This window comes from Lotus japonicus, chromosome 1 (assembly GCF_012489685.1).
Source record: "Lotus japonicus ecotype B-129 chromosome 1, LjGifu_v1.2".
Taxonomy (NCBI): domain Eukaryota; kingdom Viridiplantae; phylum Streptophyta; class Magnoliopsida; order Fabales; family Fabaceae; genus Lotus; species Lotus japonicus.
Window position 1 is genome coordinate 49,897,757 of NC_080041.1, and position 72,089 is coordinate 49,969,845.

General features: G+C 39.7%; 1 pseudogene; it reads right to left on the reverse strand.

The window, feature by feature from the left end:
- Window positions 1–9,622: 9,622 nt before the first annotated feature.
- On the reverse strand, window positions 9,623–54,457 carry LOC130744278 (uncharacterized; annotated as a pseudogene).
- Between the last annotated feature and the right edge of the window lie 17,632 nt (window positions 54,458–72,089).

Consider the following 72,089-nt stretch of genomic DNA (forward strand, 5'->3'; position numbering starts at 1 on the left):
TCCTTAATAATGATCTTGAGCCACGAATATTGCTTATAGAATTGTCCTTGAATGCTCAATGGACTGGGCGGGACATAAAGAAGATTATGTCCCGCCCAAAATGAACAATAAACCAATGAAGATAGCCATGGCGGGAAAGGCAACATGACGAGCTTCATTGCCCTCCCATAGGTGATGGACCCACAAGCCAGCTGGAAGATTCCTTTGGATTTGTCTTATATGTACGGGGATTTGGGCCCTGATTGTCAGGCCCAAATATAGGAAAGATCCATATCATGACCACCCCCTCTATAAAAGGGGAGGTCATCCACTTGTACGAAACCAACTTTTTCAGCATTAATGAGAATATTCCTTTTATGGTAGTTTTGCTATTTTAGTGCTCTGCTAGGGTTTACTTTTTGTCTTTCTCTTACGTAAGCTTGCCCTAGTACAGAACATTGGCGCCGTCTGTGGCTCTGACTTAGCTCTTCCGGTGACAGAAGGAGGAATCGCGAGCCATGGAGACTCGTTCATGCGGCGTAGGTCGACGCGATCATCGCCGGCGCGGTGGTGGTCGACACGGCGGTCGCGCCGGCGGACGAAACAACAACCGTCCCGTACTGGACGAGCAAGAGCAGGAAGCTTCCTCGGAGGGGGTCCACTCAGTGGCGCCGTCGCCAGCGTCATTGGTGAATGCAGCTCCGGGAAGACCTTCAGATCTGATCGCTAAATCAGATCCAGGTGTTCGGCGGCGTTCAACGCCGCCTGACTACGTGAATTTGGAAGATCTTAAAACCACTGCTCCACGGAGAGCGCAAGAGGCAGTGACAGGTATCACGCCTGCGGCTTTGCAACAAATGTTAGATACCTTGCAGAAGGTGCAGTCCCAAAACGAGCAGTTGCAACCCGAAGTTGAGTATCTTACTCAGCGGCAGGATTTTAAGCAAGAACAACGCCTGGAGGCGGAGGATGTAGTTGAATTCCAACCTTTTGTTCCAGCCATCACTAGGGTGGACATTCCAAAGCACCTGCAAACCATGGCATTAGACGCCTTTTCGGGCGAATCTGATCCTATGGAGCATCTTAGATACTTCAATACCAAAATGGTGATCGGCGGGGCGACGGATGCGGTAAAATGTCGATTATTGCCTTCCACGTTCAAGGGCATGGCGATGCAGTGGTTCATTCGACAACCGCCCTTCTCCATTGATAATTTCACTGATCTGTCCACTAAGTTTCTGACTCAATTTTCCGCCAATAAAACCACAAAAGCAACAATGTTTGATCTTATCAGCATACATCAGCAACCAGGCGAGAAATTAAAAACCTACATGGCACGCTTCAGCAAGATGGCGGTGCAGTTGGAGGATGAAAATCCAGATGTCTGTTTGGCGTCATTCAAAAATGGCCTTCGGGCGGGAGATTTAAATAGAGACTTAACAAGGCGACCGGCGAAGGATATGATGGATCTTCGCGCTCGTGTTCAAGAGTTCATATTGATCGAGCAAGATGATCAGAAGAAACAAGAAAGAGAGGAAGGACGCAAGCAGTCTCAAGCTGGCGGTGTTTCACAGGACAAATCTAAGGCGGGGAAGGAAACCAGGATAGCGCAAACCCCCCGTGTACCAAGACCGGGACCATACCAAAACTCTAAACCTGGCTTTCAAAATACATGGCACAGAAATTCACAAGGTCCCACTGCTGCCGCAGCTGGTCAGCCTGGTGCTTCGCCAACGCCAGTCCCACTTACTAAGTTGAATGCACCCTTAAGTACCATTTTAAGGGCGGTTGGACAGACCAACGTTGTGCAGTACCCACCACCCCCACGACGGCCGCCAGCTAACGTGGACACCAATAGGTGGTGCGAGTACCACAAGGCGTTGGGGCATACGACAGATAATTGCTGGAATTTAAGGCGGGAAATTGATCGCTTGATTAAAGCTGGCCATTTGGCAAACTTTGTTAAAGACACAGCAGCGCCGGAGGTAGCTAAAATCACTCAAGGGGACAAAGGCAAAGGTAAAGAGATAGTTGAAGAGTTGGGCGATCCTGTTGGGGAATGCTCATCTATTGCAGGAGGATTTGGCGGGGGTGCAATTTCAAGTAAGGCTAGAAAACGCTACGTGGCGGCAGTACACTCAGTACAGGAGTCGAACGAAGGCGAGTGTTGGGTGAATCATTCCCCTATTATATTTACCCCTCAGGATTTCGCGCATGTAATTCCCCATGACAACGATCCAATTGTGGTAACAATTAGGGTTAACAATTATGTGACAAAGAAAGTATTCTTAGACCAGGGATCTTCGGCGGATATCATCTATGGAGACGCCTTTGATCGCCTGGGACTAAAGGAATCAGATTTGAAACCGTACAGGGGAACTTTGGTGGGATTCACAGGAGACCGTGTCAGTGTGCGGGGATACGTCGAAATTCCGACTGCCTTTGGAGAAGGAGAGTTTGTCAAGAAGTTTCAAGTAAAGTACTTAGTATTGGCGTGTAGAGCCAATTACAACGTACTCTTGGGGCGAGACACCCTCAACAAGGTCTGCGCGGTCATCTCAACTGCTCATTTAACTGTTAAATATCCCGCCTGCAACGGGAAGGTCGGGATATTGCGTGTAGACCAGAATGCAGCAAGGGAATGCTATTTGAGAAGCGTGGCGCTCTATGGGCGGAAGGCCGCCAAGGAGAGCCATCGAATTACAGAAATCTTCCCACAAGAAGGATTTAGCTTGGACCCAAGAGATGATGCTGATGATTTTCGCCCACAACCGCTGGAAGAAACCAAGCAGGTGCAAGTCAAGGACAAGTTTCTAAAGATTGGCAGTGGTTTGACAACAGAACAAGAGGACAGACTAATCACCCTTCTGGGTGATAATCTAGATCTCTTCGCATGGACCATCAATGATGTACCAGGGATTGATCCCAAGGTGATCACTCACAAACTAGCCATACGACCAGGGGCGACCCCGGTCATCCAACCAAGGCGAAGAATGAGTGAAGAAAAGAACAAGGCTGTACAATTAGAGACTGAAAAATTGATCAAGGCCCGCTTCATCCGTGAGGTACAGTACCCAACGTGGCTCGCCAATGTTGTAATGGTCAAGAAGGCCAATGGGAAATGGCGAATGTGCACGGACTACACGAGCCTGAACAAAGTGTGTCCCAAAGATTCGTACCCACTTCCCAATGTTGATAAGCTTGTGGATGGAGCTTCAGGGAATGAACTTTTAAGTCTCATGGACGCTTATTCGGGCTATAATCAGATTATGATGCATCCCTCGGATGAGGAAAGTACAGCATTTATGACCAATCAGGCGAACTATTGTTACAAGACAATGCCTTTTGGTTTGAAGAATGCAGGAGCTACGTACCAACGGCTCATGGACAAAAATTTTTCAAAGCAAGTAGGCAGGAATATGGAGGTGTATGTGGATGACATGATTGTAAAATCCGCCGGGGCTAGTGATCATGGTGGCGACCTTAAAGAAGCGTTTGATCAGTTAAGAACATATCAAATGAAGTTGAATCCTGAGAAGTGTTCTTTTGGGATCCAGGGAGGAAAGTTCTTAGGATTTATGTTAACATCAAGAGGAATAGAAGTGAACCCAGATAAGGGAAGGGCGATCTTGGAGATGAAAAGCCCAACAAGTGTAAAGGAGGTTCAGCGTTTGACAGGGCGAATGGCCGCCTTGTCACGTTTCTTGCCAATGGCGGGTGACAAAGCGGCCCCGTTCTTCACATGTTTAAAAAAGAATTCAAAGTTTCAGTGGACAGAGGAATGCGAACAAGCTTTTACCAAATTGAAAGAAACATTGGCCACATTACCGGTACTCTCCAAGCCAACACCAGGCGTTCCATTAGTGCTCTATTTAGCGGTTACTGACAAGGCGGTATGTACGGTTTTGCTCCAGGAAGAAGGAAAAAAGCAGAAAGTTATATATTTCGTGAGCCATACTTTACAGGGGGCAGAATTGCGGTACCAAAAAATTGAAAAGGCGGCTTTGGCGATTCTGAAAACTGCAAGGCGCCTCAGACCTTACTTCCAAAGTTTCCAAGTCAAAGTTAAAACTGATGTTCCCTTAAGGCAAGTACTTCAGAAGCCTGATTTATCAGGGCGATTGGTTAGCTGGTCAGTTGAGCTATCAGAGTATGACATACAATATGAGCCAAGGGGCCAAGTCACAGTCCAGAGTTTAATTGACTTCGTGGCGGAATTAACACCCACTGAAGGAGAGAAGACTCAAGGAGAATGGGTCCTGTCTGTGGATGGATCCTCTAATAACACTGGAAGTGGGGCGGGAATAACAATCGAAAGTCCAGATAAAATGATCATTGAACAGTCTCTCAAGTTCGAGTTCAAGGCGAGCAATAATCAATCTGAGTACGAGGCTCTGATTGCCGGCTTAAGGTTGGCCATTGAGTTGGGAGTCCAGAAGTTATTTATCAAAGGAGATTCGCAGTTAGTGGTTAAACAAGTGAAAGGCGAGTACCAGGTGAAGGATCCGCAACTGTCCAAATATTTGGAAGTGGTGCGCAGATTGATGATGGAGGTCAAAGAAATCAAAATAGAACATGTCCCGAGGGGACAAAATGAGAGGGCTGATGTGTTGGCGAAGTTGGCAAGCACAGGGAGATTGGGCAACTACTAGACAGTCATTCAAGAAACCCTGCCTCGCCCGAGCATTGATTTGGTAGAAATAAAGTTGAAAGCTGTAAAGTCAGTCAGTGAGGGCGAGATATCTTGGATGGAATCGATTAAGACCTTCTTAGAGAACCCACCAAAGGAGGATGATTTGAACACGAGAACAAAACGCAGGGAAGCCAGTTTCTACACACTGGTGGGTGGTGAGTTGTATCGGCGAGGAATCATGTCTCCTATGCTCAAATGTGTCGATATCAAGGACGCCCTCGGAATAATGGCGGAAGTCCACGAAGGTGTGTGTTCTAGTCATATCGGCGGGCGATCCTTGGCAGTTAAGGTGATAAGAGCAGGATTCTATTGGCCAACGATGAAGAAGGATTGTTTGGAGTATGTTAAGAAATGTGAAAAATGTCAAGTCTTTTCTGACCTACACAAGGCTCCACCAGAAGAATTAACAACCATGATGGCGCCTTGGCCGTTCGCCATGTGGGGGACTGATATCTTAGGACCATTCCCTGTGGCGAAGGCACAAATGAAGAACATCATCGTGGCGGTTGATTACTTCACTAAGTGGATAGAAGCTGAGGCAGTGGCAACTATCACGGCCGCCAAGGTCAGGAGCTTCTTGTGGCGAAGGATTGTTTGTAGATTTGGGGTCCCCAGGGCATTAGTAATGGATAACGGAACACAATTCACAAGTAGTGTTACCCGAGAATTTTGTACAGAAATGGGAATCGAGATGCGATTTGCCTCTGTAGAACATCCACAGACCAATGGGCAGGCTGAATCAGCTAACAAAGTTATCCTGAAAGGTTTAAAGAAGAAACTGGATGAAGCAAAAGGGCTTTGGGCGGAGGAACTACCAGGCGTTCTTTGGGCATACAACACCACGGAACAGTCAAGCACAAAGGAAACCCCGTATCGTCTAACTTATGGAACTGACGCCATGCTCCCAGTGGAAATTGAAAACCAAAGTTGGCGAGTGGCTCGGTTTAATGAAAATGACAACGGAGAAAACTTAATAGCAAATCTAATCATGCTGCCCGAGGAACAACGAGAGGCTCACATAAGAAATGAGGCGGGAAAAGTGAAGGTGGCAAGAAAGTTCTCAACAAAAGTGGTGCCAAGAAAAATGAGGGTAGGAGACTTAGTGCTCCGAAAAAATACAATACCCGATAAACACAACAAACTTTCACCCAACTGGGGCGGGCCTTACAGGATTATTGGCGATGTTGGAGGAGGAGCTTATAAGTTGGAACAACTAAGCGGTCAAAAGGTTCCACGAACATGGAACGCCTCTCATCTGAAGCAGTATTTTAGTTAGTAGAAACAACAAATGTAAATGAAGTCGCACTCTTTTTCCCTTTCTTTGGAAAGGTTTTTAATGAGGCGACAATTGTAATGAAGGGACAATTGTTCCCATACGAAAGAAAATTAATGAAAAGATCATTTCAACAGAATCGTATATATTTTTTGAATTTTTATTACGAGTTCATGCAATGCAAATCGTATCAAGGTATTCAATACCGCGAGTAAACCTTTCGGAATAAGAAAGTATCGCCTTCAAAAGTTAAAAGCCTTGGCAATTCTAGTGGCCACTAGAAACCAAGCCTCGTCGAAAAATCGGCTAAGGTATGTAACAACGAAAGTTGGAAACAACTAAAACAACGAATGAACTTAAGATGATATCCATTTAAAGTAGAGAAAAGGGGGCGACGCCCATACATGATTTGGAATGAAAATAAAAGACAGGGCAATGCCCAAAGAAAAATTTCAACTTCATAAAATAAAAACAAATTCAAGCCAGGTTCTCGTTGTTGGCGTTGTTGCCCTGGCTTGTCCCAGCTTGAGGATCTTCCTTCCCTTGATCCTCATTCCTGTGCTGCTCATTCCCATCCTCGCCATCTTCTTCAGGCTCACTCTCATCATCGAATTGGGGAAGGAGGTCGAGGCTAATGTCATCATCACCAACTACTTGACCATCCTTGATCTCCTTCAGCCACCCAATGCGAGAAAGATCAAAGCCCGGCTCAACTACACTGATCTGCTCTTTGGCCGCCAGAAAGCCTTGAGCATATTGGAGAGAAGCACGCCCTAGGATGGAAGCATTCAGGCGATCATATTTCTTTTCCAACTTCTGATATTTGGCTTGAACGGCAGTGTGCTTGTCATTTATGGCTTCTTTAAGAGACTTGGTCTTTTGAAGAAGCAGGTCCGAAGCAGCCAAGTCTTCAGTTAACTTAGCACACTTCTCCTCAGCAGATTTCAGCTTGTTGTTGGCAGTCTCAGCATCAGTTTTAGCCCGCTCATAGGCTTTCTTGTAATCAGCTGCCTTCTTCTCAAAACGGTTCTTGGCTGAGATCAACTCCTTCACGCACTGAGCCATTCCCGCCACAGTACTGGCGGCAGAAAGCGCGTGATGGATCGCCATGGAAGCAATGTTGGGGGGACCCTGACCGGAAATGTCCTTGTGAATCCGGTTGTCAAAAGTACGGGTCATGAATTCCAGCCCATTGAAGTGAGGATCCGACAAGTTCAGCAAGGGGGGAGGAGCTTCGCCACCAATGGCTGAACTAGGGCCAGCCTGGCCAAATGGAGTTGATGGGCGGTTGATCAGCGTGCTTGAATCCTGTTGAGGGGGCGGGACATTGTCATGTCCCTTCTTTTTCTCAGCTGGACGACTTTTTGAATCAAGAGTCGATTGGTGGAGAGGCTTACCACCAGCAGCACCTGAAGTTTTTTGACGTTTAGGGTCCCTGACGTTGTCAGAACCCGAAGTACCTTCATTCTTCTTCTTCTGCTCAGTTTCGGCGGCCCTCTTCTTCGCCGCCGCAGCAGACTGGGCGAGGTATTCCTTCATCTTGATTGGGTTCGCATCAACCTTGCCTTTTCCCATTGTAGCTGTATGGAAAACACCAATTAGACGAGATACATGAACAAAAAGAAAAAGAAGTTACGTACAAAGATTATAAACTTACTAAAAAATTGATTTAAAGTGCCGGATTTCGACGCCTCAATCAAGTCGTGACCAGAAATTACTGGTAGTGTGCGGAGGTAATCGGCGACGCCTTGTTCAGATTCATCCAAGGCGTCGTATGAAACGGATATTTTTCGGCGAGGGTTCTTTGTCCAGTAAAAAGGGAAGAGAGGGTTATTGTCGGAATCTCGGAACAGGTTCTTTATTTCGGGCGACTCCATAACTTTAAAATATTTCTTCTGCCATACTTTGTAATGGCTTTTAAGGGCGGTGAACCGACTCATGTTCTTACGGGCTAATAGTGGAACCCATTTCACAGAAGTAGGTTTAGTGGTGACTGATTTATAGAACAGGAAGAACAAAGGATAGGTCGGAGTGAAACTCAAGTGTTCACAAAGAATTTCAAAGCAGCGGAGAAAACCATAGGCGTTGGGCTGGAGTTGGCAGGGCGCCACATTCAGAAAAGAAAGAACGTGACATATAAAAGGCGAGAAAGGAAGTTTGATGTCCAAGTCTAAGAAGAAATAGCCATAAACAAAGAAGAAATCAGGCGATTCATCGGCTGGTTCTTTACGCAACAGAACACAGTCATCTTCGCCACATGGGAGGACATTCAAGAGATGATCTTCATTATTCGAGGTGGCGGGATTTATCTTCGTAAACCCTTGAGCAGATATTCGAAGCGAATTAATGCTCCCAATGCTGCCCCAGATAGAATGCAACAGACATTTATCTTCAACTAAATGCACGTCAGAGCGCCATTCAGGTGAAGACAAATCTCCATTAGAGGAGAGAATTGAGTCTACAGAGCCGGCGGGACCGGAATCATCATGGGTAGAAGGCGAGGAGTGAATTTCAATTATAGAGGGGGCGACAACTTCCTCCTCCGTAGAGGGCGAAGAAAGTTCTAGGGAAGAAAGGCTAGCGTTTGGTAAAGACATGCGAGGCAGTTTCATAAAAAGAAGAAAGAAGATGAACAAACAAAGTAAAAAGAAGATGAACAGAGTCAAGAAGAAAGAAGATGAACAGTCAGAGAAAAAAGAAGTAAACGAAGAATCTCAGGAAAGAGAAAAACTAACCAGGGGAAGAACTGTGGATTTGAGAAAGGAGAACGTCGGCGATAGGGGAGCACCGCGCAATGACGACGGCCGGAGGAAGAAAAGGTTCACCGGAGTTCAAAGAAGAGAATGAAAGCTGCGGTGAAAAGGTTTTCAGGACAAAAGTTTTTAGAAAGTGAAAAATGAAAAGTGAAAAGGGGTTTTTATAGAGAGAAAGGAGGAGAGAGAATAAATGGGGGAAGATCGTGGGATTTTGGGATTTGAAATTCGAAAAGGTAGGAAGCGAAAAGACGTTACTCCTCGAGACGCACAACTGAAAATTGCATTTATAACAAATGATGACGAAATCCCGGAAAATAAGGATACGTGCGTCAGTTGAAAAGACGTGATTGACGGTTATAACTAATGGCGACATATCTTTGAAACGACAACAAAGGTGGCGAAGCGTGAAAATGGCGATGTAACAACGAAAGTAAAATGGCGATGAACGAATAAACAATAGAGGCGAACTACTGGGTAACATGATAAAGACATTTCGACTCAATTACTCGAGTCTCATGTCTTGGGGGCATGTGGACTGGGCGGGATATAAAGAAGATTATGTCCCGCCCAAAATGAACAATAAACCAATGAAGATAGCCATGGCGGGAAAGGCAACATGACGAGCTTCATTGCCCTCCCATAGGTGATGGACCCACAAGCCAGCTGGAAGATTCCTTTGGATTTGTCTTATATGTACGGGGATTTGGGCCCTGATTGTCAGGCCCAAATATAGGAAAGATCCATATCATGACCACCCCCTCTATAAAAGGGGAGGTCATCCACTTGTACGAAACCAACTTTTTCAGCATTAATGAGAATATTCCTTTTATGGTAGTTTTGCTATTTTAGTGCTCTGCTAGGGTTTACTTTTTGTCTTTCTCTTACGTAAGCTTGCCCTAGTACAGAACACTCAACTTTTAATGTTTTCCACTTCACGAATTTATGATTTCTGGTGATTTGTATGAACCTACACAAAAGAGTTAGCACTTCCACTCATTCTTATCAGCGATAACTTAGAATTCTAAATATCCTTATTTTGCAAGATACTAATGAAGAAATGAAGTTTACAAACCCAACCTTAATTTTTCCCTTTTCCGTCTTTTATTCAACAAACCTATGTACATATCTAGAAGTTCATTTTCATCTACAGATAAGGTCATCTTCGATCAGCATCACCTGTTCATGTTATAGAATTCTACCAAGTCTACTTTCCATGCTCATCCACATATCTTGATCTGATGCATCAACCTGAATTCCAACTTCTTCCAACTAAATTAGTTAAAACTCATTGTCTCGGGACATCGTATTCTTCGGTCTTCGCAAACCTTCCACGGATTCTCGGTTGGCTGTCAGCCAGAGCCTTCCTGCAAGCATACTGAAACCAAAGCACATTTCAAGCTGATTTCAAAATCTGGTAAAAGGCTTCAAAATTTTGCATCATAAAATTCATGTGATGATAGAATTAGACTTAGATCACGTATTAACAACGACTATCATTAAGAAATGCAGCGAAAATTGGCCTGGGGCTATAGCTGAGAGTTGTTAGTTTTGGCCTGAATTAATAGGCCATTGAAATAGTAAGTTAGGTTGTTGTCATAATAAGTTAGTTAACATTCCTATAAGAGGAATGAGGAAGTAGTTATGGAGATCATTCTAGAATTGGATCAGTTTGTGGAGGGGCTAGCCTCTCGAATGCTAGAATTGCAAACACAAATTAATTCTTAAGTAGGAAAATTACTTTCTCTGTTCTGATCATTCTTTTCATCTACTTCTATGATATCTGATCCAGTTTCTATCATGAAGCATCAGAAAATCAATTTTGATGCATATGAAACAAGTAGAAAGCATTTCAAGGAATTTGGTTTTGTTACTTAAGCTGCTTTTTATAGGACCCATCCATCAACAGCAACTGATAAATGACAGGTTAAGAAGGTTTAAACGATAAAGCAATGATGATTTATAGAAGATACTACACTACTCGTCCATGACATATATCAATAACTGAATAAAGTGAGAAACCCTTGGAGTTGAACAGATATGTGAAGAAATGCATTTCATAGATTTTCAAGGATTCTGCTTTAGTAAAATTTTCAATAGTATCCAAGGACTGAATGCCAATAGCTAGTTACCTTGATTTTCCTCCCAAAGTTTCTCTTTGTCTTCTTATTCCTATATCTTGAGAGCTTTTCTCGACGTTCCTCGCAAATGCAGTTCCCGACAAGAAAAGGCCTCTCACGGGGAGATTGGCCAATATTCATGTTACTACCACCAAGAGTCTGTAAACAATAACAATGTCAATCATTCAGCATATCTTGTGGAAATGGCAGAAAACTAGTGTGTTTTTATTACATTTATCAAAGATAACCAAATTTGTTAGTTAAGTTAACAATCAGATGAAGTTCATGCCAAAATTCACTTTTGGTTACTGCTAAAATCATGATTTAACATCAACTCAATTTATAAAAAAGGAGCACACATATAATACATGAATCAGTTAATTGACTTAATTCTGACCTTTATATCTCCTTCACTAAATGCTCTCCGCATGCAATAAACAGAATTGAAATCTAATCCAGGGAAATCAAGGAAACCAGGCTTCACTGCAGCACCATGTATCCAGTCCAACGAACTCAAACTCCCTGAACTAACACTCCTTGGTAATGGCACGTCGAGAAGCGGTGTGTTATCTTGAATTAAATTTTTATCTATGTTCAGAGCAGGGATCTTGATTTCCAGAATTTCAGAGAGGGGTTACTCTATCGCCGCCTTTTCCAGGAGATCCTTTTTGCACTCATAGTACACCTCACTAAGAAGTTGTTCATTTTGAAGCACATCAATATCTGAGGACTTTAGTCCCTGTGAAGAGGCATCTTCCCCACAAGATATCATTGACAAGGCTGCTTGCATTGGATCGAGGTCCATCACCGGCTCTTCAATAATAGGTTCCGGCGCTTTAAACAGATCTCCCTCTTCTAACAAATCATAATCTGATATTGCAGAAGCTTGAACAAGGTCACTCTGTATCAATTAAAAACAGGATAAAAAAGAGGCAGTAAAGAGACAAAATCATATCAAAATTGAACACAAAAGAGACACACCAAATGCTGAATAATTAATCACCCATAGAGAATTATCATAACATTTTATCTAATGGTAAATACTAGTATTGTATCAATAACACTTATTAGAATTAGGGAGGCCTAACTCAACATAAAAGCTAGGTAAAGAGTTGAGGGTAGCTCTACCCTTTATAAGGACTTGTTGGGCCATATCTCTTGTCAATCCACGACTTCTAACACACCCCTCACGCCCAGGGCTGGACATCTGGAGTGTGGAATGAACATGAACAGGTGGCCTAAATATGGGAGGTCTCCACAACGAATGGATCTAGCATAGGCTCTGATACCATATTAGAATTAGGGAGGTCTAACTCAACCCAAAAGCTAGCTCAAGCGTTGAGGGTTGCTCTACATTTTATAAGCACTTGTTTGATCATCTCTAGCCAATGTGAGACTTCTAACAACACTAATAGTAAAAGTACTATCCTTCCTAATGTGAAGAAAATCCTCCAGCTTGTAATAAAAGGAAAATAAGAAAAGGATTTTCTAGACTAATATTTCAATTGAAAGTTGTTGAAAAAGAAGAATACAAGAAGCATTGGTTGAATCTGTGTACTTGAACTACACAGCGGAATCTATTATATACATTAGGTGCAATAAATTCACAATATCATTGTTACCCTATTATTTACAATGAATATAAAATATCTAACACTCCTTCTCAAGCTGGAGCATACATGTCATATGCACTAAGCTTGTTACATATATGACCAATTCTAGGACCTCTAAAGGACTTAGCAAAGATATCTGCCAATTGATCATTTGAACTGACAAAGCTAGTGGTGATGTCCCATGATATGATCTTCTCTCTAATAAAATGACAATTTATCTCAATATGTTTGGTCCTTTCATGAAACACAGAGTTAGAGGCAATATGCATAGCTGCCTGATTATCACAAATGAGTGTCACTACAATTTGTTTCTTGCCTTACCATGAAATCAAGTTGTCACCAATGAAAATGCAGTAGCCTGAAGTGGATCTCCAGTCAGTAGGAGAGCCAGCCCAATCTGCATCAGAGTATCCTACGTCTCGTGCATGACCTTTGTCTTCATACAAGAGACCATTCCCTGGAGTTCCTTTAATATATTTTAGAATGCGAGCTATAGCAGCCCAATGTCCTTCACATGGTGAGTTAAGAAATTGACTAACCACGCTCACTGCAAAGGAAATATCTGGACGAGTGACAGTGAGGTAATTCAATTTCCCAACTAGTCTTTTGTACCTCTCTAGATCTGAGAGTGGCTCCCCCTGTCCTGGCATAAGTTTAGAATTTGGATCCATTAGAGTGTCAACAGGTTGCATTCATCAATCTTATTTCCTCCAAGATATCCATTGCATATTTTCTCTGAGAAATAACAACACCATGCTTGGATTGTGCCACCTCTATTCCCAAGAAATAACGAAGTCTTCCAAGATCTTTTATCTGAAAGTGATGACAAAGATGTTGCTACCTGTGTGATGCCATGGTGATCACTTCCTGTAATAACAATGTCGTCAACATATACAACCAAGTAAATGCAACCTGCAACTGAATGGGGATAGAAAACTGAGTGGTCAGCCTCACTATGAGTCATGCCAAACTGTTGAACGACAGAACTGAATCTGCCAAACCATGTCCTCGGTGACTGTTTTAGACCATATAAAGATTTGCGAAGACGACATACCAGTCCAGATGACTCCCTCGGAGAAACAAACCTAGGAGGTTGCTCCATATACACTTCTTCAGTCAAATCACCATGGAGGAAAGCATTTTTTATATCAAGCTGGTAAAGAGACCAATGACAAATAGCAGCCATAGATAAGAACACCCGAACAGAGGCCATTTTTGCCACGAGAGAGAAAGTGTCACCATAAATCCAAGCCAAATATTTGTGTGTACCCTTGCGCAACCAATCGGGCTTTAAGTCTGTCAACCCTGCCATCAGGTCCAACTTTCACAGTGAAAACCCACCACCAACCAACAACGAATTTCCCAGATGGAAGGGGAACGCGGTCCCAAGTACGTACCACTCTGCTGAAGTGCACACATCTCATCAATCATGGCCTGTCTCCAACCAGGATGGGCTAAGGCATCACCTGTAGTTTTCGAAATAGACACAGAAGACAGGGAAGAGAGACAAGCATAATGCGAAGAAGACAAACGATGATAACTCAAAGCAACATAATGAGGAGAAGGATTACGAGTAGAACATATACCTTTTCGAAGTGCAATAGAGAGGAGATCAGGCTCAGGAGGTGGGGCTGGAGGGGACGGAGGAGTTGGCTCCGGATGAGAGTCAGTGAGGTTGTTGTAAGCTGGTAGTGGTAGAGAAGAGGAAAGGTGTCGATGTCGACGTTGGTACACCGGCAGAGGAGGCGGAGGTGGTGTTGAATTATTTGGAACATGGGACACCTCTAATGGGTGATAGGTGACAGGGACAAGAGGAGGAAGTGGTAAGGTACTTGAAACAGACTCAGACTCCGAGGTGGAGGAGGAGGAGGACCCAAAGAATGGGATAGGCTCAAAGAAGGTAACATCAGCCTAGATCAAGTAACGGGGAAGGTTGGGAGAGTAACATTTGTAACCCTTTTGAGATCGAGTGTAACCTAAGAAGACACAATTATGAGACTGAAGAGAAAGTTTCTTAAGACCATGACCAAGATTATGGACAAAGCAAGTATACCCAAAGACGTGAGGCGTCAAAGAATGCAAGACATGTTGAGGAAACAACACAGAATGAGGTATTTGGTTAAGAAGGATAGAGGAGAGCATCCGATTAATCAGGTAACGTAAGGACAGCATCCCCCCAAAAAAGATGAGGAAGATTACCATGAATTAAAAGTGTCCTAGTTGTTTCAATTAGGTGACGATTTTTCCTGTCAACAACCCCATATTGTTGAGGAGTATGAGCACATGATGTTTGGTGAAGAATGCCATGAGAAGCCATAAAAGATTGAAAGGAATGGGACACGTATTCATGGGCATTATCACTACGTAAAGTGCGGATAGGAACACCAAACTGAGTTTAGACTTCCTAGTAAACTGCTCAAATATGGAAAACAACTTTGACCTATTTTTCATTAAAAACAACCAGGTGCAACGAGAGTAATCATCAATGAAGGTGACAAAGTATCAAAAACCCAGGGTGGACTCGGTACGACTAGGACCCCAAACATGAGACTGAACTAATGCAAAAAGAGATTTGGCTCGACCATCAACTTTATTTGGGAAAGGACAACGTGTATGTTTACCTAGTTGACAAGACTCACAGGACAGGGTGGATAACTTTGACAGATTATTTTTGTAACTTGGCAAGGCTAGGATGTCCCAATTGAGCATGTATTAAAAGAGATAAGTTTGTGGCAGTGCAAATGCGAGGCTGGCTAGAGAGTCGGTAGAGACCGTTGGACTCACATCCTTTGCCAATTATCCGTCCTGAACTCCGGTCCTGCAGAAAAACTGAATCTTTAATAAAAGAAATGACACAATCAAGGGCTCAAGTCAAACAGCTAATATAAAGTAAATTAAATGGGGAACCTGGAACGTACAAAACCGAGTCAACGAAAAGGGCCGAGGATGAGTAGTACCCCTCCCCTTGGATTGTGTTTGAGAACCGTTTGCTGAGGTAACGGAACGTCGATAACCAGAAGTAGAGATGTGAGAAATAAAGATTTATTACCAAAGATATGGTCAGATGTACCAATCCAAAATCCAAGGATCATGAGAAGGAGACCCTGAGAGGTAAGAAACAGAAATACCAATGTGAATAATAGAAGTTGTAGAACCACAAGGATGACGTTGATCAAACCAATTTAAGAAATCAGCATATGCATCAAGTGTTTTAAGAGAGTGAGGGCTGACGCTCTATAAACCACATTGAAAAATCAGCATGGGACATTGGCATAGCAGCAACACTGTTAGGTGACATGTGGGAGAGTCCGGAAGCCATGGATCCAAAAGAGGAGTGAATAAAACCCAAAAAATGGCACAAACTGAGAGAAAAATGGCAGATCTACACCACCACAAAGCCGGAACCAAAGAAGTAAGTCCAAATCTAGAACGAGGGAATTAGGGCGAGTCTGTCGAACCAAGCGGCGGCCGCAACAGAGGCCAGACGCGCCTCCACGCACCGGTGATATGAGCGGCGCGTGAGTCTACGCGCAGAGAAGAGGAAGCTCGTGAGGGCGCGTGTAGACTTTTTCCGGATGAAACCACTGGTGACGACCTCAGATTCACCGGGCGATCCTATTGAGGGTGGTCGGAGTCGATTCTCGGTGGGTGGCGAGGGTGGTGTTGGCTTGGCAGCGGCAGTATTGGCCGAAAAGACTGTCGGAATGTGGCACGACAGAGGTAGAAGCCAGAAACCGGAGATGAAACATGGTTTCTAGAAAAAATTTGCACTGATAAATAGTGGGTCTATCGAGAAAGCGCGGATTAGGATTAGGGTGCCTCCGTTAGGCTCTTGATACCATGTTAAAAAAGAAGAATACAAGAAGCATTGGTTGAATCCATGTGTTTGAACTACACAACGGAGTCTATTATATATAATAGGTGCAATAAATATACAATATCATTGTTACCCTTATTAGAAATTGGGAGGCCTATACTCAATCACAAAAGCTAGCTCAATAGTTGAGGTTTGCACTACCCTTATAAAGGCTATTTATGCCCTCACGTCCAGGACTGAACAGAATAGAACGTGAGATCAACAACAACGGGTGGCCCAAATATGGGAGGTCTCCACAACAAATGGATCTAGGATAGGCTCTGATACCATATTAGAAATTGGGAGGCTTATACTCAACCACAAGAGTTAGCTCAAGAGTTTAGGTATGCACTACCCTTATGAAGGCTATTTACGTTTTATCTCTAACCAATGTGGGACTTCTAACATATTTACGATGATTATCCTACCTATTTAGAATTTAGAATGAATATAAGATATCTAACAAAAGCAAATACCAAAGCCAAAATAGAAAAACTCCACATGATCCATACAACACAGCACAAGCTTTGTGTAAATGAGAGGTTCCAATGCATATTCAGGTGGGCCTTCACATTGACAGGAGTAGCAGGTTATTTGAATTGGTGTTTAGGCGCACTTTGAAAGTGTCCAGGTCAACGATGGTTGAAACATTGAAACTGGAATCAGACAATCAGTCCAAAATGAACTAGACTATGTGCATGTTTGGATTGATATTCAACTCTTCCAGAATCCCACAAATGCTACTCAAAGCTACTCCATGCTCGGAATCAATTCTTGATGAGGATCGGTCCAGCCCAGACAAAGACCCTTTGCAGGAAATAGGAGGTCCAATGACAAGGTCCAAGACCAAAAGAATGAAGCAAGCTTTGCAAGGACTGATTTTGGAGCTCAAGGGAAAAGAAGATCAGAATAAATTAGAAGCAACTCCAAAGTGGGTCAATTTCCTTGAACTCAAGAATGATGATGACTTGGACCCAACTTGAAGGCATAATTTCCAAGAACCCAATCTGCATGTTCAAGATGCACTCATAGACATTAATATTTAGTAAATAAGTCCATTTTAGTTATTTTCTTGAATTTTCGTATTTAATATAGGGGTGAATTTTCTGATGACATTTTGTATTCCCCCTAGTTGGTTTTTAATGTCTTTTATGAGCCTTTGACTCATCTTTAGGAATAGTGGGCTTTTACTCAAGTTTCCAATGCTAGTGGAGCTATAAATCTCTAGTGGAGTCTATTAAATGTTAGTGGGAGCATTATTACTTATTGGAAAGTGTAGCATCCCACTTAGCCTATAAATAAGGACTCAATGTATGGAACAAAGCAGTTTTTGAATCTGAATGATATTGAGTTTTCTCATATTATGAGAGCTTCCCATTTGTTCTTGGGTTAAGAACTAAACTTGATAACTTTGGTTCTACCGGCAGGTCGCGGTTAGGGTCAAGTTCCTATCTTTTGTCACCGGTTTTCAAGACGATCCTTTGTTTCCCAAATCATATCATTTGGTACCAGAGCTTAGGCTCTTGAAAACCAGGTTTCTTTTCTCCATTTTGTTTTTATTTTTCGTTTTTTTTGTTGTTGTTCTCATTCTATATAAAAAAAACAGCCTACTCATATTATCCTTTCCCTTGTCTTCTCATCATCTTTTTTTGAAGTTTTCGTGTGTTCCTTCATTCTTTTTGTCTTTTGTGATTTGCATTCTGCTGGAAAAAAAAAAGTGCGAAAAAAAAAGAAAAGAAAAGAAGTGTTCAGGTCCAAAAGCACAAAAAAAAGAAAAAAAAAGAAGTATTACAAAAAAAAAGGAAAAAAAAAGAGTTGTGACCTGAAGAATTTAAGTGTGTTTCTTTCCAGCAATCAAAAAGAAAAAAAAAAAAAAACCTCAGCCATTGTTCTCGTTTTCTATTTATCTTAAAAAAAAAATTAGTGTGTCCTTCCTAATCTCTCATTTCCTTAAATCGCTGAAGTTATCATCTTCATACTCTAGCTGTTCCTTGTTGTGTAGAACCATCCTAAAGTTCTTAATTTAAGAGCTCATAAGGTGAAGCTGAGTGGTAAAAGGCAAGAGTTGTGAGATCATTAGAGGAAAAAAAAAAAGCGAAAGATTGAGAGAAACACGAGTGATTGAAATATTTTGAGTGTAAACACGTGAGATTGTGTGAGTGAGAATTTTATTACTAACTGTGTTTTTTGGCAGCACATAATCATGAGTGGAGACGAAGAAGGAGCATTTGATCTCAAGCTGTTTGTGAAAGCTGTTACAGAACAATTCACAGCCTTAAATAGAAGGTTTGATGATTTAGCATCAAGGTCTAGGTCCCCTCCTAGGCGAAACAATGAAGAGGAAGACGAGGAGTGTAAGGCCCAAGTTTTAAAGCTTTGGATAAGTGAATAAAATAAAAGAGTTTATTTGATTAAGATAAATTTGTGAAGGAAAAAGGTTCAGGAAAAGTCCAAGAATTTATCGAAAAACCGATAAGAGTTATCGCACGATTAACCTACGCCTAATCCTAGGTCAAAGGTATTAGTGAATAGTTAATTTACACTTTAGGACACGATGGAAACTAATTCCAAAAATCTTCAGAGAAATGTTAGAATTTATCTTTTTCATCCTTAAACAAGTGGTTCGACGCGGAAACCTGGAAGGTACGAACGTCAAATTCCAATTCTCGGAAGCTTGCCGAAACGGAATCCCTGATAGTTCGAGAAACCTAAGATCGACAGACGATGAAGACTTTTTCTATTCGGAGCTTCAAATGAAGATTCCACCCGCGTTCTCCTATTTCTCTCGTTATTCATAATCTTTCTTCAGAAGGAAGTTTTCTCATCCGACGATCACTGCAAAAAGTAGTTTTTCGGGATAAACCGACTTAAACCGACTCACACCGACTTTGTATCGTTTGATTTAATTCCAAGAATCCTGTTTTGAGTTCTGGAATTCTGTCGCCATAACCTATCTTAGAATTCGCAGAGGAACGCGCAGGAAAAATCGGAATCGCGAAAAAATCATTTTTCCGCATTTTCCAAAACCTATAAATAGCTTGAAAAATTAGATTTTTTTGCAAAACCTACCCATTTCCCTTCCCAAACCCGCGAGCACCAAGAGAGAGAGAGAGAGGATCCGGATCTTCGTCGTTTCTTGCCCGTTTGCTTCACCGATCGTTGCTAATCGAAGACCTTGAGGTAGGTAAACTACATCTCTCTTCTGATCGTCGTTTCTGTCGACTTCTTCTATGTCTTTCTGTGCTCAAAGTTTTGAGCTTTTTGAAAAAACTGTTCAAATAAGCTGATTTCAGCGTCTAAACTTCTTCCCTGCATGCTCCTGAGCGTGTTCTGCGGATTAGATTTTGTCAGAGGTCGACGAAATGCCGCCGGGATCAATTTTTGCATTAAATACCCATTTTTCGGTAAAGTCGCAACCTTTGAGCTGAAATCTATCGACTTGGCTTAGTGCTTGTAGGATTTGTCGTCATAAACGTCGTTGTGGACGTCTCCATCCAATTTGTTTTTCAAAAATCCAGTTTTGAAATTCTAAGCTAAAAATAATGACCAAACTACCCCTATATCAGTTTTCGATCCGAAAATTTTTCCGAGCTTAGAACCGTCTTAGTTACGGCTTATGTTAACCTAGGAACCAAGTTTGATCGAAGAAAAATCGACCCTCCCAATTAAGGGAAGTGGCCGAGAGCTATATCAAGGGGGGGGAGAATCCGATTTTTCGAAAACTTGTCTTAACGCGTTAGATTGTCGTACCACGGAGTTTGTAGTGTACCGTGTAACCCTAGGGCTCTTTGATTGCTGAGTTTCTGACTCTTGGTGTTGATTTCAGTGATTTTTGCTCAAGGTTCTTTTGAGGAGATTCCTGGAGATCAAGGAGAAGAGCGTGAAGGACACTGTGAGGAGGAAGCTGGAAGACCCACCGGTGAAGGCTACTCTCTGAATTACTAGATAATGCTTTAGGTGTCGACGAATTCGACTTGATTTATGTGTTATGCACTTAACTGCTAAATGTCTGAAATGATTTCTGAGGCTTCGGCCGATCTTGTTGAGTACTTGATGCCATGATATTGTGTGCTAAATGATTCACATGTTATGTGCTAAATGGTTAATCTAGGATGTGTTGGAATATGCTGTTTATGGTTATTGATTGAGCTGATTTATGCTATTCCACTTATAACTGTGATTCTGAGGAGTGAGGATTGCGGGCAAGTCATGCCGAATTTTTATGAGATTTTTGAGAGAGTTTGAAAGGACGAACGAAGTTCGGACCTTGTTATGTCTTAATGGATCGAGACCTTCCCAGGGAATTATTTGGGATTATGGGATCCCTGAAACTCATAGGAATGTTATAAGACTAAAAGAAACCTATTTTCTCAAGAAAAATTCATAAGACATTAATCAATCTTGAACACCCTTGAACAATGATAACAACCTTAGATAAGAGCTTAGAACTTGTATATTTGTTTGAAAAAGGAGAAGTGTCGTCGAGTCCAAGTTTTGAGGAAATTTATAAGTTTCCGAGTATGTTGATACTCTTTTCGCTCGATGAGCAGTTTATTGATTGGCTATCTAAAGTTTAGCCGGAAATTATGAGTTTCCAAGTATTTCGGTACCTTTTCGCTCGATGAGCAGTTTATTGATTGGCTATCTAAAGTTTAGCCGGAAATTATGAGTTTCCAAGTACTTCGGTACCTTTTCGCTCGATGAGCAGTTTATTGGTTGGCTATCTAAAGTTTAGCCGGGAACCATGAGTTCCAAAGTATATTCTTTCTTCTTTTGATTAATTCATTTTGTCGCAGAATCGACATTTACCTTAGGGTATTCTTTTAGAGACTTTAAGTCATTTAGAACACGTGGCGACGTGTCGGGTGAGGTCGGAGACGTTGTTTGGCTAATCACTTGCATTCATGCACTCATTTTGAGGTTAATACACGGCGTGATACCGGACCTCGGTGGATTCCAAAATGGTCATAAGACCCGAATTTCCATATTTAGGACACTACGGTGGTCCTTAGTAGCAGACGGAATGGCAGACCTACGGGTTCACTGCTGATCTGACTACTTTTGTGTGGTGTAAGAGACACGCGAGCAGGAAGGTACCCACCGTGGCTGGTGTTAGGGCCGTCTCGTTGATGTCCATCCTTCTTCCGGAATGCATTTTGTTACCCAGCATTGCATTTCATGCAACATACATACTGACTTAGTTGCTGAGTGTGATTGGTACTTGTTAATCCTATTTGAGGCATGCTAATTGTTATTATGATTTCTTTCATATTCATTGTGATATATGCAACCCTAGGATGTTATCCCTAAACTTCTAGGCCTGAGAGGCTAATAATTATTATCCTATATATATCTGGTTTTATTATTTATTTAATTCTTTGGAGTTGACCCTCGCGTCTGCTGTGTGTGTTTGGGCGGACTACGCCATTTGTCAGATGAGTATGGCGGATTGGTTTACGATGGTCAGCCCCTCGGGGGGGACCAGGTACGAGATGCTTGATCAGGACGACCCAGGTGCATGGGTGGTCGACCCCATAGGCCACCGTGCGACCTACACCGGTCGGATCATGGAGGACCGTGTTGACCGATTCGGACGCTTGACGGAGGGGGTGATGAGGAGACACATAGTGAGCTTCAACTTGCCGCCTGGTGTGCATTGTGGACCCGACTTGGGAGGACCACCACCATCATCATCTTCGGATGATGAGGACCCCTCTGAGGAGGTGCCAGTGGGTGGGACTTCGACGGAGTCCAGTCCGTCTGCTGCTGCTGTCGTCGAGGATCTTGTTCCGGGCCCCGAGCCCGAGAGGCCAGTGCAGGAGCGCATCAGGGTGGACAGAGAGGGTAGTGTTGTGTATGTCGACCTAGTCGTCCTGGATGCAGATTCGGACGACGACCGCGCTAGCATGTAGGATAGAGTGTTAGTGTAGGCTCCTCGAGTTAGGATTAGTGTAGGAGTAGTATCGATGCTCTGACCGTCATGCTTTCAGATTTGGGACAGGGTAGTTTCCTGTCGGTAGCTTTTTGTGTGGTTTTCTTATGAAGATCACAGAGAGCTGGTTGGACTTAGGAGGTCTTTCCTTAGGCCGCTGGGCCAATTTGTTCTCAGTTTTGAGGTATGGTGTTGCGGACACAGGTTTACCTTGGTTTGTACATATTGCCTTCGGGCGTTACTTTCTTCTGTCACCCGTCGCTTGAGGTTACTCGCGATGTGGTTGGTACTAGCTGGGCATGTATATATATGTAGATGTATATTAGTTTTCTTTTATCTTTTGTTGAGGAGTTTATTCTCTTTCAGTCATCCATTTTATTATCAAAAAAAAAAATAATAATTCACGTTTTTCCCGCTTAAGTTACTCTTTTGGTTACTAAAGTGACGCCACCGAAACCGGGGTGTTACAAGGAGGAGTATTCAGATGGAAGATCTCATGAAAGAAGAAGAAGTGACAATAACTTGAATAGTATCAAAATGACCATCCCTACATTTCAAGGAAAGAATGATCCTGAACTGTACCTGGAGTGGGAGAGAAAGGTGGAGCATGTGTTTGATTGCCATCATTATTCAGAGGAGAAAAAGGTAAAATTGGCAGTTGTTGAATTTTCTGATTATGCTAGTATTTGGTGGGATCAATTTGTGATAAACAGGCGCAGAAATGGAGAGAGACCCATTCGCTCATGGGAAGAAATGAAGGCTGTCATGAGAAGAAGATTTGTCCCCAGCCATTACCATAGAGACTTGCACCGAAAATTGCAAAGTCTGACCCAAGGTTCTATGAGTGTGGAGGATTATTACAAGGAGATGGAGATAGCTATGATGAGAGCCAATATAGAAGAAGACCGTGAAGCCACTATGGCAAGGTTTATTGGAGGTTTAAAGAAGGAGATTGCTGATGTGGTGGAATTACAATATTATGTGGAGATGGAGGATTTGTTGCACAAAGCAGTTCAGGTGGAAAAGCAATTGAAGTCCAAAACCTCCTCCAAATTCTCATCATCCTCAAGCACTTCTTGGAAGTCAAATTGGAAGAATAATAAAGCCATTTCCCATCCTAAAGAAAATGTGAAGGCCAAGTCTACTATGGCATCCTCTAAAGGTAAATCTGAAACTAATTCTTCTTCACGATCACGTGATATAAAATGTTTCAGATGCCAAGGAATTGGGCATATTGCTTCTGAGTGTCCAAACAAAAGAGCAATGATTTTGCTGGATAATGGAGACATAGAGAGTGTGAGCTCAAGTGATGATGAAATGCCTCTGTTAGAAGATTGTAGTGATGTTGAAGTGGCTGAACCCGTGCATGGAAATTTGCTTGTTACTAGGCGTGCTCTTAGCATACAGCCTAAGGAAGATGAAGATGCGGAGCAACGTGATAAAATTTTCCATACTAGGTACCTCATTAATGAAAAGGTATGTAGCATGGTTATTGACAGTGGAAGTTGTACTAATGTTGCTAGCACCTTGATGGTCGAGAAACTGAACTTGCCAACCAAAAAGCATCCTAATCCATATAGACTTCAGTGGCTCAATGATTGTGGAGACATAAGGGTGACTAAGCAGGTTTTGGTATCATTTTCCATTGGAAAATACAAAGATGAGGTTCTTTGTGATGTTGTGCCTATGCATGTGGGCCACTTGCTTCTTGGGCGGCCATGGCAATCTGATAGAAATGTTGATCATAATGGGTACAAAAATACCTATACCTTTACCATGAACAATCGTACCATTGTGTTGACACCTCTCAAACCTGCAGAAGCATATGCTGATCAAATTTGAATCGCAAAAGAGTGTAAGTTGAGAGAAGAAAAAGTGAGCATTCAAGAAAAAGAGAGAAAAAGTAAGAAAAATGAAAATGAGAAAAAGAAAGAAAAAGAAAAACATGAGTGCAGTGAAGAGAAAAATAAGAGAGTAAGTGCATTTGCCAAGAAAAGAGATGTTGAGAGTGCATTGTTAGCAAGGGAGAAATTGCTTGTACTCATGTACAAAGATGTTTATTTCACTAACAATCTTAACTCTTCTTTGCCTAGTGCTATTAATTCATTGTTGCAGGAGTTTGCTGAAATTTTTCCAGAAGAAGTACCACAAGGATTGCCTCCTTTAAGAGGTATTGAGCATCAAATTGACTTTATTCCTGGTTCCTCACTTCCAAACAAGCCAGCTTATAGGACGAGTCCCGAGGAAGCAAAGGAAATTCAAAAGCAAGTGGATGAGTTGTTGCAAAAGGGATTTGTGAGGGAGAGCCTCAGTCCTTGTTCTGTTCCCGTGATCTTAGTTCCGAAGAAAGATGGAACATGGCGCATGTGTGTTGATTGCCGAGCCATAAACAAAATCACTGTAAAGTATAGATATCCTATCCCTAGATTAGATGATATGCTTGATGAATTGCATGGTTCTTGTGTGTTTTCTAAAATTGATTTGAAAAGTGGATACCATCAAATTCGCATGAAGGAAGGTGATGAATGGAAAACTGCTTTTAAAACCAAATATGGTTTATGAGTGGTTAGTGATGCCATTTGGCTTAACTAATGCACCCAGCACATTCATGAGATTAATGAACCATGTTTTGCGTTCTTTCATTGGGAAATTTGTTGTAGTCTACTTTGATGACATTTTAATTTACAGCAAATCCCTAGATGAACATGTTGAACATTTACATGCTGTGTTTGGTGTTTTAAAAGAGAACAAGTTGTATGCCAACCTTCAAAAGTGTTCTTTTGGCATGGAATCTGTTGTATTTTTGGGTTTTGTTGTAAGTTCTAAAGGAGTTTCTGTTGATGAAGAGAAGGTCAAGGCAATTAGAGAACGGCCTACACCTAAGAATGCTAATGAGGTAAGAAGTTTTCATGGTTTAGCAAGTTTTTATCGAAGGTTTGTGAGGAACTTTAGTTCCATTGCTGCACCTTTGAATGAACTTGTTAAAAAGAATGTGACTTTCAAGTGGGATGATGTGCATGAATATGCTTTTAATTCTTTGAAAGATAAGCTGACCAATGCACCTTTGCTTTGTTTGCCTAATTTTGATAAAGCTTTTGAAATTGAATGTTGTAACACCCCGATTTCGGTGGCGTCACTTTAGTAACCAAAGAAATAACTTAAGCGGAAAAACGTGAATTATTTTTTTTCGATAATGTAAGTAAAGACAGAAAGAGATGAAACTCTAAAACGAAGATAACAGAACTAATATACAATATGATTACAGCCCCCACTGTAAGTTGTAAACCACGTCACGAGTAAACCTCCAGTGACGGAAAGTAAAAGAGAGTAACGCCCGTAGGCAAAAGTACAAACCAAGGTAAAAATACTGTGTCCGCAACACTAAACCTCAAAATCTGAGAACAAGTTGGTCCAGCGGCCTAAGAAAAGATCCCCCTAAATCCAACCAGCTCTCTGTGATCTCCATAGGAAACCACACAAAAAGCTACCGGTAGGAAACTACCCTGTCCCCAAAACTGAAGCATGACGGTCAGAGCATCGACACTACTCCTACACTAATCCCATCTCGAGTAAGTCGCTCGGTGGCCAGCGGGGTCGACCACCCCTGAACCGTAGTCCTCCTGATCAAGCTTCTTCAACCTAGTTTCCCCTGAAGGGTGAACCATCGTGAACCGGTCCGCCATACTCAACTGACAATGGCGTAGTCCGCCCAAACACACACAGAAGACGCGAGGGTCAACTCCAAAGAATTATATAAATAATAAAACCAGATATATAGGGTAATAATTATTTAGCCTCTCAGGCTTATACGTTTAGGGATAACATCCTAGGGTTGCATATATCACAATGAATATAAAGATAATAACAACAATTAGCATGCCTCAAGTAGGATAAACAGGTACCAATCACACTCAGCAACTAAGTCAGCATGTATGTTGCATGAAATGCAATGCTGGGTAACAAAATGCATTCCGGAAGAAGGATGGACACCATCGAGTCAGCCCTAACACCGGCCAAAGTGGGACCATTCCGCTCGGGCGCCTCTTACACCACACAAAAGTAGTCAGATCAGCAGTGAACCCGTAGGTCTGCCATTCCGTCTGCTACTAAGGACCACCGTAGTGTCCTAAATATGGAAATCCAGGTCTTATGACCATTTTGGAATCCACCGAGGTCCGGTAATCCGCCGTGTATTAACCTCAAAATGAGTGCATGAATGCAAGTGATTAGCCAAACAACGTCTCCGACCTCACTCGACACGTCGTCACGTGTTCTAGCTAACTTATTGTCTCTAAAAAGCCTACCCTAAGGCAAATGTCGATTCTGCGACAAAATGAATTAATCAAAAAGAAGAAGAATGTACTTTGGAACTCATGGTTCCCGGCTAAACTTTAGATAGCCAATCAATAAACTGCTCATCGAGCGAAAAGGTACCGAAGTACTTGGAAACTTATAGTCTCCGGCTAAACTTTAGATAGCCAAACATTAAACTGCTCATCGAGCGAAAGAGTATAAGCATACTCGGAAACTTGTAAGTTTCCTCAAGACTTGGACTCGACGACACTTCTCATATCTTCAAGACTAATATTCAGGCTCTAAGCTCTTATCTAAATGTTGTTATCATTGTTCAAGGGGTTTAGAGATTGATTAATGTCTTATGAATTTCCTTTGAGAAAATAGATTTCGTTTAGTCTTATGATACTTCCTATGAGTTTCAGGGATCCCATAATCCCAATTAATTTCTGAGAAGGTCTCGATCCATTAAAATATAACAAGGTCCGAACTTCGTTCGTCCTTTCAAACTCTCTCAAAATCTCATAAAAATTCGGCATGACTTGCCCGTAATCCTCACTCCTCAGAATCTCAGGTACAAGTGGAATAGCATAAATAAAACAGCTCAGTCAAAAGCATAAACAGCATATTCCAACACATCCTAAGTTAACCATGTAGCACATAGCATGTGAATCATTTAGCACACAATATCATGGCATCAATTACTCAACAAGGTCGGCCGAAGCCTCAGAGAACAATTCAGACATTTAGCAATTAAGTGCATAACACATAAATCAAGTCGAACTTGTCGACACCTAAAGCATTATCTAGTAATTCAGAGAGTAGCCCTCACCTGTAACTCCTCCAGCGTTTTCCTCACGACCTCCTTCACGTTCCTCGCCTTGATCTCCAGGAAACTCCTCAAAAGAACCTTAAGCCAAAATCACAGAAATCAACACATTGAGTCAGAAACTCAGCAAGCAATAAGTCCTAGGGTTACACGGTACATTACAAACTCTGTGGTACGACAATCTAACGCGTTAAGACAAGTTTTCGAAAAAGTCGGATTTCCTCCCCCCTTGGTATAGCTCTCGGCCACTTTCCTTAATTGGGAGGGTCGATTTTTCTTCGATCAAACTTGGTTCCTAGGTTAACATACGCCGTAACTAAGACGGTTCTAAGCTCGGAAAAATTTTCGGATCGAAAACTGATATAGGGGTAGTTTGGTCATTATTTTTAGCTCAAAATTTCAAAATTGGATTTTTGAAAAAAAAATTGGATGGGGACGTCCACAACGACGTTTATGACGACAAATCCTACTAGCACTAAGCCAAGCCGATAGATTAGAGCGTAAAGGTTGCGACTTTGCCGAAAAATGGGTATTTAGGGTAGAAATTGATCCCGGCGGCATTTCGTCGACATTTGACAAAATCTAATTCGCAGAACACGCTCAGGAGCATGCAGGGAAGAAGTTTAGACGCTGAAATCAGCTGATTTGAACAGTTTTTCAAAAACCTCAAAATTTTGAACTCAGAAAGTCGCAGGAGAAGTGGACAGAAACGACGATTCGAAGGAGAGTATAGATTACCTACCTCGAGGTCTTCGATTAGTGACGATCGGTGAAGCAAACGGGCAAGAAACGACGAAGATCCGGATCTCTCTCTCTCTCTCTAGGAACTCGCGGTTTTGGGGGAGGGGAAATGGGTTTTTTTGCAAAAAATCTAATTTTCAAGCTATTTATAGGTTTTGGAAAAAACGGAAAAAATGATTTTTTTGCGATTCCGATTTTTCCTGCGCGTTCCTCTGCGCATTCTAAGATAGGTTCTGGCAACAGAATTCCAGAACTCAAAATAGGATTCTTGGAATTAAACCAGAAGATCCAAGATCGGCATAAGTCGGTGTAAGTCGGGTTATCCCGAAAAACTACTTTTTGCAGTGATCGTCGGATGAGAAAACTTCCTTCTGAAGAAAGATTAGGAATGATGAGAGAAATAGGAGAACGCGGGTGGAATCTTCTTTTGCAGCTCCGAATAGAAAAAACCTTCATCGTCTGTCGATCTTAGGTTTCTCGAACTATCAGGGATTCCGTTTCGGCAAACTTCCGAGAATTGGAATTTGACGTTCGTACTTTCCAGGATTTCGCATCGAAATGATTGTTTAAGGACGGAAAAGAGAAGTTCTAACATTTCTCTGAGGATTTTTGGAATTAGTTTCCATCGTGTCCAAAAGCGTAAATTAACTATTCACTAATACCTTTGACCTAGGATTAAGCGTATGTTAGTCGTGCTATAACTCTTTCGGTTTTTCGATAAATTCTTGGACTTTTCCTGAACCTTTTTCCTTCCCAAATTTATCTTAATCAAATAACTCTTTTATTTTATTCACTTATCCAAAGCGTTAAAACTTGGGCCTTACATTACTACCCTCCAAAAAGAAAGTTTCGACCTCGAAACTTAAGGGTCAGTAAAAAGTTCTGGATACTGTTCCTTGATCTTTTCCTTCAGCTCCCACGTCGCATCGCCTGTGTCCTTGTTCCAAATAACCTTCACTAACTCGATCTCTTTTCCCCTCAACTGCTTTATCCTTGTGTCACCAATGCTGATTGGCGGTGTCTCGAAAGACAAGTTATCCTTCAACTCAATGTCATCCATCTCGATGACGTGCGTCGGATCAGCAATATACTTCCGCAGTTGTGACACATGGATTACATCGTGAACGTTTGATAGGAAAGGCGGTAGTGCGATCTGATAAGCTACCGGTCCTACACGACGAGTAATCTGATAAGGTCCAATGAACTTTGGCGTCAGCTTTCTTGACTTGATTGCTCGGCCAACTCCTGTAGTCTGGGTAACTCGCAGAAACACATGATCTCCTTCTTCGAATTCCAAGGTTCTGCGCCTTTGATCTGCATAGCTCTTCTGTCTACTCTGAGAAGCCTTCATCTTCTCTCTGATCTGTTTAATCTTCTCAGTTGTCTGTTGCAGAAGTTCCGGTCCTACTAACAAATTCTCTCCATCTTGATACCAGCATAAAGGTGTTCTACACTTGCGGCCATACAATGCCTCATACGGTGCCATACCTATGGTCGTATGAAAACTGTTGTTATATGTGAATTCAATCAGTGGCAATAGGGTATCCCAACTGCCCTTGTTGTCTAACACGCAAGCTCGTAGCAAATCCTCCAATGATTGGATAGTTCTCTCAGTTTGCCCATCAGTCTGTGGATGATAAGCAGAACTTAATCTCAGCCTCGTTCCCAAAGCCTCATGAATAGCTCCCCACAAATGTGAAGTAAACTTCGGGTCTCTATCGGAAACGATACTTGTTGGCACTCCATGAAGTCGCACAATCTCAGCTATATAAATCTCCGATAGCTTATCCACGTTGTACGTAGTTCTCATAGGTATGAAATGAGCCGACTTAGTCAATCGATCCACGACTACCCAAATCGAATCATATCCTTTTTGAGTTCTTGGCAACGCCACGACAAAATCCATCGATATGCTATCCCATTTCCATTGAGGTACATCCAAGCTCTGTAGCATACCTGAAGATTTCTGATGTTCCACCTTCGCCTTCTGACAGATTAAACATGCAGCTACATATCCTGCCACTTGTCTCTTCATCCCTGGCCACCAAAAATTCACCTTCAAGTCCTGATACATCTTTTTCCTTCCAGGGTGAATGCTCAACTTGCTTTTGTGACCTTCGTCCATAATCAACCTCCTTAAGTCAGGGTTGTTAGGTACGCACACTCTATCCTTGCATCGCAGGATATTGTCACTCCCTACCTTGAATTCCGGGTCCTTACCCTGAATTACTAAATTCTTATTTTCCGAGTAAAAATTCATCTTGTAACTGTTGGTCTCGGATTTCTTCCATCAATCCATTGGTGATCTTGATCGTCCCAAACTTCAGTTCTCCCTCAGATGCTTTCACATCTAAGCTCAAATCTCAAAATTGTTCCAGCAGTTGCAGCTCCTTAACCATCATTGATGAGATATGCATCTTCCTGCTCAATGCATCAGTAACAACATTAGCCTTTCCAGGATGGTATTGTAAGGTAAAATCGTAATCCTTGAGAAATTCCATCCAGCGTCGTTGTCTCATGTTCAACTCCTTCTGGTCAAACAAGTACTTTAAGCTCTATGTCGTCCTGCTCGACCACTCGTGTCGGTTCTATGTTGGAAATAACATTGGTTGACGCTACGTGCAATTGCACAACCTTAACCACTTGATCCTTTACTTTTGTTCGTCCAAAAATTCTGCTTAAACTCAGTACACCTCTGGCATTCCAGAGTGAATGTTCAACCTGTCCTCGTGATCTCCACTCATGATTCAAAACTTAACTCGATCGCTCTATAACTCATAGACGAACTATTCCCTTGGAATCTACTAGTCCATTAACGTCGATTCCAACTTCGTAACTATCCTCATTCGCACCATGAAATCAATCTTCTACTTAGTCATCACTCAAAGTAAAACTCGACGTGAGTCTTAATACCTTGTGCATCGCTAGACCCAATCCCTTTTAACATCCATTCATCAGCAACTTATAAGCTAATCACCATCTTAATATCTTACAATCCATTATTGTCATCTCCCCTTTTTCGAGACTTCCCTTACTTGAACCATAAAACCAACCTTCACTTATTCACAACCCACTTACAATTACCTAAAATCCTTAACACTTCCCCCAAATCCGAACTTATTCCCTAGAAAATCAAACCATAGTTGTACCTCAGGAAACTTAACTAGTCATTTTATCATCCGATCCCTCAACATTCGGAGGTTTAACTACAATCATTAATGCCAACACCACTAAATCTCTGATTCGAACATGATTTTCACCTCCCAAGGTCAATCTTAACCCTTAAATCCTCACTTAACTTAGTGAAATTCACTTGCTAACCCCAGCATGCAATATCGGACTCCATAACAAAGTTCCATTCACTCTTAGACTCTAAGAAATTTGTCCACATATAACAACCTCATGTATTAATCATAATACTAACTCTTTATTTCTGTAACTAGATCGTCCTCCCATCAATCCGATACTTAGTCTCTCGATCAAAACCTGACAAACCTTGAGTCCTACGCACTTAAGACAAGAATTCATAGACTTAAAACCTAAACTTTCACCACGTTTGGACCTCAAATGTCCTTTAATTCTTCAATACTTCTTAAATGAATATCCATTTCTTAAACTATAACTCCTCCCCAAAGGAAATCAATTACTTAACAAAAACTTTACTTCCCGACTCCACTAATCCTCGATCCAATCAAATTAATCTTACCAATCCATCTATCAAAGTCCATTGCCAGTTCTGATTCCGAATATCACCCCCTCAATATTAAGTTGATCAGGCCTAATACATCGAAGGTGAAGATTTAGAAAAACCCACTGGAACAGTCGATGAGTTCCTAACATTCAGTAGTCACAGAGATCTTGATATTAAATCCTCAATGATGCCGCTACGGAACTACACACTCTCGACACCATACATATACTATCCATACGGAATCTCCCTGAGATTCATCCTTCAGCTTCTAGCTTCTTTGTTAAACACATCGGTGCAAGACTACTTTTCTAGGCTTAACGCGTTATTCTAAACCTCGTGTAACTTCTATAGTTTAAACACGAGCAACGGTCAAATAAAGTATTATTAGGCGTAATAACTATAAAGTCAAAGCTCGACAGTAAAGGCAAGTTAGGTGTATTGCACACGTTACGAGAGTATTGAAGGGTATTATACCGGAATGAGAAAGAATAGTTAGAAGGTTACCATCGTTATTGCGCTCTCCTCTGGTTAATCCCTCAGCTCCTTCACCGTCCATGATATAAACCCTTCCTTCAGCAGCAGGGCGCTTTCCCCTTACGGTGTTAACAAACGGCTCAACCTTGGGTGTCTTGCAGTTGTTGGCCAGATGTCCTGGTAGATCACACTTGAAACACCTCGGCTTCCCCTTCGGGCATTTCGTGGAGTAGTGCCCAATCTCCCCGCATCTGTAACATGACACTTGTTTCTTTTCCCCTCTGACCATGGCAGGAAGCTTGCCCTTCATCTTGTTGTCAGACAGTCCTGCCTGGAACGTCCTACAGTTTACAACCAAATGTCCACGTTGTTTACACTTGCAGCATTTTGGTCCAGTCATTGGGCACTGAAAGGCGTAGTGTCCAAGTCTCCCACAACGGTAGCATGTCACAGCCTTCTGGAAATTAGTTGCGGTCGTTAACTTGCGTGATCCTGGGGTAGGGTCTCTTCCCTCGGGATGCTGGTATGGCTTCCACTGCCGGTACTCCTGTGGATCTGACCTCACTGGTCCTCCAGCTCCAGCTCGATCCAATCCACTATGCTGGTACTTGGACGCCTCGATTAGCGGTTGAGGTCGTTCACGTGCAGCCTCCTCAGCGCGTCTGTAAGCGTCCTCAGCAGCCTGATTCATCATTGCCTCAATCATGGTAGCTATTGCCTTTGCCATCCTGTCAGGGCTTACCATCCTATGCTTAGTCAAACAAACAGTTAGTACCCATCACAAGATAGTCTCTGGCACAACTATACAATATGATCAAGCAATAACTTCAATCAATTCTAAGCGAGAAATCGCTTGGCAGACAATCAATTTTTACTCTTTACAGAGTCACACAACCTAGCACAGAAGACCTATTCCCCAAAGACTCCCGAAAGACTCGACAAGCTCTGATACCACAATGTAACACCCCGATTTCGGTGGCGTCACTTTAGTAACCAAAGAAATAACTTAAGCAGAAAAACGTGAATTATTTTTTTTTTTGACAATATAACTAAAGACAGAAAGCAATAAACTCCCCAACAAAAGATAAAAGGAACTACTATACAACTATATATACATGCCTCGCTAAATCCAACCAGCTCTCTGTGATCTCCATAGGAAACCACACAAAAAGCTACCGGTAGGAAACTACCCTGTCCCCAAAACTGAAGCATGACGGTCAGAGCATCGACACTACTCCTACACTAATCCCATCTTGAGTAAGTCGCTCGGTGGCCAGCGGGGTCGACCACCCCTGAACCGTAGTCCTCCTGATCAAGCTTCTTCAACCTAGTTTCCCCTGAAGGGTGAACCATCGTGAACCGGTCCGCCATACTCAACTGACAATGGCGTAGTCCGCCCAAACACACACAGAAGACGCGAGGGTCAACTCCAAAGAATTATATAAATAATAAAACCAGATATATAGGGTAATAATTATTTAGCCTCTCAGGCTTATACGTTTAGGGATAACATCCTAGGGTTGCATATATCACAATGAATATAAAGATAATAACAACAATTAGCATGCCTCAAGTAGGATAAACAGGTACCAATCACACTCAGCAACTAAGTCAGCATGTATGTTGCATGAAATGCAATGCTGGGTAACAAAATGCATTCCGGAAGAAGGATGGACACCATCGAGTCAGCCCTAACACCGGCCAAAGTGGGACCATTCCGCTCGGGCGCCTCTTACACCACACAAAAGTAGTCAGATCAGCAGTGAACCCGTAGGTCTGCCATTCCGTCTGCTACTAAGGACCACCGTAGTGTCCTAAATATGGAAATCCAGGTCTTATGACCATTTTGGAATCCACCGAGGTCCGGTAATCCGCCGTGTATTAACCTCAAAATGAGTGCATGAATGCAAGTGATTAGCCAAACAACGTCTCCGACCTCACTCGACACGTCGTCACGTGTTCTAGCTAACTTATTGTCTCTAAAAAGCCTACCCTAAGGCAAATGTCGATTCTGCGACAAAATGAATTAATCAAAAAGAAGAAGAATGTACTTTGGAACTCATGGTTCCCGGCTAAACTTTAGATAGCCAATCAATAAACTGCTCATCGAGCGAAAAGGTACCGAAGTACTTGGAAACTTATAGTCTCCGGCTAAACTTTAGATAGCCAAACATTAAACTGCTCATCGAGCGAAAGAGTATAAGCATACTCGGAAACTTGTAAGTTTCCTCAAGACTTGGACTCGACGACACTTCTCATATCTTCAAGACTAATATTCAGGCTCTAAGCTCTTATCTAAATGTTGTTATCATTGTTCAAGGGGTTTAGAGATTGATTAATGTCTTATGAATTTCCTTTGAGAAAATAGATTTCGTTTAGTCTTATGATACTTCCTATGAGTTTCAGGGATCCCATAATCCCAATTAATTTCTGAGAAGGTCTCGATCCATTAAAATATAACAAGGTCCGAACTTCGTTCGTCCTTTCAAACTCTCTCAAAATCTCATAAAAATTCGGCATGACTTGCCCGTAATCCTCACTCCTCAGAATCTCAGGTACAAGTGGAATAGCATAAATAAAACAGCTCAGTGAAAAGCATAAACAACATATTCCAACACATCCTAAGTTAACCATGTAGCACATAGCATGTGAATCATTTAGCACACAATATCATGGCATCAATTACTCAACAAGGTCGGCCGAAGCCTCAGAGAACAATTCAGACATTTAGCAATTAAGTGCATAACACATAAATCAAGTCGAACTTGTCGACACCTAAAGCATTATCTAGTAATTCAGAGAGTAGCCCTCACCTGTAACTCCTCCAGCGTTTTCCTCACGACCTCCTTCACGTTCCTCGCCTTGATCTCCAGGAAACTGCTCAAAAGAACCTTAAGCCAAAATCACAGAAATCAACACATTGAGTCAGAAACTCAGCAAGCAATAAGTCCTAGGGTTACACGGTACATTACAAACTCTGTGGTACGACAATCTAACGCGTTAAGACAAGTTTTCGAAAAAGTCGGATTTCCTCCCCCCTTGGTATAGCTCTCGGCCACTTTCCTTAATTGGGAGGGTCGATTTTTCTTCGATCAAACTTGGTTCCTAGGTTAACATACGCCGTAACTAAGACGGTTCTAAGCTCGGAAAAATTTTCGGATCGAAAACTGATATAGGGGTAGTTTGGTCATTATTTTTAGCTCAAAATTTCAAAATTGGATTTTTGAAAAAAAAATTGGATGGGGACGTCCACAACGACGTTTATGACGACATATCCTACTAGCACTAAGCCAAGTCGATAGATTAGAGCGTAAAGATTGCGACTTTGCCGAAAAATGGGTATTTAGGGTAGAAATTGATCCCGGCGGCATTTCGTCGACATTTGACAAAATCTAATTCGCAGAACACGCTCAGGAGCATGCAGGGAAGAAGTTTAGACGCTGAAATCAGCTGATTTGAACAGTTTTTCAAAAACCTCAAAATTTTGAACTCAGAAAGTCGCAGGAGAAGTGGACAGAAACGACGATTCGAAGGAGAGTATAGATTACCTACCTCGAGGTCTTCGATTAGTGACGATCGGTGAAGCAAACGGGCAAGAAACGACGAAGATCCGGATCTCTCTCTCTCTCTAGGAACTCGCGGTTTTGGGGGAGGGGAAAATGGGTTTTTTTGCAAAAAATCTAATTTTCAAGCTATTTATAGGTTTTGGAAAAAACGGAAAAAATGATTTTTTTGCGATTCCGATTTTTCCTGCGCGTTCCTCTGCGCATTCTAAGATAGGTTCTGGCGACAGAATTCCAGAACTCAAAATAGGATTCTTGGAATTAAACCAGAAGATCCAAGATCGGCATAAGTCGGTGTAAGTCGGGTTATCCCGAAAAACTACTTTTTGCAGTGATCGTCGGATGAGAAAACTTCCTTCTGAAGAAAGATTAGGAATGATGAGAGAAATAGGAGAACGCGCGTGGAATCTTTTTTTGCAGCTCCGAATAGAAAAAACCTTCATCGTCTGTCGATCTTAGGTTTCTCGAACTATCAGGGATTCCGTTTCGGCAAACTTCCGAGAATTGGAATTTGACGTTCGTACTTTCCAGGATTTCGCATCGAAATGATTGTTTAAGGACGGAAAAGAGAAGTTCTAACATTTCTCTGAGGATTTTTGGAATTAGTTTCCATCGTGTCCTAAAGCGTAAATTAACTATTCACTAATACCTTTGACCTAGGATTAAGCGTATGTTAGTCGTGCTATAACTCTTTCGGTTTTTCGATAAATTCTTGGACTTTTCCTGAACCTTTTTCCTTCCCAAATTTATCTTAATCAAATAACTCTTTTATTTTATTCACTTATCCAAAGCGTTAAAACTTGGGCCTTACAAATGTGATGCTTCTGGTGTTGGAATAGGTGTTGTTTTGATGCAGGATTCCAAACCGATTGCATATTTTAGTGAGAAGCTTAGTGGAGCAGAGTTGAATTATCCCACATATGACAAGGAGCTTTATGCATTGGTAAGAACTTTGCAAAATTGGCAGCATTACTTGTGGCCAAGAGAGTTTGTCATCCATTCTGACCATCAAAGCTTGAAGTTTCTAAGTTCTCAAGGAAAGCTTCAAGAAAGACATGCCAAGTGGTTGGAGTTCATTGAGAAGTTTCCTTACGTGATCAAGTACAAGAATGGTAAGGAAAACATTGTGGCTGATGCCTTGTCTAGAAGGTATGCATTGCTTACTTCATTGCAAACAAAACTACTTGGGTTTGAGCATATCAAGGACTTGTATGCCAATGACTTTGATTTTGGACAGGTATGGGATTCTTGTTCTAAGCATGCTTTTGGGGACTATTATAAACATGAAGGTTTCTTGTTTAGGAAAGATAAATTGTGTGTTCCTGTTTGTTCTTTGCGTGAAATGCTTGTTAGGGAAACTCATGGTGGTGGATTAATGGGACATTTTGGGGTTCAAAAGACTTTAGAAATTTTGAAAGAGCATTTTTATTGGCCTAAAATGAAACATGATGTGCAATCTGTTTGTGAAAAATGCATAACATGTAAGCAAGCCAAATCTAAAGTGATGCCCCATGGTTTCTATACACCTTTGCCTGTTCCTAATCAACCTTTGACTGATATCTCAATGGATTTTGTCTTAGGTTTTCCTAAATCACAGGGTGGGAAGGACAGCATATTTGTGGTTGTTGATAGGTTTAGCAAAATGGCACATTTCATTGCATGCTCCAAAACAAATGATGCCACACATATTGCTGATTTGTTCTTTAAAGAGGTTGTGCGTTTGCATGGATTACCAAGAACAATAGTAAGTGACAGAGATGTGAAATTCTTAAGTCATTTTTGGAGAACTTTATGGAGTAAGTTAGGAACTAAGCTTCTGTTTTCTACAACTGCACATCCACAAACGGATGGGCAAACTGAGGTTGTGAATAGAACACTTACTACCTTGCTGCGTGCAATCATTCAAAAGAATTTAAAACAGTGGGAAAAATGTTTGCCACATGTTGAGTTTGCATATAATAGAGCTGTGCATTCTACTACTTCTTACTCTCCGTTTGAAGTTGTGTATGGCTTTAACCCTTTGACTCCATTGGATATCTTACCTTTACCTACTAATGAATTTGCTAATTTTGATGGAAACAAAAAGGCAGATTTTGTCAGGGAGTTGCATGCCAAGGTTAGAGCAAACATTGAGAAAAGGAATGAGCAGTATGCAAAGCAAGCTAATAAGGGGCGTGTTCGCATTACTTTTGAACCCGGAGATTGGGTTTGGGTTCATATGCGGAAAGAAAGATTTCCAACTCAAAGAAAATCCAAATTGCACCCAAGGGGAGATGGACCTTTCCAAGTATTAGAAAAGATCAATGACAACGCCTACAAGCTGGATTTGCCAAATGAATATGGAACTATAAGTTCTACTTTTAATGTGGCTGATCTATCTTTGTTTGATGTAGGTGATGGGTTTGATTCGAGGACGAATCCTTTCGAAGAGGGAGGGAATGATGAGGATCGGTCCAGCCCAGACAAAGACCCTTTGCAGGAAATAGGAGGTCCAAGACCAAAAGAATGAAGCAAGCTTTGCAAGGACTGATTTTGGAGCTCAAGGGAAAAGAAGATCAGAATAAATTAGAAGCAACTCCAAAGTGGGTCAATTTCCTTGAACTCAAGAATGATGATGACTTGGACCCAACTTGAAGGCATAATTTCCAAGAACCCAATCTGCATGTTCAAGATGCACTCATGGACATTAATATTTAGTAAATAAGTCCATTTTAGTTATTTTCTTGAATTTTCGTATTTAATATAGGGGTGAATTTTCTGATGACATTTTGTATTCCCCCTAGTTGGTTTTTAATGTCTTTTATGAGCCTTTGACTCATCTTTAGGAATAGTGGGCTTTTACTCAAGTTTCCAATGCTACTGGAGCTATAAATCTCTAGTGGAGTCTATTAAATGTTAGTGGGAGCATTATTACTTATTGGAAAGAGTAGCATCCCAGTTAGCCTATAAATAGGGACTCAATGTATGGAACAAAGCAGTTTTTGAATCTGAATGATATTGAGTTTTCTCATATTATGAGAGCTTCCCATTTGTTCTTGGGTTAAGAACTAAACTTGATAACTTTGGTTCTACCGGCAGGTCGCGGTTAGGGTCAAGTTCCCCTTTTATCTTTGATAACTTTGGTTCTACCGGCAGGTCGCGGTTAGGGTCAAGTTCCTATCTTTTGTCACCGGTTTTCAAGACGATCCTTTGTTTCCCAAATCATATCAATTCTCATTCCAACATCAAAATCAACGTGTATCCAAACATTGACTATATAACTCACCTAGAGAAAATGGATCATAACTTTCTTTTCCATCACAAGCCAAAATATTGAACTTTTTTTTCCCAACATAATAGAACCTCGGTTAAAGTAATTCTGGAAACTAAAAGCCAATAAATATCAAAATATCCTAATGATACTTGTACATACAAACAAACATTACATACACACAATAAACACTTTATTTTTCTATCTATCACTTCTTATCACATCCATGGTATATCACATTCATCATCACATTCGTTACTTGTCTCTATTTCTCACTTTGAGTGGGTATCTATTGAATATATACACTATGCAAATGTACATATATTTTCACCAAAATATCTTAAGTTCATGTATCTGAATTGTTTCAAAATCATTAACCAAAGGTTTATTGTTGTCGAATGGAAATACAAAATAGTAAGATTTTTCTCTTTCAAACTATATATTTAATGCCAGACAAAAACCCATGAAGAAATTATTGAGTATTGCATTAACAAGTCCTTTTCCTCAAAACTTTTCATTAATACAAAGAAAAAAGAGAATAAAAAGACTTTTTCCTCTTCAATCAACCTCCCTGAGTGCGGCAGAAAAAGACAAACCCCACTAAGGGTTCACACCTACAAGAAACTGATAAAGAAATGGAAGAAAGATTACAGAACACGGAAGTATCACACTGAAAACACTTTCCATCTACACTTTTTTCCCCTTTTGTAACACTTTTCCAGATCCAGCACTTAAGGCCAACTCTAGCTGTTTCCACTTGTGTTATGAGTATGACAATGCAAAAATATTCTGGATATAGAATCTACTACTTCTTATTCTCCAATTACTGTAGCTAAAAGACCACCAATGGCGAAGTGACATCTGTCCTGTTACCGATATATTGTCATTTGTAATTTTTTTTATCTCGCCAGGTCCACATACGACGTCGTTTCAAGAGCTTGGTTTGTTTCCTCTCTTCTGTCACGAACCCTAGATTTCCATCGCCGTCGTCCTCTCTCATTCCACCTGCTCCGCCGAACCCTTCATCTCATTCTGATGTCATGATTTCTCTTTGGAAGGTGTACTTTTCTCCACATGGGTCTCAAACTCCAGCTGTTGTTTCGTGTTATCCCTAATTTTCTTACCAACTTCTCACCAATTTCTCCATCGAGTCTCTCATACTGATTGATCGGATGATGGTTACTTTCGGCGCCGGTTGATTATGAGTTGTCGTCGTTTATGGTAGAACCAATGAATTATCGACATAACAAATGCTTCACTGTTCCTTCGTCATCCGGCTTCATGAGTTCCCCAACAATCATGGTTGAATGCATCACCAAAGGTTGATTCATTTATCAAATGGTCAGTATCAATCCGATGCCTCATTAATTTTGTTCATTTTGTTGAATAAAGTTTGTATTATCTGACTTTTTTATCACTCCTGTTATTTTTTTTATTTAGATTTGTTTGAACTTTGTTTCTGTTAGTATAGTTTCATATTTTGGCTATAAATACCCCTGTTTTGTATCCCCAATCTCACCATTCCCATATCCGAACCCTGCTGCTTGAACCCCCCTCTCTTTCTTTTATTTATTCTGTATCTGCACTGATGAATTCCATTAGAAATTTATGCCCTAGGAGAGAAGCATGGAAGATCAGAGCAAGGGTTATTATGAAGTGAGAGATGAACCTACTAAACCATATGCCTTGCAACTTCTCCTCTTTGATTCTGATGTTATTTGTTGTTCTCTCAATGTTTTGTACATGTTTCCTTATCAATATCAAGTTGCAGTAGATTGGAATGTAATATTATTTTAACATTTGTTATTCATATTTTGTAATTTTTTTTACCAATGTTATCTATGTGAATGTCAAGCTCACTGGCTTTCCAGTATGCAGTGTTCTATTTACATTCTAGCATAACTGGTAATGTAAAAGCTGTTATTTAGACTTTTGTTTTTGCATGATGTGTGTAGTGTTCTACTGCAGTAGATTGAGTTCTTTTTTGCATGATGTATGCAGACATTAGTATACAAGAGCAAGAACATTTGTCTAGAGGTTCAATCTGCAGTGGAGAGAATCACTTTCTAAGATTTGTTAGCCTATGAAAGAAATATTCTTTTGTACATGATTAAATAAGTAATTGGCTAAAAGGGCTATCCAATGCGTCTTTGGTTGGAATCCTTGCAATTTGGACAGTATTGATTTCTATGATTGTATCAGTCTGCATTAATAAAACACAGCTTCATTTAAAGAGAGATGTGGGAGCTACGTATTCTTAAATGAGAATGCTTTGGTGTTTTTCATTTTATGTTGTTTAGGTCTCTGAGTTTTGGGTATTAGTTGTTGTTGTTGTAATCTTTCTTACTTATATTTGTCTCCATCTACATGGTTTGTGTCATCTTTAAGTCTTAGAACTAATAAGGTGTTTAATATTTCTTTAACTTCTCTCATGACAGATTTGGTTCAACGAATGAGAACAGTGATGAAAACTCATGCTTATATGTTTTTCAGTTTAGATTTCTTTCTTCATTCAGTTGTGGGCATGCTTTTTCTTTGTTTCATTAGGCTATTGATTTTATTCTCTTCTAATCACTCATAGTTGTCTCTTTTAAGAGACTCAAAACACAATGTGATTTAATTGGAACCATGTGCAGGATGCAACTGTAGCCTTTGCAGTGAGACCTAATCCTAACTTCTTGGAAGTTGTTGAAGTGAATGCAGATGATTTCCGAGTAGATGATATGGAGGCTCCAGAAGTAAGTGGTTATTCTTTCTGTCCATGGCTAGCTCTCCATTGATGAGGTAAATCTTAACATGACTTGAATGTGCAGGGCAACTGAGGTCAAGCTACTAATAGACACAGTTTAGCAGAATGGTTATTATTCTTAAATTCCCTTACTTGAACGCAATAAAGAAATTTTCCATATCCAGCACAAAAATATGAAAAAGTTAATCATTATATATGAATAAACTCAATCACTTGAGCTAATTTTCTTGCCTCCTTGATCATAAAGATGTGGGCTAACGAACAATATGATTTTTTCCTGTGTCAATTTCCAAAATCTCACAACTTACTTTCTTGTGACTATGGTTATCTCCCCCCCCCCTCTAATTTGTTCGCTTACTTGCACAAATAAAAAACCCACGTCATTCTCTTAGCATTCATGGACTTGTCTGATTACAATCTCAATGGACCCTTGCTTAGGCTTTCAGCTATATAATTTAAGTATGGTTACTTTGAGATTCTGTTTCTTTAGTTTTATCTTAATTTTTAAATTTTATGTACTATTTTTAGTTATTTCCGTAGAAAACGATATAAAAAGGCATTTAGATTGGTACTTGGAAAATATAGCATCACTGCATGTGAACTTTGTTTATTGTAAGTTGGAAGTCAAGTCATGTAAAAGATGGAATAATGTATTATTCACAATCCAAACACACATCCACCTATGAGATATAAAAAGAGATTATAGAAAAAAGAGATATATAATTTAACTATGTATTTTTCACCTTAATTTCACTTCTACATAATGGTTTAGAATTTGTTTTGACTTCAATTAATTAATTTAAGTTTAGTTGGTATAGATTGGTTTCTTTTTAATGCTTTTCATTTATCATTTTGTCATTCTCTTATTTCTCTTGCTAGAAATGTGTTTCAAAGAGCTTTAAGTCACATTGTGGCGCAGGCAGTTTTAAGGAGATTTGAAAATGAAAGCATTTATCATTACCATAATGAAAACCAACACAGTATGAATCCTCTTGCACAAACTGATTGTTTTGACATTTAACAACTGATCTTTATTAGTTTTCAAATCACTGGAGGCAGGGTGGTTGGTTGCTGCTAAGCGTAGTAGTATCTTAATTGAATTTTCAAAACTGTGCCTTAGTGTTTGCCTTATAATATTTCATCAACGAGTTTTTGTAGTTAAGATTGTTAGTTCAAAATTGGTGTCTAGAAAAACATCAATGGACTAAATACAATTAGCTATTTCTTTTAACTGGTAACTTTGAACTTACACTCTTAACCACAAAGACTCCATTCCTTATTCTTTTGGTTTGGATTGTAACTTGTGAAACCTTACTGTGAACTTCATAAGATATATGCTACGTTCATGCTTTGGTGTGGGAGTAAAGACACTATTTCATTGCTAATCTTCCAAAGTTTTAAAGTTATGTATTGAGGAAGTTTTAAGTCTTCTTGAGCTTTTGCGAGGATGGTGAATGGTACTGCATATGCTTATATGAGTTGTTTTCCCCCTGCCATTTTTATCTCATGTCTCTAAATTATTATTTTGCTTGCTTTCTACTGATTTAGTTCACCACATAAAATAATTAAAAATATTATGCATTACCTTTGGGTTTAGTTAGTTTTTTTAAACTGTATTTTGCATGGCCTATGTTAATAAAATGTGTGAAGTTTTGCATTTAGGAAGCATGAATTCTTCTTGAGTGTTTGTAAGTAAGGTGAAGCATCTAATTGTAATGGAACTGCCTAAACTTATAGGAGTTGTTTTTCCCCTACCAGTTTGTCTTTCATTATTCTGATAAGATAGTGATAAATTACTAATAAAGAAAAGTGCATTAGGGGCTTCAAATGAAATATAAGTGAGTAACCTCATCTCTTCTCTTTTATATTATGCTTACCTTTATCATGGATAATGATAAGAATGAGGAAAGGATGAGACATCATGAGTGAAATCAAATCTGTTCCATGATTTTCTGATATCTCTTACGTATCCCTTAATTTCCTATGATTTTTTCATCTGCTTTCTCCCATGAATGCTGAGTTCATACATTCTGTCCCCCACATTTTAGGGATTTTGTTGGATTTAGGTTGAATATGCCGAGATTTCTGGCGATATTTGTAGAGATCTTTCAACGATGTCCATCTTTGGAGAGATTTGGTCCATATGTTCTGTTGTCCATCTTCCCCCTAATATTTAGGGATCTCACCAGATATCTGTTCAGTAATTAGATCTTGCCACATTTCAATCAATTGCCTCTTTTTGTCTTTCAATTTTTCTTAATAATTATTCTGTCCTATTTTCAGGTAATTAATGGGTACTATGTTTAATTGCTTTGAGGACAGTGACAGTTTTGAAAGGTAAGCCCTGTAATGCAATTATAGACCTCATCCCTATTCATAATTGTTTGATTCTTAGTTGCCTATTTGTGCATTGTATGTGTGCTGTGGTGTGACTTTCACTATGCAGTACTTTCAGAAGTATAAACCGGGCAAAATCAGTGAAAAAAAGTTTCACTTTTTTTTTTGTTTTAACTTTATAAATTATCTCTCTTTGTTAGTAACCGTTAATTAGACTATTTTTACCAAGTAGCAGGCTACCTCAGTATGTGATCTAATTCTTGGGTTATTGATTAAATGTCCTATTTTTTGGGGAATTGGCAGGGTTAGGTTTGTAGATAGAGGGTTGTAGTTGGAAGGTTTTACAGAAGTTCTCTTCCGTGTTTTTTTCCTCAGATTGAGTTGCCTATAAATATTCCGACCACCCTCATTCCACCACATTTCACCTTCCCTTCCAATTGCTATTTGATTCCTATTGGTTGCAGAAAATCAAGAGATTTGGTGTCAATATTTGGTCTCGATGCAGAAAATTAAATACTACATACACTTGGCTTTTTTAGTTATATGTATGTGTAAGATCAAGATTTGGTCATGTGGTACAACTCTATGTTTTGATGATAACAAGTATTTATTTGTGGATGAACAACTATGATACTCTAATGTTTGTCTTGAGTGTTTTGACAAACAGGTTCTGATTCTGACACCAGAAGATATATTCGTCAGAAGATCAGAGGATCTGAAGATCAGAAGATCAGAGGATCAGAAGATCTGAGGATCAGAGGATCAGAAGATCAGAGGATCTGAAGATCAGAAGATCTGAGGATCAGAGGATCAAAAGATCAGAGGATCTGAAGATCAGAGGATCTGAGGATCAGAGGATCAGAGGATCAGAAGATCAGAGGATCAGAAGATCTGAGGATCAGAAGATCTGAAGACCAGAAGCTCTGAGGGACCAGAGGCTCTGAAGGTTCAGAAGCTCTGAAGGTCCAGAAGCAGAAGTTACGAAGGTCAGAGGATCCAAGCATCCCTCTGACTCTGATCACCAAGCTTCACAAGTTCCAACACGAAGCATTCCTCTGATCAGAAGTCATTGGTTAAAGGCAAATGTCTCTATCAAGAAGTACAAGAGCAGTGTACTATTCTGAAAAGCCTACCTACCAAGGTTCAGCCACAGCAGGTTCTGGAAGTTTCAGAAATGCCCTCCAACGGTCATATTCTCTCAACAGAAATATCCTTTGCACCTTGGACTATAAAAGGCTGAAGAAAAGAAGAAAGAAAAAAAAAAAGCAAGAGAAAAATCAAGAGCTGCAATACAAGAAAAGATTCAGCCTCTACTTTCTTCATCTGTTCTTATTTAGTTTACACTCAGCTTATTTAGAAGCAAACCTTTGTAAACACCAACCTCAAACAGTTGTTTGATTTTCCTTAAGGGACCGGGTAGGTCAGTATCCTTAAGAAGACTAAGAGAGTGAATCTTAGTGGTGATTCCTTTAGGAGATCAAGGTTGATCGGATCCTAGAGAAGACTAAGAGAGTGAATCTTAGTGATTGCTAAGTCAGTGTATTGTTAGTCACTTGTAGGTTTCAAGTGCAGTTGTAACAATTATCTGATTAGTGGATTGCCTTCATTCTAAGAAGGAAGAAATCACCTTAACGGGTGGACTGGATTAGCTTGAGGGATTTATCAAGTGAACCAGGATAAAATACTTGTGTGCTTTTCTATCTCTTATCTTTAGCACTTAAGTTCTCGAAAGATTTGCCAAAATCTTTAAGATGGAAGTCTTGTACTAAAAACGCTATTCAACCCCCCCTTTCTAGTCGTTTTTCACACCTTCAATTGGTATCAGAGCGCAAGTTCTGATTACCACACTTAACAGTGTTCAGTAGATCCGGGCCAGTGTGAAAAACTCATGGATTCCACCACTACTACGAGCAAATATCAATACAGTGCAAGACCACCTATCTTTGAAGGTCAGAGATTTGATTTTTGGAAAGATAGAATCAAAAGCTTCTTTCTTGGCTTTGATCCTGATCTTTGGGATGTTGTTGTTGATGGCTACACCCCTCCTGTTGATGAACATGGTGTAAAGATCCCAAGGGAGAAGATGAGTGAAGATCAAAAGAAGGAATTCAGAGATCATCACCGATCAAGAGCTATTCTGCAAAGTGCCATTTCATATGAAGAATATGAGAAAATTACTGATCGTGATTCCGCCAAGGGCATCTTTGAATCCTTGAAGATGTCTCATGAAGGAAACAAGAAAGTGAAAGAATCAAAGGCACTGTCTTTGATCCAGAAATATGAATCCTTCCAAATGGAACCTGACGAATCCATTGAGGATATGTTTTCCAGATTCCAGTTGATTATTGCTGGAATAAGACCCCTCAGCAATAGCTACACTACTGCGGATCATGTCATGAGGATCCTTAGAGGTCTTCCGGAAAGCTGGATGCCTTTGATAACTTCCTTGGAGCTAACTAGAGATGTTGAGCAGATGAGTTTGGAAGAACTCATAAGCATACTGAAGTGTCATGAACTAAAGCGTGCTGAACATCAGGATCAGAAGAAGAAGTCTATAGCCTTGAAATCCAAATCTGAAAAGGCTAAGGCTCTCCAAGCAGCAGCAGAAGAATCTGAAGAAGCATCAGAAGATTCTGATGAAGATGAGCTGACTCTGATATCCAGAAAGCTCAACTGCATCTGGAAGCACAGGCAGAGCAAATACAAAGGTTCATCAAAGGATGAAAAGTCAAAGAAGCATTTCAAACCAAAGAAAAGTCTGATGGTGACTTTTGATGAATCAGAATCAGAGGATGTTGACTCTGATGGTGAAGTTCAAGGACTCATGGCTATTGTCAAAGACAAAGGAGCAGAGTCAAAGGATGCTGTTGACTCTGACTCAGCATCAGAAGGAGATCCTACCTCAGACGATGAAAATGAGGTATTCGCTTCTTTCTCAACCTCTGAACTGAAACATGCTTTGTCTGATATTATGGATAAATATAACTCTCTCTTGACTAAGCATAAAAGGTTGAAAAAGAATTTCTCTGCTGCCTCTGAAACTTCTGTTGAACATGAGAAAATCATATCTGATTTGAAAAATGATAACCATGCTTTAGTTAATTCTAACTCCGTGCTTAAGAATCAAATTGCTAAGTTAGAAGAAGTTATTGCCTGCGATGCCTCTGATAGTAAGCATGAATCTAAGTATGAAAAGTCTTTTCAAAGATTCCTAGCTAAAAGCGTAGACAGAAGCTTAATGGCTTCAATGATCTATGGCGTAAGTAGAAATGGAATATATGACATTGGTCATTCTAAACCTTCTGAAGTTGCTCCATCATCTCTTAAGAAAGGATCTTTCTCTATGTCTAAATATCATGCAAAAATTCCTTTACATTATCCTGTTGAAAGACCCAAAGTTGTCAGAACTTCTGGGCTAACTAACAAGAAAGGACCCAGAAAGTGGGTACCTAGGGATAAGATTATATATGTTGCAGATATCTTCAATAGGTCCATCGAAACTCCAACCATGGAACTTGGACAGTGGATGCAAGCAACACATGACGGGAGAAAGGCATATGTCCCAAGATCCAATACTTGAACCCGAAGGTGAAGTTGATCTTGGAGGCATCAGTAGAGTAAGATTTGGTCAAGTCAAAGCTAGCTGAAAAAGCTTGCAGAGATGAGCATGACCGTTTCAGAAAGAGACAAAGACTCAGAACTTGTCAAACCAGAAGCAACAACATCAGAAGATGCTACTACAACTTCTGACTTGCGTCATCAGAAGAAGAGTAGTTTCATAGCTTGTCATTCTGAAGCATCTGAAGATGGAATTTTTTCCAGAACGGAGATGTCACCAGAACCACACTTCTGCTCTCATCAGAAGATATGCTAATCAAAAGCCAAGTATCCCTTGGTATTCCTTCTGAGGGGGAGTATTTCGTCTTATGCTCTTACTATTTTTTTCCACCTTCATTCTTTTTGCTTATGACAAAAAGGGGGAGAACTTATAGTATCTTGACAACTCCTATTTTATTTAGCTCAGAATCTAGATATTACTAACATTGATATTAAGTATTAGATTCAGGGGGAGCTTAGCTCAGAATCAAGCACGAGTCTTGGATTCAGAAGGAGCAAGATAAACTATACACATCAGGATAAGTTTTAACTCTGATACCCTATACTCTGAGTGTATTCAGTTTATTTGTTTAGAGTTGTTCATCAAAATACATGGTTTTGTCATCATCAAAAAGGGGGAGATTGTAAGATCAAGATTTGGTCATGTGGTACAACTCTATGTTTTGATGATAACAAGTATTTATTTGTGGATGAACAACTATGATACTCTAATGTTTGTCTTGAGTGTTTTGACAAACAGGTTCTGATTCTGACACCAGAAGATATATTCGTCAGAAGATCAGAGGATCTAAAGATCAGAAGATCAGAGGATCAGAAGATCTGAGGATCAGAAGATCAGAGGATCTGAAGATCAGAAGATCTGAGGATCAGAGGATCAAAAGATCAGAGGATCTGAAGATCAGAGGATCTGAGGATCAGAGGATCAGAGGATCAGAAGATCAGAGGATCAGAAGATCTGAGGATCAGAAGATCTGAAGACCAGAAGCTCTGAGGGATCAGAGGCTCTGAAGGTTCAGAAGCTCTGACGGTCCAGAAGCAGAAGTTACGAAGGTCAGAGGATCCAAGCATCCCTCTGACTCTGATCACCAAGCTTCACAAGTTCCAACACGAAGCATTCCTCTGATCAGAAGTCATTGGTTAAAGGCAAATGTCTCTATCAAGAAGTACAAGAGCAGTGTACTATTCTGAAAAGCCTACCTACCAAGGTTCAGCCACAGCAGGTTCTGGAAGTTCCAGAAATGCCCTCCAACGGTCATATTCTCTCAACAGAAATATCCTTTGCACCTTGGACTATAAAAGGCTGAAGAAAAGAAGAAAGAAAAAAAAAAAAAGCAAGAGAAAAATCAAGAGCTGCAATACAAGAAAAGATTCAGCCTCTACTTTCTTCATCTGTTCTTATTTAGTTTACACTCAGCTTATTTAGAAGCAAACCTTTGTAAACACCAACCTCAAACAGTTGTTTGATTTTCCTTAAGGGACCGGGTAGGTCAGTATCCTTAAGAAGACTAAGAGAGTGAATCTTAGTGGTGATTCCTTTAGGAGATCAAGGTTGATCGGATCCTAGAGAAGACTAAGAGAGTGAATCTTAGTGATAGCTAAGTCAGTGTATTGTTAGTCACTTGTAGGTTTCAAGTGCAGTTGTAACAATTATCTGATTAGTGGATTGCCTTCATTCTAAGAAGGAAGAAATCACCTTAACGGGTGGACTGGATTAGCTTGAGGGATTTATCAAGTGAACCAGGATAAAATACTTGTGTGCTTTTCTATCTCTTATCTTTAGCACTTAAGTTCTCGAAAGATTTGCCAAAATCTTTAAGATGGAAGTCTTGTACTAAAAACGCTATTCAACCTCCCCTTTCTAGTCGTTTTTCACACCTTCAGTATGTTTTTTAGTTGTGACACCTCTTCTTGCTAAAGATTATTTTTTTGGTTTATGGTGTATAATGGACACTACCAGTAGAGGTGTTCATGGTTTAAATAACTTGTGATTTTGTGAAGTACTAATTGCTTTGATCAAAACTGCTATAACCAAACCATAATATATGGTATTGAGATGAGCATTGGCATATGGGATGCAGATTGGTCTAACTGATTTCAATGGTTCTATTCCCTATGATTGCTCTCATACATTCATAATTATATGAATCCCATATCCATGTCATTGGAAATCCATATTGGAAAACTTGATTCAAATGTTTGGAAGCAAACACTGCTCTTTAACACAAATTTTTATGTATGAGGGTTTGTCATGATACAAGAGTTGGGTGCTCAAAAGAGAACAGGTAGATCTTGGAATGGGAGGAAGTGTGTGTTCTTGAATTTTGTTTGAAGAATTAATATGAAAGAGCTTGATCTTGCACGATCTACATGGGTTGTAATGGTCCTGAATAGAATAAAGAGTTCAGGTGTGAATGGATATGAGGGGAATGCTATGTCATGTGTAAAAATGATTAAGAATGGAAATAAAGAATAATGGATGGAGAGAAAATCTTTATATGATTCAAGATATACATTTTGTTCCTTCTTTGGTTTATTTTTTGCATACTAATTTCTTTAAAGCATTCTTTTTATGCAAAGCTTTCTGCATTTTGATGAGTATGTGTGACTCTAATGTTGTTCTCTTCCTTCCGTTTTTTGCTTTAGTTTTTGGTGCTACACTTTCTTTAATGTTGTAGTTCATTTGTTTCGTTCAGAGTCCTTTCTCTTTTGTTGATTTCTCTTTAGCCTCTTTTTGTCTTTCAATTTTTCTTAATAATTATTCTATCCTATTTTCAGGTAATTAGTGAGTACTATGTTTAATTTCTTTGAGGACAGTGACAGTTTTGAAAGGTTTCCTGTAATGCAATTATAGACCTCATCTCTATTCATAATTGTTTGATTCTTAGTTGCCTATTTGTGCATTGTATGTGTGTTGTGGTGTGACTTTCACTATGCAGTACTTTCAAAAGTCTAAATCGGGCAAAATCAATGAAAAAAAGTTATCACTTTTTTTTGTTTTAACTTTATAAATTATCTCTTTGTTAGTAACCGTTAATTAGACTATTTTTACCAAGAAGCAGGCTACCTCAGTATGTGATCTAATTCTTGGGTTATGTAGGGGTTATAAAGAAAGAGACAGAATATAGTGATGTAAATAAGGTGATTTATTCTTTGGGACATTAAGAGTCCAACTAGGTGCCTCTCAAATTGAGGTTAAGCATGCTTTTAGGAACCTTACTCTGCAGGTTTTATGCCTATTCCTTGACTGAGGGTTCTTTGAATATTTACTATTGTTCCCATGCCCACTTGGATTGTTTTTCCATTTTCCATTTACATTTTGTTCTCTAAGTATGATTTTATGAAATTCTCTCCTTTCTTTTTTCTAATGCAGCTGCTTACTTTGTCTCTTTGAAACTTGAGTGCTTGATGTTATTTAATCATTAGATTAATCTGAGAGCGGGATGCTATTTCTTAGAAGACGAAAAAATTGATTTTGGTGTTTTGTTGTGTTTCAGTACCAAGGGAGCAAATGTGAGGTGTAGTTTCAGCAAATCAACAAATCTTATGATATAATATCCTCCTTCCCCATGGCTATACACTCAACTGAACTCTTGAGTCTTGACTAAATGCAAAGAAGTTACCTTCATACTGAAAAGAAAGCAGCTTACACCTTGGCCAGCCACATAAACTAAAAAGAAGAAAAATATGTACGCTTTGGATGTGATGCTGACTTAGCATCTGGAGTATCTTCAGATGATGGGCATAGGAAGCAAATCAAGTCACCGAATAACCAATTTGCATGTAAATCATCATTGTATCCTATCCGACCCCTTTTCACTATTTGTTTTTTATTTTCTAGAAATTTTTAAACTGCCTAATAACAGGCTTCTAAAAGACATGATAATTGCTATTTACGTTTGTGTACAATATTTAGTGCAGAATATGATCACACATTGATGAGCTTCATATTTCATATAAATTTGTTGTGTTCTGTGTGTATTCTGCACTATAAGTTATAGGTCAGTTTAATGCAGACCCAGGGAATAAGATCTGGTATTTTTAGAACCTACAGCATATACATCTAATTAGTAGTCCTCCCATGTCGTCGAACTGACTGTATATATTGCTCTGTTTTCTGTTACGAGACTAGGATGTTTTTTTTATCAACATGGTTAAACTTTTATTTGTTCTACTCCTTGCCTTGATTGATTTCTCTGATTGCTTTGCCAAGATTTTTCTTCTCTTCTCTGAACAAGTTAATTTCTCTTTTTATGTTAATATGTATCATAAACACTGTCTATTAAATCAGATGGTCATATATTTTGGTATAAATATTGTGCAGGGAAAATGTTATAGATAATGACATATTTTGTTTTTCCAATTAGATAATGATATATATATATATATATGTTGAATTATTTTTTGGTGTTATTTAATAGTGAGGACTCATTAGTATGCTCAACGATATTTATTGGTGGAAATTTAGATCACCCTTTATAATCTAGCACAAGTTTATACACTACCCATTCTAAGGCAAAAAGGGTGGATGTCAATTTAAACGATCACCTCTAACACTCCTAATTTCCTACAAAAATAAAAAATGTTTTATGTTACTTAAACTATTTATATAGTAATTTACAATAAGGGACCCCCAAATTAATTTACTCATTGAACTATATAATATACTCAAATTTTAATTATATTCAAAAAGTGTGTAATTGACTTCTTAATTTATTTTATTAAACTGTATTAAGATTGAAAAGTACTCTCTATTTGCTCATCAGTCATCTATAACTTATATGCCAATGATTTATTGTGTATATGAGTAGACATAAAGAATTTTTTTTTTCATTTTTCTTAATTATCCAGCATTCAAACTTCAATTTAAATTACAAATTACATGACATTCTCAACGTCAGAGGTATTGAACATACAGCTTTGTGAACAACAATGTTTTTTAATTTTATCAGTTTTGTGTTACAGTTTTTTAGTCATTTTTCTTTTTGTATCTTATCTCTTAAAAATCCTTCTTTCAATGACATCATTTAAATGTTCTAGCTAGAGAGATGCTTGAGAGCTGAGTCAAATTGAACAACTTTGATCTCTAAAAGAAAGTTGTTTCCAGGTTGAGTTGTTTTTTTAGCTACCATCATAATTAAAAACCACAAAAGCACACATAACACACCTATACTAACAGGAGTGATTATGGCTAGGCCAGTACAAGTTAACAAAATAACAATAAATTGCTGCTAAAATCTTTGGCAAATACCTACAGAATTTAAGAAACTAATTAAGCTAATTGGATTTAGAACTTTAAGATTTAAGTGCATGTAACTTCACTTTTAAGGAACTAGGATCACTTGTCTTTTTCATTTTAATGCATGTAGGTTCATTTGCAAGCTCATGGAATAATGTTTTGTTGACACTTCTTATCCACATCCACCTTAGATATATAGGAAGAGAAATTAGAAAAATGTGTGGAAATGAGATTAAAAAAAATGATATATGAATAAATCATTACTCTTGGATATGTGTATAAATATTTTCTTTTAATTTCAAATATCTCCCTCACAGTCTATATGTTATTACATTTCAGCCAACTTTTCATCTTTTACTGTAAAGATTGCACCAAAGTGCAAGTCGGCAGGGGACAAACACAATTAACATTTAAAACTCAAATAATTCATATATATAAGAAAGATAAAAATTTAAACATAAACATAAGATAATAACGACATATAAGTGTTTGACTAATTAAAATTATATGTCTTAGTAAATATATCATTGTATTATTTCATATATATCAAATACTCAATAATTGTAATTAACAGTGGAGTTCGTAAAATATTATCCGTGCATCGCACGGACAAACGGGCTTGATACTAGTGTGAAAGAATCAAATGAATTTATGTGTATATTAAATCACAAAAAATAACTGGTTTTTTTTCCTTCTTTTTTACGAGTTTAGAGTTTAATTTTGTTTTGCCTTCCACTGTAATTTTTTTATCGGGCCGAAGTCCTCTTACTTCTCATCTATATATTTAAATTTAAAAAATTCATAAAAAATAGTTTGATTATTAAATTTTACACTCAATTTTGATATATTGTCAACTAAGTGTTTAACACTCGTTGTAATTGATTATTTAGCTAGTGATACAATCATGCATCCGTGACATTTTAAGGGGGGGGGTGGGGAATTAAAATAATTTCACCATGAATACCTGAAAGCAGTAGAATCAAAAGATAGTGGAAATAGTAACAGAGAAATAGAGAAGAGTACTGGAGAAAGGGTACCATTGAAGCATTGGGCTTGTGGGTCATGCAATACTCCTCAAGCTGTTGGAACTCGTGAGAGAAATTCTGCAAATATGGGAAGAGAAGACCAGTTTCTGCAAACATTTTAGCAGAAGAGAATCACTCCCTTGAAAAATATCAAAGCTTCAATAAGATAGAGAAAATAACTTCCAACGGACGAAACAGAGTGAAAGCAGAGCAAGAGAAAGCACAACTGCCAAACACTTCCACCAACGAAACAGAGTGAAAAGCAGAGCTAGAGAAAGCAAAATCGCACTTGAAATAAATAAGAGAAGCGAAAAGTGCAGGAGAGAGAGAGAGTTGTGGGAGGGTGGATTTAGGCTTTGATGATTTCAAGACCATACAGAAAGAGAATTTATATTATGGAAAATGCTAAAGTACATAACGTAATTTGTGGGGGTTACAAACCGCTTGTAAGTTCAAAACCGCCAGAAATTATGACTCAGGTTTTTGTATTTTGTGACACTTATGCGTTTCTGGCGGTTTGTAACCGCCAGAAAACGCGTTTCGTACATGACATGACAAAATCTGTCGTGTAATATAGCATTGCTCTTATATTATAATTTTATTTTTAGCAGAATTTAGGAGGCTCCTAATATGTACAAGTTTTTTTCTTGTGCATCTTTACACCAGCCGGTCCGACCGGGTTTTTGCTATTGGACCGGGTTTTTTGGGTATTAATTTAGTTACAAAATATTATTTATCATTTTAACCCCAAATTATTAGCCCCAATAATTAATCTGTTCCTCTTCTCTCTCCTCTCTTCAATTTCTCAACTTTCTTTATGCCCTTTCAATCATACCCTCTCCCTCTCCTTCACGCAAGAAACTTCCTGAAATCGATAAGTAAAAACTTACCCCAAACACCCTCATTCAATTAATTCAAAGTTTTGATTGTTTCCCAAATCCACGGACTCATCATCAAACCTTTCCTTTTTCATCCAATTAATCTTGTGTCGCACAGCCACCAACGACACTCCCACTGTAACCGACAAGTTCTTCCTCCTCCTCCATCACCATTCAATATGTACTGTTAATGAGGAGCGAAGAAAGTATAACTAATAAACACTTCATGTAGATCAAAAATAAAAAATGTAGTGCATATACATCTAAAATATTCATTATTTCTTTCTATTTTTTTCACTTTGGTTGTCGGTTGAATATTTGAACTATGAGGCATAAATCTTTAACTCTAAGTGATGTCTCATTTGATGTCCTGCCAATAAAATTGTGACTTTTGTTTGGTATCTAGGTACCGGTAAGATTTGAATCCTGGACTTGGAGAATTATAATCCATCAATTACCATTTAGGCTATCCGTACCGGTAATAAAATTGTGACTTATCAATATTAATCATCTTTAAACAGTTTTAAATATTAAATTTTTACATTTTAAATTGATTATATATAATTAAATCAGTTGAAATAAAGAATGAGACATCAGTTGAGATAAGATACCTTCGAACATATTTTCTTTAATACTACAAAATATGGGCGAGGTAAGAGCATCTCCAATGGTAGGAACTTATTTTGGGACTTAACTCAATTTTTGTGGGCCCAAATTGCCACATAGGATTTAAGACACTCATAAGGTCTTCATGCACATTTCACTTTAGTGGTTGAGATCTTATTTTACTTTTGACTGAACCCACGGTACCTAATATATTTATATTTTTATTTTTCTCCCTAATTTTTACTTTGGTTATGGTATTGAAGGAGAGAGAAAAAAATATTATTTTATTTAAGATCCCACATTTGAGAGTACCTGAACTAAGACATGGATCTTAGCTTTTGCTAAGATCTCAAGCCATGTAGGATAGCTCCAATGGTGGGATCTAATAAGACCCGGATCTTATTTTAAGGTCCCAAAATAAGGACTCCATTTGAGATGCGCTAAGTAATTAGGAAAATAAAGACAAAAATAGGAAAAGGACCTGATCATTTTTTATAATGCAGCGACCAACATGTCCATTGTCATGCTGATTAAAGTAAAGGACAATAATTATTTAATAGAAGTTAAATTATTTTTGTAGTATTATATTTGCAAATTGTAGCGCAAAGTACAGATGAATTGCATCGAGGCAACAATAATAATAGGTGAGGAATGGACTGACAAGTTGGTGGGGTTGGGATCGATGTGAACAGTGATCATCACTCAGCAGTCAACAGTTAATACCACAAGCCAGTGTAATAGCAGTACAACGCTAGATTTATTTATGCACATGTCCACGCGCTCAAGGATGCTTTTCATTAACCCATCTATCATCACCACACACTTATCAAATTATATTTTTTAGGGCTGTCCACCGGTTGATTGTTGTTCCTGCCAAGAACATAAAGATAGAGTAAAGTATCTAGAGTGAAGGAATTGCAATAAGAGAGAATCTAGAGAAGGAAATGTGTAACTTCCTAGAGAGAGAGTGTAACCGCTTAGAGATAGAAAATAACTGATTTAAGAGTTTGTTATTGAGCAAATGAGCTAAGAGTCCTTTACATGTGGTAACCGCTCCCTATTTATAGACTAGGGGTTGGGCCTTGCGAGTTTAACTACTCCTATTGGGCCAGTTGGGCCTCGCGGAAGAGGCCAAACTCTGATCCTGTGTGACCGCCACGAGGTCGGCTACGCTCGCCCAGTCTACAAGACACCGAGCTCGAAGCATGAGAGCTAAGTGTGTCTTTAAGAATGATGGTACAAACATTAATAGAAACTAGCCTAAGTTAAATCTACTGAGGAATATAACAGGTCGACAACATGGCGTGAAGCGTACACAAATTTCCTCTTTGCAAATTTCCTACGAGTCCTCAAGTCCACAGGTGCACTTGTGGCGACGAAGACTAGCCCGCTCGCCTTGAAGCGTTTGGCGAGCGCCCGTTAGTTTGGTGTCTCGGCATGTGGGGGTCACGCGTGATGTGTTGGTTGAATTGCAAAGGTCAGCGAATCTTCAGAATTTCAACCGCTGCTCTCGAAACGTCCCCTCAAATCATGATAAAGTCTGCCCCTCTAGAGTTAAGTCAATCAACCGATGTAGCTTCCCATTTAATGCGTCGTTCGCTCTTCCCAAAAATTTGCGCCTTCCCTAAAGTAATCATTTCTTTTCGTCATCATGGGGCACGATTCCCCACTACTTTCCCACGATTTCAACCAACCATCCACATGAGGTTCACACGCGCCTCCTTCCTACAGTCACCCCTTCCTATAAAAATCATGTTCCTCTACCATCTGCCACTTTCGAAACCTCCACTCTTGCATCCTTATTTTGCTCCCAAGAACTTCTCAGAAAACCGCCGTTTTAGCGCCACTACTTTTTTCCCTGCTCGCGTTTGCCCTCCAGTGATGTGAGACCCAAGTTCTTAAACTTAGAATAAATTAATTTAAATTCATACTCACGATTAGGTTTCGATGTATCGTGAAGGAAACCTGAACAAGTGTTTACCAAATGGAATAAATCTATGAAGGAGAAAGTTCAGGAAAAGACTAAGAATGGTATTAAAGTCGCTATAAGTTGTAGCACGAGTCTTATTCACTTCCGCCTTAGGGCGAAAGCGGTAGTAAAGGGCTAATATGCTCTTAAAGCACTGTAGAAGCAGAATTCAAAAATACTCAGAGGAATATAATAATTTCTCTTATTCCTTCCCACGACGAGTGTTTTGACACGAAACTCTGGAATGTACAAATGATCAATTTCAATTCTCGGAAGTTTGCCGAAACTGAATCCTTGATAGCTCAAGAACCTTAAAGTAAACTGTTGATGAAGACTTTTTCTATTCGGAGCTTCAAACGAAGATTCCGCACACGTACACCCATTTCTTGCAATGTTTCTAATCTTTATTCAGAAAGAAGTTTTCTCATCCGACATCAACTGCAAAAAGTAACTTTCCGGGTTAAATCGATTAACACCGATAGTGAATCGTTTTCTCAAATTCCAAGAACCCTATTTCGAGTTCTGAAATTCTGTCGCCAGATTCTCTCTTATAATTCACAGAGGAATGTGCAGGAAAAAATCGGAATCGCGAAATTTTCATTTTCCCGCGTTTTCACCAACCTATAAATAGTGAAATTTCAAAATTTCTTCATCCCCTGCACCCATTTGGTCGTGAGCTTCAAGAGGAAGAGGAGGAGAAGTGATTTTTGCTGATTCTTGACGGTTCGACGTGCTGTTTGTTGCTACGCGTAGACCTCGAGGTATAGATGCTATTCCTTACTTCTGATCGTCAATTATGTCGCTTATCTCTATGTCTTTCTGTGCTCAAAGTTTTGAGATTTTTGTAAAAGTGTTCAAATAACTTGATTTCAGTGTCTAAACTTATTGCCTACATGCCGAAGAGCATGAATATCCGGTTGTTTTCTGCTGAATCTCGCCGAATCGTCGCAGAGATACAAATTTTCTGGAAAAAACCCCATTTTTGGGTAAAAGCTTCGCTTTTTGAATCAAAAACTCCTGACTGAGCTTAGAGTCAGTAGGATTAGTTGTTATAAATGTCATTAGGAACACGCTCATCAAATTTATTTTTCAAAATTCCGACTTTGAGTTTTCGGGCTAAAAACACTGACCAAAATACCCATGTGTTATTTTTCGACCCGATAATTTTTCTGAGAGTTTCCCTGGCCTAGATATCGCCTAAGAATACCTAAGAATTAAATTAGATCGAAGAAAAAGTTCGGGAAACCCTATTTTGATAGTGGCCGAGACTTATTTGGTATGGTATTGTGTCCAAAAATAATTTTGGGTCTGTATGACCTGAGTTATAGCGTAGCTCTCTCCGTTGTCGAAATTTTGGCTTTGATTTCGTGTCATTCTGAGTTCTGTAGCTCGAATTATGGACGTTTTAGCGAATAAAGTGTTTTTGTACAAAACTTGAATCGAGTCAAAACTCATCCATTTGAGGAAAGCCTTTCCATTCGTGCCTAGATGTTGTACTCTGAAGCTACTTGAGCTTTGTCTAACGTTAGTTAGTATTGTTTCGATTGTACCGACTTATTTTGATTGATTTTTGCTTTGTTTGCCCTAAGGTTCGTTTGTGGAAACCTTGGACTTGACTGAGCAAGCTTGTGAGTGTGACTTACACTGTGATTCTGGAGGAACTAGATGTGAGGGCAACTTACCTTGCTAGCTAATGTTTTAGGCGTCGACCAATTCGACTTGATTTATTATTTATGCACTTGATCTTGATTGACTGGGAAATGTTTTTCTGGAGGCTTCGGCCGAGTGAACTAATTGAGACGTGTGTCTCCGTTTTCTGAGGCTTCGGCCGACATTGGTGATTGGGATTTATTTATCGCTTTGATTTGCCATTGATTGATTCATATGTTGTATTTGCTAAATGGATAATCATAGGCTATGTGAATACTTGTGCACATAATTTGCTGGATTATATTGATTATACTGTGCAATTATACGAATATTTGTGGAACGTCAGAGTATGGGGAAACAGGTAGTTATGCCATACTCAAGATGAATTTGGGAAAAATTTTGATGGGACGAACCGAGGTTCGGACCCTTATTGTTTTAGTGGATCGAGACCTTCTCTGGGAGTTACTTGGGATGATGGGATCTTTTAAACTTATAAGATTAGAGATAAACCTAAATGGAAACTATTTTACAAGGAAAATTCATAATACACTAAACAACCTCTGAACCCTGTAAATAATGATAACAATGTCAGATGAAAGCTTAGGGCTTGGATGTTAGTTTTGGAAAATGAGAAGTGTCGTCGAATCCAAGTTTTGGGGAAACTAATAAGTTTCTGAGTACGTTGATACTTTTCGCTCGATCAGCAGTTTGTTGTTTGGCTATCTAGAGGATAAGTCGGAGAACTATAAGTTTCCAAGTACATTGGTACTCCTTCGCTCTTTGAGCAGTTTATTTAGCCATCCAAAGGATGAGCCGGGAAGCTTCACTGAGGCGTGAGACTTCGTGAAAGCATGGAACTTCACTGAAGCGTGAGACTTCATGAAAGTGTGTAAATTCACTGAAGCGTGAGACTTCGTGAAAGCAGAAACTTCACTGAGACGGGAGACCTCGTGTAGACGGGAACCTTCGCTGAAGCGGGAGACTTTGCGGAGGCGTGAAACTTCACTGAAGCGTGAGACTTCGTGAATGGGTGAAACTTCATTGAAGCGGGAGACTTCATGAAGGCGCGAAACTTCACTGAAGCGTGAGACTCTGTGAATGCGTGAAACTTCACTGAAGCGTGAGACTTCGTGAATGTGTGTGATTTCACTGAAGCGTGAGACTTCGTGAAAGTGTGACACCCCGATTTCGGTGGCGTCACTTTAGTAACCAAAATAAACTTAATGCGGAAAAACGTACATATTTTTTTTTTTGTCTACCCTAAGACAAGACTGAATTAAATAAAACCCAAATGCGAAAGGCAACAGAACTAATATACAATATATATTGCATCCCCCGCTGTAAATAGCGACCTCGTCACGAGTAACCTCCAATGACGGAAAGTAGAAAAGTGTAACGCCCGTAGGCAAAATGTACAATCCCAAAATGTTAGGTCAAGTGTCAGCAACACAAGCCCTCAAAAATAAGAATAAGTCAGAGCTAGGACACTAACACCCAACCTTAATAGACTCTAATCACCCATCCCCCATACTTCCATCATCGACTCCCATCTGGTCATGCATGAAGTCCGGTCCACGTCGAAGGCTCAATAGTAGTCATTTCGCTCCGGGTCTTCCCCGAACGACGAGGAATCACGGAAGAATCCACCAACGACATCTGACAAAAAGGGCATACATAGCCCCCCAAACACAGGTAGCACGTGCAAGGGTCAACTTACGGAAGACAGTATAGAGAATACGATACAACAAGTAGAGTATAAAAGGGTATATATATATGTTGTATATACACATAAAAGTTCTGCATTGTCTACCCTAAGGTTTAAACATAGCATGTTATCAGATCTCTAGTACAATTCAATCATCAAAGCACATACGATATTTATCAACATCTACTCATCCAAATCCCCAACGAATATAATTAGAGTGCATGATATGTCAATGCAACGTCAATCTCGACGATTCCGGAAAGAGTAGGCTGGGCACGTTTGAGTCGGTCCTAACACTGGCATTGTGTCGACCATAACCCCCGAGTGTCACTTACAACCTTGACATAGCCGGATCAGTCCTAACCCTGCGGGTCGACTTTTCCCTCCGCTATGCCCGACAATCAACAGGTCGATCCTAACCTCACGGTCGATCATATCCCCCGTCGATGTCCGAATTACCCGAAGGCATAAACTGTACCCGAAGGCATAAACTGTACCCGAAGGCATAAACTGTACCCGAAGGCATAAACATTATCTCATGATGATCTCCAAATCATCCGACTCATCTCCATCCGATGGTCAAAACTGCTCAACGAGCAAGAGTATCAACATACTCGGAAACTATCAATTTCCCGGCTTATCCCTCGGATAGCCCAACAAACCCCGCTGCTCCAACAGCACAAGAGTATCAACATACTCAAAACTTCTCAACTTCCTCAACACTTGGATCCGACGACACTTCTCGTTTTCCAAAAACTAAGATTTGCATCCCAAGCTTCCTTTCGAGTTTATTATCATTATTTGAAGATTTAGAGGTTGTTTAATGTCTTATGAGTTTTCTTTACAAAATAGTATCCTTTTAGTCTTATCGCAAATCCTATAAGTTCTCGGGATCTCCTAATCCCCAAATGACACCAGAGAATGTCTCGATCCATAAAACACCATAACAAGTCCCGAATCTCATTCGTCCTATCAAACTTTCCCTAAAACTCTCAAAATAAAATCGGCATGACCTGCCCGCTATTCTCACTATTCAGAAACTCAGATTTCATTGCTAAAGCATAAATAACTCAGCACCATCAATCAACATGTCATATATCAACATAATAAGCAATAACCACATAGCACTTAGCATATAAGGCATGCACCACACATCCTAGATTACCCACATAGCACATAGCATGTAAGTCAATCTCCAAAAACATTCAGTAGATGAATCATCTACATTGTCAGCCGAAGCCTCAGAAAACTTTTCCCAGTCAATCACAAACAAGTGCATAAACAATAAATCAAGTCGAATTCGTCGACACCTAAAGCATTAGCTAGTAAGGTAAGTTGCCCTTACCTCTAGTTATTCCAGCGTTCTCCTCAAACGTTCCTTCACAATGAGCTCCTTGATCTTCAGGAAATTCTTCAAAAGAACCTTTAAAGTAAAACCACAGAATTCTATCAAAATCTATCGGAAACTAAGCTATCAATGCTCACTAAGGTTACACGAAGTAGTTCATACTCCGAGGTACGATAATCTAGCGCGAAAGGACAAGTTTTCGGAAAAGGAATTTTCCCCCTCCTCCTCTATAGGGCTCGGCCACTTTTCACCATTGTGGGGCTCGATTTTTCTTCGATCAAACTTGGTTCCTATGCTTTCATTAGCCGTAACTAAGGGTATTCTGAACTCGGAAAAATTATCGGATCAAAAACTGTCGCAGGGGTATTTTGGTCATGAATTTTAACTTAGAAATTTCAAAACTGAAATCCCAAAAACCAAATTTTGCAGGGACGTTACTAACGACGTTTATGACAACTAATCCTACTAACACTAAGCTAAGGCGATAGTTTTTAGCCTAAAGGTTGAAGCTTTACCTCAAAAACTCCAAAAATGGGTATTTAAGGCTAAAATTGATTCCGGCGGAATTCCGGCGACATAACGGAAAATCTAATCCGGCAGAAGTGATCTTGGGCACATATAGAAGAGGTTTAGAATCAGAAATGAAAGATTCAGGATAGTTTTGCAAAAACCCATAAACTATCCGCTCAGAAAACTCTACAGAAAAGCTATGGAAAAAGCGATCAGAGGTAAGGATTAGCGACTATACCTCGAAGCCTTGAAGTAGCAACTGATTGATCGACGATCAAGCAAACGATGAAGAAAATCTTCTCTTCTCCCTCCCTTGTAGAACTCGCGGCCTTGATGAAGAAAATGGAGGAAAATTTGAGTTTTTCTTCCTTTCTTTGCTATATATAAAGGTTGGAAATTCGCGGGAAAATGAAAGTTTCGCGAATTTGATTTTTTCCGGCGTCATACTCCGTGAATTAATAGATATGTTTTGGCGAAAGAATTCCAAAACTAAAATGAGGTCTCTTTGTATTTTTGGCAACTAAAGCATAGTGGGTATAAAACTATTTTACCCGATAAGTTGCTTTTTGCATCGAATGTCGGAATGGAAAACTTCCTTCGGAAGAAAGATTGAAATCATCAAGAGAAATGGGTGTACGCGTGTAGAATATTCATTTGAAGCTCTGAATAGAAAAAGTCTTCATCGTCGAGAAATTCTAGGGTTTTGAAATACCAGGGATTCTGTTTCGGCAAACTTCCGATGATTGGAATCGGACGTTCGTAGATCCTAGAGTTTCGCCTCGAAACGATTGTGATATATGGAAAAAGAGAAGTTCTAACATTTCTCTGAAGATTTTTGGAATTAACTTCCGTCGTGCGTAAAAGTGAAAATTAGCTATATACTAGGGTTTCTGACCTAGGTTTAAGCGTAAAACGATCGTGCTATAACTTTCATCGACTTCGATACGATCCTTTGACTTTTCCTGAACTTTCTCCTTCATAAATTTATTTCATTTGGTAAACTCTTGTTCAGGTTTCCTTTCACGATACACCAAGCCTAATCGTAAATGGAAATCTCTTCCACTTATTCTAAGCTTAAAAACTTGGGTCTTACAGAAAGCGTAAGACTCCATTGAAGCGTGAGACTTCATGGAAGCGTGAGATTTCATCGTCGTTTACCCTAGGGCAAACGACAGGGAACATTTGTTTAGTTAGACACTTGTGCGTTGGGAGGACGATTGATAAGCGCATAATTGATGCATTTTACGTGTGTCTTTCTAAGCTTCATTATATACATTTTTGTGCTTAATTGTTATGACTTAGCCATGTTTTGACCATTAGTGCTTATTTGGATTATTCATGGAAAAGTGCTTAATTCTACACTTTTTAGTTTCTGTGACTGTTTTGCTAGAACAGGTTGACCCTGGAGCTACAAATATCCAAATTGGGCGAATAATATGTCATTGGAAAGATAACTTGAAGCCCTACAACTTTCATGTTCAGCACGATTCTAGAATCAGCCTTTAACATGGTTAAAATGGCCTTGCAAAGTTGCTGTCGCTAATCCTGCGAGTCTGGAACAGTCTGGAACAGTCTGCACTAAAATGATCATATCTTGGGCTACAGAACTCCGAATTAGGATCTGATTGATGGCCCGCGAAGCTGACTTAAAGAGCTACAACGCTCATGTTTACCTCAATTGAAGATTCAGACTTCTTGTGGGACCCGCGAATGCCTGATTGTTCAGCAGCTTACTCCTTTATGTGGGCCCGATTTTGTGAAGATTTAGAAAAGATTTAGATAACAAAGATTGTTACTTGATGAACAAGTTTATTTATTAGTATAAATAAGTGAGTTTAGGCTTTTGTTAGACCTGACCACCTGACCACCTCACCATTTAAACCACCTCACCATTACACCACCACCTCCTCCACCTTCTCCTAATATCTCTCTCCATCTTTTCTAGTATGAGTTGCTAAACTCCATAGTTAGTCTTAGGATTTTTAATATTCTTGTGTTTGCAAACTTGAGGTTCTGTTCTTAATGCAAATTTCTTCTTTATTAATTCTCTTCATCTCTATTTCTGATCTAGGGTTTGCTTAATTCCGTAGTTTTAGAAATAAGAGTTGATGCATGTTCGCTTAGTTCATGTTAGTTCGTAACTGTTTCTTAATCGCTTAGTTTAGGAAACTGTGAATTGATTTTCGCTTAGTTACTCAACTCTCACGAATTAGGGAAACAATAAGGAAGAATTAATCTTTTGTAACCAATGAAGGTTTGTTGCACTTGAATGTTATAATCCGATGACTAACGCTTTCTATCTTCTGTCTAGTCTATTTAGTTATTGCTTTGTTACTTTTCAATCCAATCAATCAACCCCTTTTAGATTTTTTGTTTTACTCTAATATCAATTAATAATTTATCAAGTCCTTGTGAGAACGATCCTGGTGTTAACACCTTGTACTGCATTCAAAGCAGAATACTTTTGCACGCATCACGACAGTGCGTTCGTCAAATTGGCGCCGTTGCCGGGGACTTCGGTGATTATTAATTGTTCTTAGTGTAACACCCCACTTTTCGTTATTAGGTTATTTATTATTTTATCTTAATTATTATTATGCTATATGGTAATTTGATGAATTATGTGATTATAATTTAAATCTCATGTGATATAGAATAAGATTTAGATAAATAAGTTTGTTAGGTTTTTGTGTGAGTAATTGAGAGTGGGGCCCATTAGTATGACTATTTAAGGGATATGAGTGAATTAGAAAGAGAGAAATCAGAATTTGAGAATTGGAGAAGTTAGCAGAGGAGAAGAAAAGAAGCGTGAAAGAGAGAAGGGGAGAAAAGAGAAGAAAAAACCTAGAATTTGATCTTCAAGAGGTAAGGGTTTGAATTTATCTTGTATAATTGTAGAATAACAGAGGTTGAGTTTAACATGAAGGAACCCTCATCTTTTTTGAAAATTCAGAACTGAGAGACTGTGTTGAGTGTTAACATGTGGTGAGAAAAATTGATTTTGAGCGAAATTGAGGTTCCGGGGAAAATTGGGTTCTGTTATGTTTTGCCCGCAGATACCCTAACAGTCTGTGTTGTAGAGAGCATAACTCTCTCTACAGAATTCCAAATTGAGTGAAACCAATTTTGTATGAAAGCTAACTCATAGGGCTATGTTGGGTAATATTTTCATAATTTTTCGATTGCTGGTTCAATACCAGAATCATTTGCAAGTTTATTCTGTTTCTGCCCGCAGACACCCTAGCAGCCTGTGTTATAGAGAGCATAACTCTCTCTACAGAATTCCGAATTGAGTGAAACCAATTTTGTATGAAAGCTAACTCATAGGGATATATTGAGTAATATTATCATAATTTTTAGATTGCTGGTTCAATACCAGAATTATCTGCAAGTTCACTCTGTTTCTGCTCGCAGAAACCCTAACAGCCTGTGCTGTAGAGACCATAACTCTCTCTACAGAATTCCAAATTGGGTGAAACCAATTTTATATGAAAGCTAACGTATAAGGATATGTTTGGTAAAATTTTCATAATTTTTGGACTGCTCATTTAGTACCAGGATTATATGCAAGTTTGCTATGTTTCTGCTTATTTCTGAGATTGATTCTGAAACTGATTCTAGTAATTGATATGAGACATTTGATGATTTTGTGTTGCTATTTTGTCAGTGGTATAGTGAATGATTTGATAATTGTATTGAAGTGTTATTTTGTGCAATTTTGGTGTGATTTCCGTTATGGAATTTGGTGAGAAAATATGTTATATATTTGGGGCTGGAGTGGTCTCAAATTGCATGTTTTAATTTATGAGTTTTTGCACGAAATACACTTCATTTAGTCAAGAGGCAACGTGTCGGTTTTCATCGGAAAACTGAGGTTTGTCCCAGAACTGGCATGGTTCTGGAAGTCTGGAGTGGACTTCATTGGTGGTTAACTGTCTGGAGTGGACGCGGTGATACCGCTAAGGTTAACAATTGGTACCACATGCATACATTAGAGTCTCACACACTAAGTTTCACGTTTTCAGTGGTTTTATGTGTTTGGTGATTTGTTGGTGAATTGTTTTGCTGTTGTGGTAAAGTCGAATTATTATTTTTCTTTAAGCTTATAATTTTTCGAAACATTAATAAGAATTGTGAAACTGTCTTGAGAGAAAATATTATAATCACTCAGATTTTAAAGTAAAGGTGAAGAGTTTATAAAGCAGGATCTGAATTGTTTACTTGCTCTTTGTTATGTTATATTTTATACAATGTAAGTTCTTACCCTTCTGTTGGAATGATGTTCTATGCGACATCGCTCAGGTACAGGAGGTAGAGATGTGGCTCATGAGGAGTAGCTTCGGAGAGTCTTAGCTTATGTTATTATTATTATTATTATAAAATAAGTGTCTTGCTCTGTAATGTAACACTGGTTAGATATTTTACGTTACTTTTACATTTATGTTGAGAGGATTTTATAATCTCTTCTTATGGAAGTTGTTGAATAATTTTCTAAATGATGGCGATGTCGTACTGTTGACGACCGAAGTGCTTATGAAATTCAGTTCTGAGTATGATGAATTTTATTGGTGTAACACCCCGATTTCCAGGTGTCACTTTAGTAACCAAAAATAATCTTTACGCGGAAAACAGGTAATTTTTTTTTCGTTTTCTTTCCTTTAAATCAAAACGATAAGGAAGTAAAGACAAAACCCAACTACTAAACTAACAGATATACAACATATATACATGTACAGCCTCAGCTGCACTCCATGTCACGCGCACTCGCACTGACTCCAAAGCAGTGTGCCCGTAGGCAAATATATACAGACCCAGAAGTGTAAGTGAGAAAATTATAATTACAAACCACTAGGAGAAAGTCGGCCTCAATATGGCCTAAGCAAAGACCCCTATGGTCCAACTGACTCACTGTGATCCCTCAGTAAGAGAACCACACGAAAAGTCATGCGTCGGAAACCTACCCGATCCCAAAAGCAAAACGAATCAGAGCTCTACACAAAACATGACGCCTGCCCAAACCTAACCTCCCAGTGCCAAACCCACAACGATCTGAAGTCGGCAAGTTGAAGCTCAACTCCATGCGCCATAGAACTCCTTTCGTCAGACGTCCACGCTCGTCAGTCCGGTCCTCCATGACCCTTCCCCGATACGTCGCCCGGTGACCAGCAACATCGATCACCCAAGCGGTGAGGCATCCCGATCCTGCAGCTCATATCTGATCCCCCCCGAGGGAGAGACCACCGAGAACCAGTCGGCCATCGACATCTGGCAGCAGGCCGACCGCCCAAACACAAACATACAAACAAAGCCAAGGCGCTAGGGTCAACTCACAGCAATAAGTACATATACACTCAACATGTGACAGGGTATATATATAAGTTGTTATATAAGCATATAAGTAATCCTAGCATGTTATGGCTCTAACATTGCTTCAATAAACAAACAGCACACAGTCTCAGTCAGCATGAATGTATGCGTGAAATGCACAATATGAATCCGGATTTGTGACGCGTTCCCGTTCGCCACAAGTGAAGCATTCCCGTTCTTCACTATGGATGGACCATTCCCGTTATCCATCCTGGATGAACCATTCCCGTTATTCATCCTTGGTGAACCATTCCCGTTATTCACCATATGATGAACCATTCCCGTTATTCATCATTTATGCAAGGTGAACCATTCCCGTTATTCACCATGATATGCACAGGTGAACCATTCCCGTTATTCACCCGATTGAATGCAACGTGGTTAGCCAAACAACGAATCGCCCTTACCACGAAAGTGTTTAGCTCACAACCCAATCTCAACAAACCCATGAGTAGTGTCGGTCAATACAACACAACTCGGAGTAAGTGTCGGTCAATACAACACAGCTCCACCAACAAGAATACACAAGGGTCTAGTGTCGGTCAATATAACACAGCCCAAACAACAAGAGCGCTAAGTGTCGGTCAATACAACACCGCTCCAACAACAAGAGAACCCAAGGGATTAATGTCGGTCAATACAACACAACCCCATCAACAAGAGTACGTAAAGTACTCGGTGACTTTCAATCATCACCATAGCTCACCTTAGTGGCTTTCCCCAATTCCAATAACTCACAACAAAGGTCGACTTTTCCCCGTCTTTCGTAAATATTTTCCCCTTCAGTTTTCCTATACTTAAACATTAATAAAAATGATTTCAATTCAGATTAGTCAGGTTATGAGTTTATTTCTCAAAATCTAGGTTTCCCAAGTCTTTAGTTTTCGAAATTCTAATCCTTCTATGTTTTCCGAAAACCAACCACCCAAAAGAAGTTTCCCGGGGAAAGTCTAAGTAAACCAACAAATACCAACCAGGCTAGGTCTCAAACCCCTCATTTGGACTTGCCTAGGGTTGCTCATCCAACCCAAAATATCAAAGATCACCAGATCAATGAATCTCCACTCCGAAGTCGCGTCAAAACGCTCAATTCAACACAACATCACATCATAAGTTATGAAAACATTCATAACAATAAACCATCATCATAATCAATATCATAGCAAAGCATAAGTCGAATGTATCGACGCCTATCATGCAATCATAGCTAATATATATGTAAGTTGCCCTAACCTCGAGCTGTTCCAGCTTCGCAAACAAAGTTCTCCTCAAACAATTGCTTTGAGTATTCCAAAGTTCCTTCAACTGAACCTCGGAGGAAAACAAAGCAGAAACCAAACTAAATAGATTAGTTCGATCGCAAAACAATACATAAACGATAGACAAAGCATTAAAGCTTCAGAATACGGCAATCGGGTACGAAAGGACAAGTTTTCGAAAACGAAAACTCCCCACCCCCCCCTTAGGAAATAGCCCACGGCCATAAGGAGAAAAGGGCTTCGGCTCTTTTTCTTCGATCAAATCAATTCACAAGGTAGTTTTAGGGTAAAACTAAGGCAAAGAAACTGTCGGAACAATTTTCGGACAATCGGGCCGAAATACAACTATCCAGGGGCATTTTGGTCCAAAATAAAGGCTCAAAACTTCAAAGTTATCAGTTCTGAAAACAAATTTGACAGCAATGATCCTCATGACATCCGTGACTTCAAATCCTAAAGGCACGAAGTCAGATTAAGTCTTTTCGACAATAAAGTTTCGAAATGTGAGACAAAAAGGGTTTTGAAACAGTTTTTCAGATCCTGGACAACTGGATCACAATCAGCGTTTACTGACAGAGGTTTTAGACTCAGGGGAACGTAAGGAACATAACCCAACCAAGAAATCGAAGAAATCGAACCATTTTAGAAAAAGCTCAAAACTGTGAGCACAGAAACGACTTTAGAAACGCAACAGAAACAACAATCAGAGGTAGGAATCGTGTTAGTTACCTCGATACCTAGAAGTAGGGACGAACTGCACGAAGATTGGTCAAGTTTTCGCGAAAATCTCCTCCCCCCTTGCTCTCCACGAATTTGGGCCACTAATGGAGGTAAATGAAAGATATTTTGCTTTTTCGCCTATTTATAGGCGGGCGAAATCCCGGGAAAATGAAAATTTCGCGATTCCGATTTTTGCAGCACGTTCACCAAGGAATTCTAAGAGAGATTCTGGCGTCAGAAATCCAGAACTCAAAACAAATCCAGAACTTCGGAGTTAGTGCGAGTCGTCTGCACACCTGCCTTATGGCGAGCGTGTCCAGAATAGGCTATTTCCCATATCATAGATATTTGTTTTGAGTTCTGGATTTCTGACGCCAGAATCTCTCTTAGAATTCCTTGGTGAACGTGCTGCAAAAATCGGAATCGCGAAATTTTCATTTTCCCGGGATTTCGCCCGCCTATAAATAGGCGAAAAAGCAAAATATCTTTCATTATCCTCCATTAGTGGCCCAAATTCGTGGAGAGCAAGGGGGGAGGAGATTTTCGCGAAAACTTGACCAATCTTCGTGCAGTTCGTCCCTACTTCTAGGTATCAAGGTAACTAACACGATTCCTACCTCTGATTGTTGTTTCTGTTGCGTTTCTGAAGTCGTTTCTGTGCTCTAAGTTTTGAGCTTTTTCTAAAATTGTCCGATTTCTCTGATTTCTCGCTTGGGTTATGTTCCTTATGTTCCCCTGAGTCTAAAACCTCTGTCAGTAAACTCTGATTGCGATTCAGTTGTCCAGGATCTGAAAAATTGACTCAAAACTCTTTTTGTCTCACATTTCGAAACTTTATTGTCGTAAAGCTATAATCTGACTTCGTGCCTTTAGGATTTGTTGTCACGGATGTCATGAGGATCGTTGCTGTCAAATTTGTTTTCAGAACTGATAACTTTGAAGTTTTGAGCCTTTATTTTGGACCAAAATGCCCCTGCGTAGTCGTATTTCGACCCGATTGTCCGAAAATTGTTCTGACAGTTTCTTTGCCTTAGTCTTACCCTAAAACTACCTTGTAAACTGGTTTGATCGAAGAAAAAGAGCCGAAGCCCTTTTTCCTTAGTGGCCGTGACCTTGTAGTGTTGGGGAGGGAGTTTTCGTTTTCGAAAACTTGTCTTTTCGTACCTGATTGTCCTATTCTGAAGCTTTAATGCTTTGTCTATCGTTTATGTATTGTTTTGCGATCGAACTAATCGATTTTGTTTGGGTTCTGCTTTGTTTTTCTCCGAGGTTCAGTTGAGGGAACTTTGGAAGACTCAGAGCAATTGTTTGAGGAGAACTTTGTTTGCGAAGCTGGAACAGCTCGAGGTTAGGGCAACTTGCTATATTTAGCTATGATTGCATGATAGGCGTCGATAAATTCGACTTATGCTTTATCTGATGTTGTTTATGATGATGATTTATTGTTATGATTGTTTTCATAACTTATGATATTGATGATGTGTTGAATTGAGCGTTTCGACGCAACTTCGGAGTGGAGGTTCATTGATCTGGTGATCTTTGATATCTCGGGTTGGATGAACAACCCTAGGCAAGTTCAAACGAGGGGTTTGAGACTTAGCCATTTGTTGGTATTCGTTGGTTTACTTAGACTTTCCCCGGGAAACTTCTTTTGGGTGGTTGATTTTTGGAAACTTAGAATGATAGAGCTTTCGAAAAAATAAAGACTTGGGAAACTTAGACTTTGAGAAACAAACTCATAATTTGACTAATTTGAATTGAAATCATTTTTATTAACGTTTAAGCATAGGAGAACTGAAGGGGAAAAATATTTACGAAAGGCGGGGGAAAAGTCGACCTTTGTTGTGGGTTTGGAGAGTTATCGGAATTGGGAAAGCCACTAAGGTGAGCTATGGTGATGATTGAAAGTCACCGAGTACGTTAGTACTCTTGGGGGATGTTGTTCGAGTCGTGCTGTATTGACCGGCACAGACTCTGGGCTTTGTTTGTGGGTTTTGTGGTGGGAGTTATGTTGTATTGACCGACACTAACTCATGGTTTTGTTGGGATTGG